General features: G+C 47.9%; 1 protein-coding gene and 1 pseudogene across 6 annotated transcripts; both read left to right on the forward strand.

The window, feature by feature from the left end:
- Window positions 1-8,816: 8,816 nt before the first annotated feature.
- Brd1 (bromodomain containing 1) lies at window positions 8,817-57,579 on the forward strand. Of its 6 annotated transcripts, XM_021182865.3 has the most exons (14): window positions 8,819-9,107; window positions 12,340-13,720; window positions 26,938-27,094; window positions 29,960-30,091; window positions 30,531-30,659; window positions 31,084-31,157; window positions 31,248-31,396; window positions 36,756-37,016; window positions 42,841-43,338; window positions 52,745-52,880; window positions 53,295-53,422; window positions 54,604-54,713; window positions 54,922-55,076; window positions 56,131-57,579. In XM_021182865.3, the coding sequence occupies exons 2-14, from the start codon at window positions 12,354-12,356 to the stop codon at window positions 56,312-56,314; spliced, it is 3,480 nt and encodes a 1,159-aa protein (XP_021038524.1). In that variant the 5' UTR covers window positions 8,819-9,107; window positions 12,340-12,353; the 3' UTR covers window positions 56,315-57,579. The 6 variants fall into 6 exon arrangements, 5 of the variants coding, with proteins under 5 accessions (XP_085687770.1, XP_085687771.1, XP_021038524.1 ...); XR_015045576.1 differs by lacking the exon at window positions 56,131-57,579 and having other exon boundaries at window positions 8,818-9,107; window positions 31,084-31,396; window positions 42,841-43,151; window positions 43,234-43,338; window positions 54,922-55,066; XM_021182864.3 differs by having other exon boundaries at window positions 31,084-31,396.
- LOC110310161 (large ribosomal subunit protein eL15 pseudogene) lies at window positions 21,342-22,099 on the forward strand (annotated as a pseudogene).
- Window positions 57,580-70,208: the final 12,629 nt, after the last annotated feature.

The raw sequence follows: 70,208 nt of genomic DNA on the forward strand, positions 1-70,208 counted from the left end.
AGTCTTCCTGTGTGTGACACACATGTGCACATGCACACACATGCCATTCTTGCACACATTCATGTTGTTAGGGTCCAAGAATCACTGAAGGAAGACCCCAGACTCAAATAGTATACAAAGGTAAAGAGTGGTTTATTCTGCAGAAATTATCAGCATGCCAGGATCAACCATTCATCAAAATGGTGATAACCTGAGGGGCTGATAGCCCCCCTTTTATACAGGGCTAGGGGAATTTTCCAGAAAGATTAGGTAACCTCTGATATGATTGGTAGGGACAAAGCAGTGACATTAGTGCAATTTTGATGGGTTGCTAAGTTAGTTTTATTATGATTGGTGAGCCTTGAAGAGTTTCAGAAGCCAGCTCAGTTCTGGCCTTGATGTCCCTTCCAGCCAGGTGTCCCAGGAGTTGACTCAGTTCCACACTTATCCTCTCTAAGTCAGGGTGGTCATTGATTAAAGGCCCAGCATCAGCGGCACCTTTTGAGGAGCCCACTACTCTTCCTGGGGAATTGAAATTTTTTTCCCAAGGTGTTTGGAGCTCTCAGTGTATGTGTGCCACATGTGCAAATGCGTCTGTGCACATGCACAGAGCCCAGAGAAGGGGAGCAGCTTTCTCTACCTATCTGTCTATTCTGAGGCAGAGGTTTTCTGAGAACCTGGAACTCTTGGTTGTTTTGATTTGATTTGGTTTGATTTGATTTGATTTGATTTGATTTCCTGGGCTAGGCTAGAAGCCAGAAAGCTTCAACAATCTTCCTGTCTGCCCTTACAGCCCTGGTTTTACAGGCATTCTCAGGATGCAGGCTTGTCAATGTGTGGGTGCTAAAATCTGGACTCTAGGCCTCCTGATTACGTAGCAAGCACCCTAACCGCTAAGTCATTGCTCCCACTTGTGTCTAGTGTAGCTCTGTTCATAGCGTGAGGTTCTCACAATCCCCCCATTGTTCCTCCATAATTAGAGATTCTTTTTATTTGTTCTCCTTCCATCTGAAGGACTCTCATTAAGTAGAGGATTCCTGGTGGACTATTCTTTTCTTGAAGCAGTGCCCACATCTTCCTGGTCTCAGTGGCTTCTGCTGAGAAGTGCTGTCACTGAGACTGCTCTTCGCTGCAGGCAGAGCACCATCTTCCTGAGTCCACTTTGCAGATGCTTGGTGTCCAGTTCAGAAGTTTATCTTTGACACATGCACGGGTTCCTTGGGGTCTGTTCTCTGTGGCCCTCACTAACCTTGAGTGTGCAGGTTCACGTCTCTGCTGTTTTTTTGGGAAGTTTCTCCTATTGGATCTTCATATATTTTCTCAGCTGCATGATTCTTCTTGGTCTCCAGGACGCAAAGCCTGTCAAAAACTAGATTTATCTTTAATTGTTCTATGAATCCCTAAGGTTATGTTCAATTTCTTTCCCTCTATTTTCTCTCTATTGTGCAGTTGGGCAATTTTTATGACCTTATCCTCCAATTCAGAATCTAGACTCATTCCTATGTCATGTTTAATTTGCTATTAAATCTATCCAGTAAGTCTTCAAAAATGCCACATATTGCTTCATTGTATTTTGTTTTGTTTTTTGTTGTTGTTTTGCAAGACAGGGTTTCTCTGTTTAGCCCTGGCTGTCCTGGAACTCATTCTGTAGACCAAGCTGGCCTCAAACTCAGTAATCCTCCTGCCTGTGCCTCCACCACCACGCGTAGATCCTGATGGATCTGAGCAGTTGAGGCATTTATCATTCAGAAGTACAGAGGCTGTCTTCATGTCACACAGCTTTTGTTTTGTTTTGTTTGTTTTTTGTTTTTTTTTTTTCCGAGACAGGGTCTCTCTGTGTAGTACTGGCTGTCCTGGAACTCACTCTGTAGACCAGGCTGGCCTCAGAACTCAGAAATCCGCCTGCCTCTGCCTCCCGAGTGCTGGGATGAAAGGCATGCGCCACCACGCCTGGTGTCATACAGCTTTTGAAACAGAGCTCAGGCAGCTTTGTTTGAGGAGATACACGCCTTTAATCGCAGCACTCGGGAGGCAGAGGCAGGCGGATTTCTGAGTTTGAGGCCAACATGGTCTACAAAGTGAGTTCCAGGACAGCCAAGGCTATACAAAGAAACTCTGTCTCGAAAAAAATCAAAAGTCAAAAAAAAAAAAAAAAGGAGATTTGTTGTCCCACTGTCTGGAGACCAAAAGTCTGCAGCATTCTTGGCTTTTCGGTAACATCACTGCAGTCTTTGTCCCACTATGCCTGTGTTGTCTAAAATTTCCCCTTTCCCACAGGATATTAGGCACAGGGTTGGGGCCTGGCTTAATGATAGGACCTTGATTACACCTGTTAAAACTGTTTCCAAACCAGGCCATGGTTCAGGACTTTGATTGATTAAAACAGCTTTGTATGAGACACACTGTTTCCTACAGTGCAGGGAGACAACAGAGCAATTTGGGGATGAAGGCTGAAGCCGAGCCTTCAAGGGGTTATAGCATCCTAGAGGCCCACTGGGCTTCTTAGAGAAGATGCTCTGCTGAGGAATGCCTCTCAAGAACTTACAAATGTGATTCATACAACTCTAAAGCAAAGAAGAGTCAGATATTTGTTTAATCACCGGTGAGCAAAGCCAGCACACGGTGGTAAAACCACCTCATGAGACTGAAGAGCGGCATTTACAATGGCTGACACAGAGCGTGTGTGAGTAGGCTTGCTAACCTAGGTTACAAAATAAAACTGTTAAAGCCCTTCAGGGCCATCACACTGCCATTTTTCTATTATCTTTTCCCCTAGGCAAAAATAATTTTCTGTGTTTCACCATTGAATTTATTTGAACCCAGACAAGAATCACTTAACTTAGCCATCTGTTTTCTGCAAGTTAAAAACCTACCTTGACTAACTTGTAAAAGACCGTAATTAATGGTCCAGCAAGATGCATAAATTAGGAGTCAGAAAATTCCCCTGGCAAGTCTGCTGGACAACACTCAATCTGCTGTTGAAAAAAGACACATGCCACTTGTTTGCCTAATTGTAAATTCTAGAAAAGCTTTATTAGTTCCTACGTGTGATGATCATCTTCAAGGGTTATTGTTGTACCAGGAAAGACAGTTTCCTTGTATGCTGACCTGATTCATGCACACCGGCCCAGTAAGAAGAGGTGGCAATTAACATGATGAACCTCCTTAAGTGGTATATCTAAGCCATGACTTACACAAGACCAAGGCCGGAATATCAGCTCTGTTTGAAGATGTCATCATGAGGAATGTAGGACTGAGCATCAATTATGCCCAAGCTATGCTCTCATTTGCATTTCTATCCCTTGATTAGGAAACCGAGCCAAACTAGTCTTCAAGTTTGCTTATAGCCTCTGTGCATGGTAGGGGAGTTTTCATCCCCTCCCTGGCCTCACTGGCTACCATGGTTCCTGCCTTTCTAGACCATGTCTTTCTTTGTGTAGGGCTGGGCCTTTCTATGTCAGAGTACAGGTGCCTGGCCAGTGTGGGTCTGAGGGTGGTGTAGAGAAACAAATGTACTCTAAACGTTGTTCCTTTAAGGTGGGCATGTCATGTGACTCATGAGAAAGTTAAGACCTTAAAGGGTTTTTTTTTTTTGTTTTTTTTTTTTTTCCAGACAGGGTTTCTCTGTGTAGCCCTGGCTGTCCTGGAACTCACTCTGTAGACCAGGCTGGCCTTGAACTCAGAAATCCGCCTGCCTTTGCCTCCGGAGTGCTGGGATTTAAAGGCCTGCGTGGCCACGCCCTGCTGACTTTAAAGGTTTTAATGTAGGGCATTGGTTACATACAAAATTCGATTTCCCAGTGAAGAGGACAACTGATTTCTATCATAATTATGTAAATCGTTGTATTTTTGTTAAGAAGAAAGCCAGACATGGTAGCAAATTCCAGTGATCTCAGCACTTTGGAGGCAGGGGCAGGAGGGCTAAGTTAAAAGCTCGTCTAGGCTACACATAGAGAGTCCTAGGCGAACCTGGACAGCCAGATTGATTCTACCAAAAACCAAAAGAGTAAGCGTCTGGGGTGCTCAGTATTATCAACTTTACAGGAGACAAACCTCTGGGCACCGCAGTGAGAGAGAGTTTAGATCAGGGTAAGGAAGATGGGAAGACCCACCCCTAACTGTAGGAGGCACCTCCATTGGCTGAGGACACTGAATAAAAACTGTCTTAACTTCTTGATTGTGGGTGTAGCATGACTGGCTTCCCTCCCATGATGCCCCGGCACCTTTAAACAGTGAGCCCAAGTAAGCTCTTTCATCCTTAAGTTGATTTTGTTATTTTATCACAGCAGCAAGAAAGGGAACCAGTGCAACACTGTAGCAAACATCCGATGGAAAGTACTCCAGATTCAATGGAAAAAAGGACTAGACTGCTACTTGAGGCATTTGTTTTGTGAGGACACAGTTAAAGAAAGGGTTTATTTGTGCCAGAAAACAGAACTTTGAAAAACTCACTAATGCCCTGTTCCTTGCGCTGTTCTGTCTTGTAGCTGGGGTATTCTGAGGAGCACTGATACCTCCAAAACCAAGCTTTTGAATGGTGCATACATGGGGGTAGGCCAGGTTTCTGCCTGTTGGAGGCCAGAGATGGCCTCAAAGGGAGACTGATGCATAGACGTTTCTCACAGTTAAGTTATAGAAGGGAGGATGGATGGAATGAATCATCTGCTAGATTAGAATGAGAGGTTAACCTAGTTCCTAGTATACACATCCCACAACTCATAACCCCTGTTATCCCAGCTCCAGGCCTTTTCTGCCTCTCTGGGCACTGGGCTCATATGTACAAACCCACACATATACACAGAATTTAATCAATTAAAAGTCACTAGTTATTATAAAAAATAATTTAAAAAAAAAGGTAACACAAAAGAGTTGAGCGTGGTCACATGTGCCTGTAATCTCTCCTCACATTACAAAGGCTGAAGCAGGAAGATTTTTAGTTTAAGAGCAGGCTGTGCTATACAGGAGGAGTTCCAGGCTAGCTAGATACTGAGACCAACACTACCTCAAAAATTAAAAAAAAAAAAAAGTGGACAATAATAACCAACCACCTACCAACCAACCAGATTAAAAAACTCTTGACAGATCACTCTAATTCAGTCATATTTCTTTATTTGAACTATTCATGCCATCTCTTATCCTCCGCCCCAGAAGGGCCTCTTGGTAGCCGGGTCTGCTCCCAAACTAACACTATTTGTGCATTTTCATCACAGTGCTAGGAGTGCGTGCACACAACCCAGTGGCCGGCTCATGCCATGTTTCTTACTGGCTATGCTTTAGTCTCTTTTGTTGCTGCTATTGTTTTTCGATACAAGGTTTCTGTGTAGCCCTAGCTGTCCTGGCACTTGCTCTGTAGACCAGGCTGGCCTAGAGACTCAGGGCTGGGGGTAAAGTGTGAGCCAGCACTGCCCTGCCCTTTATTTAGTCTTTTACCTTTGTCCTTCTGATTGTTAGTGTTGTTGACTTTTCTACCTTTTTCTTACATTTGAAAGCTGTAAGTCACATTTTATGTTTCAGGTGGAAATTGTGACTTATAAAATCTGACATTAAATATTATACATTTTAACATTATAATCCATTTTCTTTGGATTTTTTGTTTTGTTTTGTTTTTATGAGAGGGTTTCTCTGTGTAGCCCTGGCTGTTCTGGCACTCACTTTGTAGACCAGGCTGGCCTCAAACTCAGAAATCTGCCTGCCTCTGCCTCCCGAGTGCTGGGATGAAAGACCTGCGGGGGGGGGGGGGGGGGGGGCCCCCCCTTTGGATTTTAAAGTGCGTTAATCATACAATGTAAGAACATCACGGTATTTGTATCTGTTGCTTTTTCTCTTCACAGGAGCAACAGAGTTTGTCTGAGATTTTTGATACTATCTGAGATTTTTGATACTATCTGACATTAACAGTCCACCAAGCTGGTTTTCTGGCCAACATCCACGTCTTGCTACTAAATTCACATTTAATTTTGCTAACATGTATCTTTTAGTAATTTTTAAAGATATTTGTTTCAGCAAACTTGACTATATATGGGCAATGAATCCATCTTTCTTGTGCTGTCTCATTTGAACACTAGTTTCTACTGTCTCGTGAATTCTAGGTTCAATTCTTTTAGAATTTTAGTTAATTCCTCCTACAAACATTATCTGGGGCATCATAAAGAAGGTCCTTATTAGCTGGGTATGGTGATGCATGCCTTTAATTCCAGCACTTGGGAGGCAGAGGCAGGCAGATTTCTGAGTTTGAGGCCAGCCTGGTCTACAGAGTGAGTTCCAGGACAGCCAGGGTGACACAGAGAAACCCTGTCTTGGAAAAACCAAAACCAACCAACCAACCAAACAAACAAAAACAGTAAAACCAAAAAAAACCCAAACAAACCAAAAATGAAGGCCCTTCCTCTCTGATAGCTTTTCGGTTGAAGTTGCAGTTTGTCTTGGTGTCATGCCAGTCTGTGGGATCCCTCCAGCCTACTAAGAATTGCTTTGCCTGAGAAGTCCCCCTCTCCCTCAGTCCTTCCTGCTCTTGAAGCTGTTGTGTCTTTTCATCTTTGGTTTTCTGAGACAGTGCCTTACTTTTGTTTTGTGTGGTGGGAGGTCATTCCCTTGTTGGTTTGCATTTAATTTTCCTGAGGTAGAGAGAAGGTTGAGGGCTCATCTTGCTTGTTCTTCATGGTCCTGGAATGCTTAGATTCAGACGAGTGGACTTCTGTAGGGGAGGCAGCATTTACAGTTCCTGGCTTTGTGACAGATGTGTTCAGGCCTCACAGGGTATCCCTATCACGGATCAGTGGTGTGCATGAAGAGAGTACTAGCTAAACAGGAGGCCTTGCTTGGGAGTGGCTCCAGAATTAACTCACCCTTAAAGACTATTTTTCAGCAGGGCAATTGCCTTTAATCCCAGGACTCTGGAGGCAGAGGCAGGTAAATCTCTTGAGTTCAAGGCCAATCTGCTCCACAGAGGAAGTTCAGGGATGTACTGAGAGGCCTTGTATTGAAAAACAAAACAAACAACAACAAAATGACTATTTTCTAGCCCATAGTTTGGCTACAGTGGGATAAGAGTAGTGGCCAGCCAAAAGCTGGGATGCGCAGATGAGCAAGTCTGCCTTGTCCCAATAACTGTTTGGTGCCACATCCTGAGCTGTGAGCCTGCCCTACCTGTCACGGGGAGGAGAGCAGCTCTGCTCTCGAATGAAAAGCTCATCTGTTTACCTGAGAGGTCCAGGCTAATGTCACAGGCACATGACTAGTGGTTCATCACCATGACACCTGTCATAAGCCTTCCAAGGCAACCAAAGAACCACCCAGTCTTCACCCCCATTTCAAAATATTTAGAGATGAATCTCATAATGAAAATTCTCTATAAGCCACTAACTTTTAAACTAAGGACAAGCCGGGCGTGGTGGCGCACGCCTTTAATCCCAGCACTCGGGAGGCAGAGGCAGGCGGATTTCTGAGTTCGAGGCCAGCCTGGTCTACAAAGTGAGTGCCAGGACAGCCAGGGCTACACAGAAAAACCCTGTCTCGAAAAACCAAAAAAACAAAAACAAAAACAAAAACAAAAACAAAACCTAAGGACAAAGTAGATGGAACAAGCTGGAGAGTAAGACCAGTGTCCCTAAGCACCAACCCAAAGGGACCTGATTTCAAAACCTTCAAGCCTTTTACAGCAGAGATTCTCAGCTTGTGGGTCACAACCCTTTTGGTCCTGCATATCAGATATTTACATTCATAACAGTATTGAATACTATAGTTAAAAAGTAGAAGTGAAAGAATCTGATGGCTGGAGGCCACCACAGCAATGATCAGCAGCAATAGAACTGTTGAGAACCACTGCTGTAGCTCCTAGGTAGGGATGTCAATGCTTAAATACATCTATGAGAACAATGCTTATAAGAGGAAGGCCTAAGTCATGGGTGGTGGGCCAAGCCTTTAGGGAGGCAGATTTCTGTCTACATAGTGAGTTACAGACAGTCAGAATTACATAGTGAGAGTCTGTCTCAAAACAACAAAACCAAAAATCAGGCAACCAAACAATCAAACCCACCACCACCACCACCACCACCACCACCAAAGTAAGTAAGAAAGGCAGACAGACAGACAGAAAGAAAGAAAAGAAGAGGAAAGCCTGAGTTGGAGGCATGCCCCCAGACCTGGCTGCCCATAGTTTGAGATTGCTACTACTTGTCCCAGTCACTAGTCATCCTCAAGTCCTTTGCATACCCTCCTCTACCCAACCACTGACCTCGTGCCCTTGTTAATGCCTTTCTAGTGCCACCTTAGGGTTCCCCAGTCCTAGCCATTTATTCCTCAAAGGGATCCACCCTTGTTTGGTGATCCCTCCATTACGGCCCTCACCATTCCCTCCTAACTCATCCTCCGTGAACCACCCTGGTCACCAGACACTATCAGAACCCCACTTCTCCCCCTTAGGATGCATCTCTTGATTCTCTCAAGAACCATTCCCTTGGAAAGCACGAACTCTCAGGAAACTCCACCTGGCTCTCTAGGGTCAGCATTCTCGCTCTACTCAGTGCCATTGACCCCACAGTAAACACCATTCATCTGGTTACCCTTCTCTTACAGCAGCAGTCCTTCATCCTCAGGAGCCCTAGCCTGTCTCCCCCAGAATTCTCCTCCTAGTCACCCCACTCTTGTAGCACTCCTCCCCCATCCGGATCCCCACCCTAACTCCCCGAGAGCCACCCTTCCTGGTCACCCCACTCTCTCCTTCGCGTCCCGCCCCGCCCCCTTATCCCGGCTTGGCGCGGCGCGCGTCATGGCGGCGGCGGGCGGGGCGCGTCTCGCACGCAGCGCGCCGGGCGGAGCGCTCGCCGCATTGTTTGCTTCGCTGGGGAGCGAGCAGCGCCTCGGCAGGCGTCCGAGCAGCTCCGCGTCCGCGTCCTCCGCCCGGCCGGGCCCCGAGCCGGCCTCAGCCGGCTGTGCCGGCGCCGCCGACCCCGCCCGAGCCGCGGCGCCCTGCGGGCCCGGAGCCGCTGGCCGAGCGCGCCCCGGAGCCCGGCGGGGCACGGCTGCGCGGCCGTTGGCGGAGGAGCCGCGGCGCCATTAGCGCCGCCTCGGCCGCGCCGGCCTCCGCGCCCGCCCGCCCGCCGGGCTCCCGCGGCCGCGGCGCCCCGAAGGTGAGTGTCTGACGGTCGCTGTTCGCCGCCCGCCTCGCCGGCCCGGGCGGAGGTGCAGGCGCCATGTTTGGAGGCGGCAGCGGCAGCTCCGCATTGTCCGCGGGCGGGGAGGCCGGAGAGTCGGGGCGGCGAGGCCCGGAGGCCGTGAGGCCTGGCGGGCGCGGGAGCCGGAGGGACCGAGAAGGCCGGGCGGACGTGCGCCGCCGTGAGCCGGCGCGGCAGGGGACGCCGGAGATCGGTGCCGGCGGCTCGCCCAAGAGGCCGGGTCCGGGAGGCGAGGCCGCGGCGAGATCGCGGAGGCGGAGGCCGCAGCCGGGTGGGGGCGGAGAGGGACACGGAGGCCGCGGCGGGGTCGGGGAGACAGAGGAGTAGAAGGAGGCCGTCGCGGCGCGGGAGGCGCGGCCAAGAGAATGGAGCGATCGGCAGGGCTCAGGAGGCGGGGAGGCCGCCGGGCCGGGCGGGCGGGCTCTGGACGGCTCGGCTGTCTGGGCGGCTGGGGCGACCGAGGGCCGGGCGTCGGACAGCAGAGGAGGCGGAAGGCCTGGGGTCTCGTGGCGTCTGCCCACGTCCTCGCCCGTAGCCTTGGCGGTGCGGAGCGGGTCGCATTATGTAACAGATCGGTCCGATCTATTTTGCCAAGACAGGAAACTCCCTTGAAGAGGGACGGGCTCGGAAGATTTCCTAAGTCGAGCGGGGCCTGGTATCTCCGGAGCAAGCCCGCAGCTCCGCCACAACTCCGTGGATGTGTGCAGGAAACGCCGAGAAACGAGCGCGCGTGCGCGGCTTTCTTGGGCCTTTAGGAGAGAAGCAACTTTCCTGTGTGCTTAATTTGCAGAAAACGCAGCTCCTCATGGTGCCCTGCAGTTGTGACACACTTACACACACCTAGGAAACCGCCCCCCTTCATGGAGGACATTCACTTCACGCAGCTGCGACTGTTTTAGAGTATCAGTCATCTGGTAACACGTAGTTACAGAATTTCCCTATTACTTAGTTACTGTTTTATCACTTGTTGGGTCGAGCACTGTCCTGAGTCTGTGTTTACTCTCCGGATGGTCACCTTAGAGTAAGGTGTGTCTCTTTCCTGTGTGCTTTTACGGCGAGGGGTGGAAGCTCGGAAGAGTTTAAATGGCTTGTCCGCAAACCGGGCCGGAAATGAACGGAGCTGATTTTGAGCATGGAGTCTTTCCCCTCATTTGCCAGCAAAGCTTTTTAGGATGCGTTTAGCCCAGGGATTTCTGGAGAAGCATGCTTGTTGCCTTTGCTGATTCCTCCATGGAGTGATGCTTGTTCCTGCATAGAGCCAGAGGGGTAAAGTGCTGGGTTTATGAAAATGGGGAAGTAGATGAGATTGTTGGTCACTGTGCCGGGCAGTACTGCTACATGTCCGCTTTCCCCTGGTCACAACTACCTTTTCAAATTACAGAGTATGTGTGGCCATTAAGTATTAGGTTCAGTTCTTGTAGAAAAGTGGTTTAAAGACAGACCTTCAGTGCTCACTAGAAGAATGTGGGATTTGACAGGCTGGCTACAGTACTTTACTGGAGAGGAGAAAATTACATGTTTGCCTTTAATCTGGGAGCTGTTGCTTCTGCCTGTGGTTCTCTCTGGGAAGAATATGGTGCTGACACCTGGATTTGCACCGATCTCATCTCAGGGAGGTCGCTAGAGGCCTAGGGCGGGCTAGGGTTGCTTTGACAGTTTCCTGAGAATCCAGTGTTGAGTAGGCATCTGGAAGTGCCTCAGAAGCAGGTGCATTGGGGTCTGGCCGACTACAGTGTCTTCATATTCTTCTTGTTCATAGAGAGATAGTATCTATAGAATGTGGCTTTCTGCAGCTTGTAAAGTCTGTCTTTAAAAATGCATTGTAGAGATTTCCTTTTGGGACTTAAAACATGAAGTCTGCTCTTTGAGGGCTTTCTCCAAAGACTAGTAAGGTAACTATGAGTTGTGAGTTCAGGCGCTCTCTCTCTCTCTCTCTCTCTCTCTCTCTCTCTCTCTTTCTCTCCCTCCCTCCCTCCCTCCCTCCCTCCCTCCCTCCCTCTGGACTATCCTGACATTTCAGCTTGGTATATTTGGGAGTCAGTCTAACTCTACTTCTTGTCAGTAAAATAGGTTTGTTCAGCTGGAGGAGTGTGAGTGCTCCTGGCACTTGATGTTCCATATGCTCATTCTGCTTGACCAGTGGTTCAGAGTGGGCTTGTCTGCTCATAAGGTCCATAGACACCACGTCATGTCAGGGTCCACTACAAGGAATGTGAATATAGGCTGTTGGCTCCCTGGTTTTGTCCATCCTGGAAATGAGCAAATCTCTGCATTGAAGTTTTCAGGCGTGTGAACCAGAGATAAAGGGTGGCGGGGAGGCCTCTGCAGGCTGTGGTTTGAGGGAACCCATCCTTTCTTAGGAGCAAGAGCTGAGCATTTTTAGGTGTATCCGGAAGAGAGCAGAGATGTCGCTTGATTATCTTGCCCACTGCTAGGTTTGCTTGAAGAGTATGTGGCTTAGCACACGCCAGGGCCTGGCCTAATGAGAGGGAAAGGCTGGTGGTGCCCACGGCAGTTTCCAAGGTGGTCACTGCTGAGGTGTCCTGAAAGCTACACTGGGCTCTTGGGGCAAAAATATCCCACAGACCAGCTCAGCGTTCCCTTTAGTCCTGTGTAGGATGTGCTTGTGGAAAGAATGGACTACTTTATGCTGTTGAGTTATGGAAGCTTCTGGGCCCCAGCAGGAAAGTTTCCCAGGAGCCTCTGCTGGGCAGTAGTGAGAAAGAAAGGAGATTGCTAAGGGATTGCTAAGAGTAGGTGGCCACAGCCTAGCTGCTTAGTGGCCACAGGTCTCTGTGCTGTAAAGTCTGGCAGAAAAACAATCTATACTTGTAGAGGAGAGAGGCCTACTTCTTAACTCTGGAGACTATGTTGCTGTTTGGGGCTTACTTTTGGTCTAAAGAGGTGACTTGTGGGTGGAATGCACCTGTGCTCTAGCTATTCAGCAGGAATCCCGAGGGCTGCAGCTTCCTGCTGTCTCCGGGCCTTATCTGTACCTTTACCTGGGTGTGGTGAGGGAGAGGCTTGCTGAAATGTGAGACATTGTTTGGAAGTCTTCTTCAGAGCCTTTAAACTCGGAGCTTTGTTTGTGGGCTGATTTGTTAGTGCTACCCGAGCACATTTTGTAGTTTTCTGAAGGCTTCTGTCATCCTGCATGGAGGTAACTTTTCCTTTGACTTTATTTTAGGTAATCATTGCCAAATGAGGAGGAAAGGACGATGCCATCGAGGTTCTGCAGCGAGGCATCCTTCTTCCCCATGCAGTATTAAACACTCCCCCACTCGAGAAACACTGACCTACGCACAAGCTCAAAGGATGGTGGAGATAGAAATCGAAGGGCGCTTGCATCGGATCAGTATTTTTGATCCCTTGGAGATCATACTAGAAGATGACCTCACTGCTCAGGAAATGAGTGAATGTAACAGTAATAAGGAGAACAGCGAGAGGCCGCCTGTTTGCTTAAGAACTAAGCGTCACAAAAACAACAGAGTCAAAAAGAAAAATGAAGTCCTGCCCAGCACCCATGGCACACCTGCATCAGCCAGTGCCCTTCCCGAGCCCAAGGTGCGGATTGTGGAGTACAGTCCTCCCTCTGCACCCAGGAGGCCCCCTGTGTACTACAAGTTCATCGAGAAGTCAGCCGAGGAGCTGGACAACGAGGTAGAGTACGACATGGATGAGGAAGACTACGCCTGGCTAGAGATCATCAATGAGAAGCGGAAGGGTGACTGCGTCTCTGCTGTGTCACAGAATATGTTTGAGTTCCTGATGGATCGCTTCGAGAAGGAGTCCTACTGTGAGAACCAGAAGCAGGGTGAGCAGCAGTCCTTGATAGATGAGGACGCTGTTTGCTGCATCTGCATGGACGGGGAGTGCCAGAACAGCAACGTTATACTCTTCTGTGACATGTGCAACCTGGCTGTGCACCAGGAGTGCTACGGGGTACCCTACATCCCCGAGGGCCAGTGGCTTTGCCGCCACTGCCTGCAGTCTCGGGCCCGCCCTGCGGATTGCGTGCTGTGCCCGAATAAGGGCGGTGCCTTCAAAAAGACAGACGATGACCGCTGGGGCCACGTGGTGTGTGCCCTGTGGATCCCAGAGGTTGGCTTTGCCAACACGGTATTCATTGAGCCCATTGACGGTGTGAGGAACATCCCTCCTGCCCGGTGGAAACTGACATGCTACCTCTGTAAGCAGAAAGGCGTGGGTGCCTGCATTCAGTGCCACAAAGCAAATTGCTACACAGCATTCCATGTGACATGTGCCCAGAAGGCTGGCCTGTACATGAAGATGGAGCCTGTGAAGGAGCTGACTGGAGGCAGTGCCACGTTCTCTGTCAGAAAGACTGCTTACTGTGATGTCCACACGCCTCCAGGCTGTACCCGGAGGCCGTTGAACATTTATGGAGATGTTGAAATGAAAAATGGTGTGTGTCGAAAAGAAAGCTCAGTCAAAACGGTCAGGTCTACGTCCAAGGTCAGGAAAAAAGCAAAAAAGGCTAAGAAAACACTGGCTGAGCCCTGTGCGGTCCTGCCGACCGTCTGCGCTCCGTATATCCCCCCTCAGAGGTAAGTGCCTCTGAGCTTCCGGCTCAGATGGGCCTGAAGGGAAAGACTTGATGGAGGATACAAATCGGGGCCAGCTGGAGTCCTGCCGCACCTCTGTCCCACCTCCTGATAGTCTGCGTCCTAAGTTGTAGCCTTTGGTTCACTAGCTACTGTGGAGTGGGGGTATGAAGTGTAAGGAGGCCCGGATTGGGATAGTTTACAGTAGTCACCTGTTGGCCTGGAATATAAGGTAGGTACCCTCACGGGAGCCACAGCCACACTAGTATTCATTCAACCCTGGGTTTCTGGACTTCAAAGCACCCTAAGTTTTGTTTCTAGCTATAATGCCGTTAAACTCCCTTATTAGCAGATTTTAGGACCTTGTGTGAAAGCATCTGGTTGGGAAAGTGAACTACCATCCTCAGTAAGGTAACTGAGGTGAGGTTAGAGCAGGAGCTGCTGTCAGCAGGCAGATGGTGGTCTGTCTTCTACTGGCCTTGAACTCACAGGGATCCTCTGCCTGCCTCCCAAGTGCTCCCACCATACTTGACACATTGTATGTTCCTGGTGGGAGGACTTGTCCTCTGTGCAGTTTAGGGACTGCTTCAGCTTCTTCAGTCTGCATTGGGCTGCCCCCTCTCCTGTGTCTTCTCAACTACTCCGTGGCTTGCTGTTTTTGTTCCATTATTGCAAAAAAAGTTCCTTTTCACATCATAGCCTGAGGATGCCAAATGAATCCATTCTTTTTGTATCTGTTTGAACCCTTTTTTTGAGCCTTAAGGAAGTAATTTTCTGTGACGGGGGTGTGGGCTTTTAGTTGGGTCAGGTTTGTAAAGCCCCAAGGAGATGAAGTTCATGTGAAGCAGACAGCTGCCCTAAAGCAACCCACATGAGTATTACTGTAAACTGCTCTGTAAAAACATTCATTCTGTAGCGAACTGGTAGACAGTAGATTTCAGAGTATTTTTGCGGGGGAGGGAGATCTGGTCTCTGTATGTTTGGCTGTTTTAGAATGCCTATAGATCTGGCTGTCCTGGAACTCCATCCGCCTGCCTCTGTCTCCTGAGTGTGCTAGGATTGAAGACATGAGCCACCAGCACTGGCTCAAAACCTATCTTTAACATAGTGAACATTAGGTTTTTTGTGTTACTTTCTTATGAATGTCTGGTTTGAAGAAATTAATCTTTTTTTGTTTTTGTTTTTTGAGACAGGGTTTCTCTGTGTAGACCTGGCTGTCCTGGAACTCACTTTATAGACCAGGCTGGCCTCGAACGCAGAAATCCGCCTGCCTCTGCCTCCCGAGTGCTAGGATTAAAGGCGTGCACCACCACGCCCGGGGAAATTAATCATTCTTTTTTTTTTTTTTTTTGGTTTTTCGAGACAAGGTTTCTCTGTGTAGCCCTGGCTGTCCTGGAGCTCACTCTGTAGACCAGGCTGGCCTCCAACTCAGAAATCCACCTGCCTCTGCCTCCCGAGTGCTGGGATTAAAGGCGTGCGCCACCACACCCGGCTAAATTAATCATTCTTGCTAGCATGCCATGATTGATTCCACTGTGGAGTTGGGTAGCCTGCCTTTGTATTAGAGTTTAAAACGGGTAAATAAATGCTTTTGGTTTTTATAGGCCTATACCTACTACTTATAGTCAGTGAGTCAGAAACAGAGATCTCGTAACCCCTTGTTCAGTGAAGAGTCCTGTTAGAACCAGCATGCCTGGCCGGGCGTGGTGGCGCACGCCTTTAATCCCAGCACTGGTTGGGAAAGTGAACTACCATCAGAGGCAGAGGCAGAGGCAGGTGGATTTCTGAGTTGGAGGCCAGCCTGGTCTACAAAGTGAGTGCCAGGACAGCCAGGGCTACACAGAGAAACCCTGTCTCGAAAAACCAAAAAAAAAAAAAAAAAAGAACCAGCATGCCTGACTTCTGTGCCTAAAGAGGCGGAAAGGATAGGGTTCTATGAAGAGCTCAGGAAAGTTTAGCTTTACCTAAATTGAAGTAAGTGAAGCAGCAGTCTGCCTTGCTCTCGCTGGAGTGCCCAGGTGATGGGTGCCATCCTGTACCCTGGCCTGTGGTTCCTGATGCTCAGGTTTTGGAACATGAAAGCTGCCAGGTGGGTGGGGCTTGCAAGGAGGAGGATCTGCAGTGAGAACAAAGACCATCGAAGAAGCTTGAAGCTTAAAAAAAAAATCTTCCAGGGTCTGTTCAGTAGAATTCAGCAGATTCTACTTTGTGCATTGTGGCCCGTGTTTTCTTCCCCAGACAAGGTCTTATCTGTAGCCCAAGACTGCCTGAGGCCTATGGAACACAAGCCAGGCTGGCCTCAGACTTGTGAGTCTCTTGCTTCAGCCTGTCACATGCTCACTCTCCTGTCCTAGCTTGTCTTACTTTGTTTTGTTGTGTTGTGTTTTGTGACAGAATCTCACTCTATATCCCAGGCAGGGTTGAAACTAGAGTCTCGGCCTCTTGAATGATGGATTTACAGGTGTAAGCCACCATGCATAGCTGCTTGCTACTACTGCTGCTGTTGCTTTTTATTAATTAATTAATTATATGTAAGTACAATGTAGCTGTTTTCAGACACTCCAGAAGAGGGCATCAGATTTCGTTACGGACCGTTGTGAGCCACCATGTGGTTGCTGGGATTTGAACTCAGGACCTTTGGAAAAGCAGTCGGTGCTCTTAACCGCTGAGCCATCTCACCAATCCCCTGCTGTTGCTTTTTAAAGATTTATTATTCATTTTGTATGTGTGAGTGTTTGACCTGAATGTATATATGTGCACCATGTGTATGACTGGTTCCCTGCAGTCAGAAGAGGACTTCAGATGCCCTGGAACTGGAGTTGCAGATGATTTTTGTGGGTCAGCAGTGGGGTGGAATGGAATATGGTTGGACAGCTTTAACCAGTAGACTGCGGACAGGCAGTGCTGGCCAACTTGGCTTACACCTTTAATCCCAGCCATTGGGAAGCAGAGGCAGGAGGATTTCTGTTTAGAGTTCAAGGCCATCCTGGTCTATGTGGTGAGCTCCAGGACAGCCAGGGCTATGGAGAGAGACTGTGTCCAAAAGAAAAGTAAAGTTTGGGGAAGGTTGAAGAAGGAAGGTTTTTGTGGTTTTTTTTTTTTTTTGGTTTATCGAGACAGGGTTTCTCTGTGTGGTCCTGGCTGTCCTGGACTCATTCTGTAGACCAGGCTGGCCTCGAACTCAGAAATCCACCTGCTTCTACCTCCCGAGTGCTGGGACGAAAGGCGTGCGCCACCATGCCCGGCTTTTTTTCTTTTTTCTTTTTTTTTTTTTTTTTTTTTTCGAGACAGGGTTTCTCTGTATAGCCCTGGCTGCCCTGGAACTCACTCTGTAGACCAGGCTGGCCTTGAACGCAGAAATCCGCCTGCCTCTGCCTCCCAAGTGCTGGGATTAAAGGCGTGCGCCACCACTGCCCGGCTTTTTTTTTTTTTTGTGTGTGTGTGTTTTTTTTTTTTTTTTTTTTTTTGTCTTGTTTTTTGTTTTTTTTTTTGTGGCTGGGTTTTCCTGTATGGTATGGTCCTGGTTGTCTTAGAACTCACTCTGTAGACCAGGCTGGCCTTGAAGTTGACATCTGCCTGTTCCTGCCTCCCAAAGGGGTGTACCACCCATACCCTACCTATTTTTTTTTTCAACTATTTTGATGCCTGTGTTTGTTTCTGTGCTCTTCTGTGACCCTGCTCATCCACCTGATTCTGTGTAGCAGGAGGAAAGAGGAGGAACAGGTAAAGGGCAACGCTTCGTAGCTGATCTCCAGAACAGTAGCTGCTGGGGAGTCTGTAGCTCTGCCTGCCCACATCTGGACTTGACTCACTCCGATAGCCTCTGTGCCCTTGGAGAATTGGTGTGCACTTTATTCAGTACCGATGTGTACGTTGGGACTCAGTGCTGGGCTAGCTGTGAGACTGAGGCGCCTTCTATTTGCTGTTTACACTGCCAGTCCTCGGTCTGGCTTTGGGAAAAGACCAAGTGGTGTGTGAACACGTGATGCATGTCATCAGGTAGACTAGGGTTTGCTTTTACATATACTATTCTGGCTTGGATTTTGTGCACACACCCCCTCCATGCTTCTGCTAGTTAACTTGTCAGCTTCTCTCTCTGTCTCTCTGTCTCTCTGTCTCTCTCTCTCTGTTAATGGCATAGCTGTTTGTTTGTTTATTTATTTATTTTGAGTTTTAGAGAAACTTCTTTTTCTCTTGTGTGGTCCTGACTGTACTAGAACTTGTTCTGTAGATCCTGCTGGCCTCCAACTCAAAGATCTGTCTTTCCCTTCCAAGTGTTGGGATTAAAGATGTGTACCAACATACCTGACTCCCCCCACCCCCCCTACCCAAGTCTGTCTGTCTATCTAAATTTTTGAGACAGGGTCTCACTGCGTGACCTTGGCTGACCTGGGGCTTGCTATGTAGCCTCATACTCCCCCGTGCCTCTGCCTCCTGAGCTGGGACTAAAGGCATGTCAACAGCATGCCTGGCTTAGTTACCAGTTTTGAAAACAGTACATGTAAAATATTGCATATAATTTGGATTTTGCTCTTTCTTTGCTAGTGGTATGTATCACACTCCCTGGGGATGCTGACATTGCACTGCTGTGAGCCACAGCCTCAGTGAGAGGCACAAAGGATGGCTGAGCACTTGGTGGGGAGCTGTGCTGTTTAACTGGGCTGGCTGTTGGGTAGCATGGCTGCTTTGACTTGTGTGAGGTGATCAGCGTGTAGCCTCCTGTCAGAGAGCATCTGTATTTGATAAACATTTCCATCTGTCACAGTTGGCGCCATCCCTTCCAAGTGGAAGCCCTGCACTGTATGTCCTGGGAGCAGTGTAGGGAGGGCTTGCTGCTGTGCCAGGGCCTTGGAAAGCAAGCAGATGCATCTACTGTAGAGATGCTGGGGAAGAAGCATTTGAGCAACCAATTGGGAAGTACAAAATGACACACTCTGGTGTGGAAGGCAGAGCCCATCTGACAGCCAGTCTGAGATGAGTGGGTCTACCCGCTCGCTCATCCTGTGCCCTTAGAAAGCTGGGTCAATCATACCGAGCTGAAATCACTGTATACTGACTCTTCCCACTGTCTGGACACCTTCCCCTAGTGGACTGTTGTCCCTGGGCGCTCAGCAGAGAGGGCATCTCCAGTATGTCTGATTTCCTCTTTTTGTCTTTGTTTTTTTTTTTTTTTTTTTTTTTTTGAGACAGGGTTTCTCTGTTTAGCCCCGGCTGTCCTGGAACTCACTTTGTAGACCAGGCTGGCCTCGAACTCAGAAATCCGCCTGCCTCTGCCTCCCAAGTGCTGGGATTAAAGGCGTGCGCCACCACGCCTGGCTCCTCTTTTTGTTTTTAAAGATTTATTTTTATTTTATGTATATGAGTATACTGTGCTTGTACAGATGGTTGTGAGCCTTCATGTGGTTGTTGGTTGTTGGGAATTGAATTTAGGACCTTTGCTTGTTCCAGTCAACCCCTCTTGCTCCAGTCAACCCTGCTTGCTCCGGCCCAAAGATTTATTATTACAAATAAGTACACTGTAGCTGTCTTCAGATGCACCAGAAGAGGGTGTCAGATGTTATTATGCATGGTTGTGAGCCACCATGTGGATGCTGGGATTTGAACTCAGGACCTCCTGAGAGCAGTCAGTGCTCTTATCCACTGAGTTACTTTGGAATAGGTAGAAGTAGATACTTACTGCATTGCTGGGGGCAGGCTGTTCTTTGGTCTCTCTACTGCTGCTGTCAGTCCACTTGAAGCTACCAGTGGGCCTTCGTGGTGCCAAGCTGCCTAGCGTTTCTTCTGTGGGACCCCGAGGTCAGCAGGACTTTCAAGTTTGGTCCACATTAGAAAAAAAGATTGCATTACATGGTCATGTGTGCCCTCGGGGCATGGGTTCTAAGTTATCCTTTGCAGTGGGGAGGGAAACTTGCATACCGTGTCCTGTCCATGCCCACCTTCTAGAGGTAATCTTGGTGCCTGGTTGTTGCTCCATACCGTGACTCCAGCTCCATGCCCCTAACCCAGCCTGCCTCACACAATACTCGGGCCCTATGAGTCTTAGGAAGACCATTCTGATACTCTTGTTCTGAGGGGCCAGAGCATTGGGCAGATATTACCAAATGGAAGGTCAGGGGCCAGAGGGCCTGGAGGTGGGCAGACCTGTCACTGGCAGGACATGGGTTGGGTGTTCTCTCTGCTGACACCACGTCAGCCACTGCTTTGACTGCTCTTCAGCTTTCCTGGGTTTGGATGCTTTGTCTGTTTGTCTGGTGTGTTTCCTTTATGTTATGGTGACCGTCCACCATAAATTATTTTTGTTAGGAATCTTGGAGGTTTGACAAAGGGGTCATGACCTACAGGTTGGGAACGACTGGTCAACAGTATTGCTGGTCTTTTTATTTGTTTGAGGCATGTCTGTGTTGACCAGGCTGACCTAGAACTACCTGCCTTTGCCTCCGAACTGTTGGGATTAAAGGTGTGTGCCACCATTCCTCCATGTTTCTGAGGGGTGTTTCCTGGCAGCTAGTTTCACATCTTTGTCAAGACTTGAAAACAAGTACAGATTGAGGATTGTTTGGCCTGGCCAGTCTTCTCTATGATTATTAGCATCAGTGTTAGTCCTCGGTCCCTGGGCTTTTGTCCTCCCGGGTTTGTGCTGGTTTGTCAGTTGCTTGAGGAGGCTGGGAAGTTACCCAGCACATAGGACCTGGGCATTGTGAGGAGAGGAGGCCTGGAGTGTCAAGAGAGGAGCCATTTCTCACTACCTCAGGGGAGGTGAATAGTCAACCATATGATAGCATTTATAATACAGTTGGCCTCGGCCACAGTTGGCCTGTTATCTCTGAGATCTTGGCCCTGCTTATTTTCCGTGGCAAATGCCTTCTTATAAGCAGCCGAAGAAGGTGCCCACTTGCCAGCTCTCTTTGCGACTAACTTGTGTTCTTTGGCAATTCCAGGTTTCACATGGCCATCTATTGAGTTGGGTGTATGGTCTGTGTCTAGAGGTAAATTGTAGACTTTTGAGTCCTTGGAGGCAAAAAACCTAGGCTTTAAAAATGGTGCTTTATTTTTTTATTTTTCATTTTCATGATGTAATGATGTTATTCATTGATACTGTAAGGTTAGAGACACTTGTCGGCCTGACCATGAGCTGTCCTGAACATGAGTGGAGTTCATTATAAAGATGCAGGATGTGTAGGAAAGGTTGCATCAAGAAAGGAGGCTGGTTTGTAAAATTTCACTCTCCAGAGGTGACTGTGTGGGGCATCTGGAGAGATTGTGGGTCTATGCACATGTATGGGTGGAAGTCATGTTTTTTTCTTACTTTTCATGATTTTTGTCTAGGGAACTCTAATGAAAATCAGAGACTAATGTAACCTGAGTTATCAAGTATAGCAGCGAGCCACAGTTACCGTGGAGGCCTGCAATCTCTGAGTTCATTCTCCTGCTTAGAACAGCATTCTCAGCTGGGCAGTGGTGACGCACGTCTTTAATCCCAGCACTTGGGAGGCCTAGGCAGGTGGATTTCTGAGTTCGAGGCCAGCCTGGTCTTCAGAGTGAGTGAGTTCCAGGGCAGCCAGGGCTACACAGAGAAACCTGTCTCAAAACAACAACAACAACAAGAACAACAACAAAAAAGAACAGCATTCAGGTGGCTCTGGAACTTGTGTGCACTTGACATCCTTGGGCACGTTGTCTTCTCATTTCTAGTGATAGCTGTGATTGACAAAGGGAGAAATAAGCTTTAAGAAGGTACAGAGAAGCTTTCCTCTGGCGCCGGCCATCAGGTGAGCCAAGATGGGTGCATACAAATACATCCAGGAGCTATGGAGGAAGAAGCAGTCTGACGTGATGCGCTTTCTTCTGAGGGTCCGCTGCTGGCTCTCTGCGCTGCACAGGGCTCCCCGCCCCACCCGGCCTGATAAAGCTCGAAGACTGGGGTACAAGGCTAAGCAAGGCTATGTCATTTACAGGATTCGTGTCTGCCGTGGTGGTCATAAACGCCCAGTTCCTAAGGGTGCAACTTACGGCAAGCCTGTCCACCATGGTGTGAACCAGCTGAAATTTGCCCGAAGCCTTCAGTCTGTTGCTGAGGAGAGAGCTGGGCGCCATTGTGGGGCTTTGAGAGTCCTGAATTCCTACTGGGTTGGTGAAGATTCCACATATAAATGTTTTGAGGTTATCCTCATTGATCCGTTCCATAAAGCTATCAGAAGAAATCCTGACACCCAGTGGATCACCAAACCAGTCCACAAACACAGAGAGATGCGTGGGCTGACATCTGCTGGCCGAAAGAGCCGTGGCCTTGGAAAGGGCCACAAGTTCCACCACACTATTGGTGGTTCCCGCAGTGCAGCCTGGAGAAGGCGCAATACTCTCTAGCTCCACCGTTACCGCTAATACACGTGATATTTGTAAAATTCATATCCAATAAACGATTTAGGACAGTCAAAAAAAAAAAAGTACAGAGAAAACCTATTGGTTCAGCAACTTAACTTCAAAAGTCCCTGTGACTGGTTCGTCCTCCTTGCCCGTGCCTCCCTCTGTCCCAGCCGTGAGACTCCCTGAGTGTGCAGCCCGTAAAGAACCCTCTCAGAGCTGTAGATTGATGCTAATGAAGCGAGCGCTGGTCACCCCTTGTCTGTGTAAAGTGTCCCCAGAGGCCAGAGTTTTCCATGTTTCCTGCAGGAGGCTTTGGGGTCCTGGAATTGTTTGTTGAGGATGGTATGTGGGAGCCTAAGAGCCTGTTCCTTCTATCCTCCTGGTGGTTCCTGCTATGTAGACCTTCCTGCTGGCTCCTAGCCCCATCGTTACTGACCTCCTGTGTTCTTGGTCTGGTTCCACAGTATTGCTGAGCATAGGCGTAGCTCATAGCACTACGGGCTTTTTACTGACTGTCCCATGACTGCATGGTTGTCCCGATGACATCAGTGTTCTGTGGGAATTCTGGTAGGGACGACCTTGCCACTCACATGGGTTTATTTATTTGTTTTTCTTTTCTTTTTTTGAGATAGGGTTTCTTCATAGGTTCGGCTGGAAATCACTATGTAAACCAGACTGCCTTGCCTCTGCCTCCCTAGGACTGGGACTAAGGTTTCTACCACCACACCTGCTAATATGAGAGAGGTAACTGGTGAGGCCCTGTCTCAACAATAGCCACAACTCCACCCACCCCACTTTCCAAAATGTCCCCTTCTCCCCCGATAAAATTAGCCTTTTGTGACTCTGTTAGGATATAGGATTTTTGTTTTTATATATTATATATAAAATTTATAAATTTTAGGTTATCTTTGTAGACAGTATCTGTGCAAATGGCAGTTTTGTTGGGCTTTTCTGCTTTTTTAGCTTTTTTACTCAAATTCAGACGAGGCCTGCCTATTGAGCTGTCCAGAAGGGGATTGACTCTGATGCTATACAGTGTACTGTATGTATATTCCTACATAGTGTATGTAGGAATTTGTTTTTTTTTTTTTAAAGCAGCCTTACTGTGAAGCCCTAGCTGCCCTGAAACTTGTGTGTAGACCAGGCTGGCTTCCAACCCACAGAGACCCATCTGCCTCTGTGTCTGAGTGCTGGGGAGAATTCTTAGCAATCAGTAATTTTTTTTTTTTTTTTTTTTTTTGGTTTTTTTTTTGAGACAGGGTTTCTCTATGTAGCCCTGGCTGTCCTGGCACTCACTTTGTAGACCAGGCTGGCCTCGAACTCAGAAATCCGCCTGCCTCTGCCTCCCGAGTGCTGGGATTAAAGGCGTGCGCCACCACGCCCGGCTTAATCAGTAATATTTAATTCATAATGGAGTCACTGGTTTTGTTAAAAGCCGGGTTACTATTTCCATGGGGGAGTGTTAGTATTGGACTGAGGTGGAGTTGGCCCTGTTTTTCTTGCTGTTCTTTACTTTTGCTTTTTAAGACCGTCTCTCTGTGCAGCTTAGGTGGCCTCAACTTCACCATCCTCTGCCTGAGACTCTGAAGTGCTGGGTGACAGGTATGCTGCCTTGCCCAGCTTTCTTCCTGGTTTGTTCTTACTGTCGGAGGAGCTAGAAATCCTGGCCATATGTATAAGTAGACTATAAAAGTGGCTTGTTGTGGTAGTGTATGTGCAAAGCTACAAGTTGGCTGTAAGCAGTGCATCCACTTTAGACCTAGGGTCTTCCTCACTAAAAGTGGATAAAACCTAGGCCGAGAAAGGTTAGAAAGACCTGACAGTGTGAGTCACTTGCCGCCCTCACTTTGTAAACATAAATTCACACTTTTCAGCAAAATGGTCCAGTTAATTTTTCTCTTGTATTTTTGTTTTTATTAGCTGTATTTAGGAAGGCTTGAGAAACTTGTGAGTGTATTCTTGCTAACATTTAAAATTTTTAAATAGACTATAATATTAAGAAATTCATAGCTGGGTGTGGTGGCGCACGCCTTTAATCCCAGCACTCGGGAGGCAGAGGCAGGCGGATTTCAGAGTTGGAGGCCAGCCTGGTCTACAAAGTGAGTCCCAGGACAGCCAGGGCCATACAGAGAAACCCTGTCTCGAAAAACCAAAAAAAAAAAAAAAGACAGATGTGTGATTATTAAGTTACAATGGAACAATTGTAGCTATTGTTTGTGTCTGAGAGCCCTTCTTGTTGCATGGCTAGGGCTGAAAGTGGTCTGGCTCCTGTAGGGCTTGCTTCATGGGCTTTTCCTCTCTGTAATCTTGGTTTATTTGTGCCTTTGACATAACACTCATATCAGATTTAGTTACAATAACTATGCAGACAAGGTTGGGTAGTTTATAAAGGAATTTTTTTTTTTTAGCTCACAATTTGGGGAGCTGAGAGCACAAGATTGGGCATCACATCAACTTATTCTGTGGCTGAATCAGTGGGGCAGTGGCATCGAGGCAGGAGCATGTGTGGGGACGTAGAAATGCTGTGGTGAGATTGGACTCCAGAGCACAGGGAGTGGCCAGCCTGGTCTTCCTACTGGGGACCTATCACTCCAGGGATCTGGGACAGACTATCCAGACTAGAGTAGCGCCTCTGTTTCCTTCTAGAGGTCCATTTTGGTCATGTCTACTCACAGGTTCCTGTGTGCTCGGGTCTCAGGTCTGGCTGTGTTGGTTGTCTGTCAGTGGTAGTTTGGCCTGCTCTTCCTGTGGGTTCCGAGTTGGCCTGAGCATTGATGAGCGTGGGATGAACTGGTTGGACATGCTTGCTTTTGGCTGGTCTGCTTCTGAGGTCCACCTTTGTCCACAGCGTGCAGTTGCTCACCAGGGGGGAGTCAGACTCTGCTCATGTAGTGTTTGGATACATACCTGTAGAGGACATATTTTACATTTTTGTTGTTGTTGTTGTTTTGTTTTTCGAGACAGGGTTTCTCTGTGTAGCCTTGGCTGTCCTGGAACTCACTCTGTAGACCAGGCTGCCCTCGAACTCAGAAATCTGCCTGCCTCTGCCTCCCAAGTGCTGGTATTAAAGGCGTGCGCCACCACTGCCTGGCATTAAAAGTATTTTTTTTTTAAAGATTTATTTATTTATTTATTTATTTATTTATTATATGTAAGTACACTGTAGCTGTCTTCAGACACTCCAGAAGAGGGCGTCAGATCTCATTACGGATGGTTGTGAGCCACCATGTGGTTGCTGGGATTTGAACTCCGGACCTTCGGAAGAGCAGTCGGGTGCTCTTACCCACTGAGCCATCTCACCAGCCCCCAAAAGTATTTTTATATAAACCTTGTTTACAACTTGCAAGCTATTTACAATTTCCCAAGTTCTTGCACTGGGGAAGGTGTGGGTCTAGTATGAAGTTGGAATCTTTATTAAAGCAAATTGCTAATTATTATTTTTACTTTTAAATTGTTAAAAAATGTTGTATCTGGCTGGGAGTGGTGGTGCACACTGTTAATCTTAGCGCTGGGAGGCAGAGGCAGAACTCTGAGCTCATGACTACCCTAGTGTATAAAGCTAGTTCTCAGACAGCCATGGCTCCATTACATAGAGAAACTCGGTCTTGAAAAAAACAACAAAAACAAACAAAAGTCTTATATCTCTGTACTGCCTCTGAAGGTTAAAGTAACCATCAATGTAGTGTTGAACCTATGTTTGCTGTACAGATGTTACACCTTAGTCAGAGTGGTGCAAACACAAGCTGTACCAACACTGCAAGCTCCTGCCCGCTCCAGGGACAGTTTCCTGTGGGACTTTGGTCCATCCTCAGGTGTCGCGGTTGCCTTCTGGTGCAGCCTGGTGTCCTGCCTCTTGGTGGGTTTGTCATTGCAGATAATGCTTGGTGGTCTTGGTGTTTGACCCACCACATTGAGCATGCAGAGCCACAGAGGGCACTGCATCATCCAGCGGAGCTCAGCCAGGAGGCTCGACCGCCTTGAGATTTGAAGCATTCTCAAGAGCAAGCAAGCCTTGGCAGAGCCCGGCCCTGGCAGAGCCGGCCTTCCAGCTGATGCTGGTGTTCTTGATTGCTCTGTAAAATCTACATTTGCCTTCTTAAAAAAAATAAAAATAAAAGTGAACTTAGAAAATTTTAAAGCCTGTTCTGTAATTTTGATGTGTGGTACAGTGAAAGAACACCTTCTTGTAGCCTTTTGTAGTGGGATTTGCTGGAGTTTGTCTTTCAGTGTCTTTGTGAGGTGGCATACCAAGCCCCTCTTTTCGGAGGGAGGGAAGGAGGGAGAGAGAGGGAGGCAGGCAGGCTGGCTGTGGTATGAAGCAGCCGCCCAGAAGCTCTCTGGCATTCACAGCATTCACAGCACTCACAGCCTGAGGGCTTTGAGCGTGCCTTCTGCAGAGGTTTTTATAGCTTGGCACGCTATGACATTTCTCAGAGGATGGTTGTCATTTACTAGGAGCAGACCATGTTCCCAGCCTGAATTCAGTGGGTGGGCTGCTCTGCTTCGAGAGTTTCTTTAAGGTTGAGTGTGACCAGCGCTGGTGGTGCCAGCTGTGAGAGCAGACTTTGACCTCAGAGTCTATCCAGTAGGCAGCATCTCAGCTGGCAGTGGTCAGTAGCAGTCACTGTGTGTGTAGATGGGAGCAAAGTGGTTAAAGTTTTGTTCAACTGTGTTTCCTTTAGAAGTTTAACCTGGTGACTGTTTGGGAGGATGAAATCTTTAGTTAGTTGAAGGTTATGAACCGTTTTCAGGGACAGGCTCAGGGAGAAAACTGCAGTGTCCTGTCTAGTTTTCTAAATGCAAACACTTTTAAATATCCCTTTCGAAGCTAAACTCTCAGTTTTTCCATGTTTTAGATTAAATAGGATTGCGAATCAGGTGGCCATTCAGCGGAAGAAGCAGTTTGTGGAGCGAGCCCACAGCTACTGGTTGCTCAAAAGGCTGTCTAGGAATGGTGCTCCCCTGTTGCGGCGGCTCCAGTCCAGCCTGCAGTCCCAGAGAAACACGCAGCAGGTATGTGTGCTCTTCTGCTTTTCAGCTGCTGCCCTGGGCTGGATGTGGGGCTGACCCTAAGCCCCGGCCTTGAACTTTACTAAACTGCAGGTTATTCGGGTGGCTCCTGTATCCTCAAGGTTTGCTGTGACTTTGGGGTTGAGTTGTTCTTTACTCTGACAAGTGTCTGCTCTGTGCCCAGTCCTCTGTCAGTTCCAGGGAAGGAAGGGACTGCTCAGAGAACATGGCTCAACTTCGGCCGCATGCATAGTCAAGACAGAGAGGGAGGCCTGATGAGGTCTATGCAGTTCCTCTCTACACATTGCCCAAAAATAGGTGTCTGGTAGTATCTGCTGGTCCACTGGGAGGAGCTAGTCATTTCATCTGTAAAATAGCAACCAACTTTAATGGAAGTTTAAGTCTGTAGAATCCTGTTGAATCCCTATGGCTGTCACAGGCATGGCTGTGAATGAGCTTAGGGTTCTCATCCTGTATCCTGTCAGATGAGCAGTGGTACTGAAGGCCTGTTGTATGGATTGGACACTTGTGTCTGCAGGTTACCAAGTATTGCTCTTCTGGGAGTTAACAACTTGCTGGACTTTGTCTGGGTCTGATCTGAATGGAAGGGGCCTCCCTAGTGTTAGATCTTCTGTTGCCACAAGCCAACGTTGTCTATTATTCACTGAGGACACATACCTCCTTGGAGGCTACTGGAATGCCTTAGTTAGGGGTTTCCATTGCTGAGAAGAGACACAGTGAAGACAACTCTTATAAGGGACAACATTTAATTGGGCTGACTTTACAGGTTCAGAGGTTCAGTCCATTATCATCAGGCAGGAAGCATGACAGGCAAGAGGGTCTTAGAGATATTGGTCATGAAGTGTTTGGTAACATTGGGCACTGGTAGGAATGATTGCTTATGTGATGGTAGGTAGCACTGTTGGAAAGAGAAGATACTGAGAAGTCTGGGAGTGGGTGACTACTTCTGAGCTTCCCCTTCTCAGAAGTCTCTTCCTGGGAAGAATTCCAGCATTGATTTCTATGTAGCAAAGCAGACTGCTTCAGAATCGTACCGGGACAGCGGGTTTACAGATGGGATGATTTGTGTAGATTTGTGTACAGGGTCCTTTGTTCATGAGCCTATGGCATGTTGGAGTGCAGACAGTGGCTCAGTTACCCATGACCTTTTAAAGATGAAAACCAGGCCATGAGCAAACCAAACTCAGGCCTGTTGGTAACCTATCCAAAATGTTCTCATGGTTACTCAGAAGTCTGTTTCTAAGTAGCAGGAAGCTGTCCAGGTGATGCTCGGGTATTTGGTTTCTTTTTTGTTTATTTTGACATAGGGTCAACCTGAATCTTGCTATATATGCTGGCCTTGAACTCAGAACTCAGTCTCTGCCTCCTAAGAGTTGAAATTAGAGGTGCACATGGCCACAGCTGGCAGTGTTTCTAACTCCCCTTTCCATGTATTTGCTCCCTTTGCCTACATGTGATGAGGTTCACTGTGCGTTACTGTGGGCGCTAAAGTGTGTGCTGGCGTTTCCATACCATGAAGAGTAGTTGTTTATACAGTTGGGTTGGTGACACTTTGACCGTTGTGCTGTAGCTTGAGTTGCAGTCTCTGCTGTGGTGTCACTGGGCCATGAGAGGCAAAGCTGTCCAGAGAGAAGGGGCTCCTGTGTGTTCTGCAGCTGCACGGCAGCACTTTGCTTGTGGCTGGCAGATACAGATATTTATTTAGGTTACTGTCTAGCAGTAGTGCAGAAGGACAAACTTTTGGGTAGGTCATTTTCCATCCCTTTATAATAGGGACAGGCGGGCTGGTGAGATGGCTCAGTGGGTAAGAGCACCCGACTGCTCTTCCGAAGGTCCAGAGTTCAAATCCCAGCAACCACATGGTGGCTCACAACCATCTGTAATGAGATCTGACTCCCTCTTCTGGAGTGTCTGAAGACAGCTACAGTGTACTTACATATAATAAATAAATCTTTAAAAAAAATAATAATAGGGACAGGCAGGACATATGGCTTACTGTGAGGAGGTAATCCCATACTTTCCACAGAGTAGACAGTAGAGATTGTGTGGGGTGAGAACTCAGGTCTTGGACAGGTTCACTCTGGGGAGGCAGAAAGAGAAGTATGGGGTGGCAGGAAAGGAGATCTGGGTTGGGGGAGCAGATAAGATGCAGGGAATTCTGAGAGGATGAGGCATGTTGAATTTCTTGGAAAGTGGCTGGAGAATCTGGTCCTTTGTAGATAGGGCTCTGGCCTTGTTTGGTGTTCCTTGGTTGCTATCAAGGGATGTGTGCTCTCCCTGTGGCAGCAGGTCTTGTCCCTGTACATCTGTGAAGTAGTAAGAGTACCCTGTTTAGCCTTGAGGGGCTTACTAGGCTTCTGGCTGCTTCTCCTGCTTAGAACTCTGAGCAGCTCAAGGATCCACCTCCCTGTGGCGCTGCAGAGCCAGGATGCTGACCAAGTGCTATTTGGTGTACTGCCTGAGAAGGCAGCTGTGACTGGCAACTACAGTACCCACGTTAGTGTCTCTGGGGTTAGAAGTGATTTCACACCTTCCCTGCCACGCCTAGAACTGAACCTGTGTAATATTCGGCCGTCAGTTAGGGTAGCTTAGGTTTGTACCTCTTGTATATCCTTTCTCGTACTCCCTCCATTCCTGCCTCCTGGAGTCAAGCCAAGACCCCGTTGTGTCCACTAGACCTTCCTGTCCCATTGTCACAGCACATTTATAGGCACTGGGTACATTTATAGAGACTAGATCCCAGGTCCTGTTACCCTTTTAGTCTTACCTGATGGATGAGCTTGTTAGATCCCTGGCAGGAATAACTTCGGGGTGTGGCTGATGGAAAGTTTCCTCTAATTTTCTCAGAGAGAAAATGATGAAGAGATGAAAGCTGCCAAAGAGAAGCTAAAGTACTGGCAGCGGCTGCGACATGACTTAGAGCGTGCACGCCTGCTAATCGAGCTGCTGCGCAAGCGGGAGAAACTCAAGAGAGAGCAGGTGAGGAGGGAGGCCCTTGGGTTCTGCCACCCTCTGGGCTGTCCCTGGATAGACGTCTTGCTGCCGCCATGGAGTGCTCTGGAGTGGCTCCTGTGTACCTGCTGAGTTAGTGCTGTCCCCACCCTGTAGCATATCATATCCCTACCCTATAGTTGGTCCTGTGGTACCTCTGTGTTGTCCTTTTTGGGTAGCTACCTCTGGAGTATCCTGCCTTGGAAGATGTACATGTCCTTGCACAGAGAAGGCAGCTTTGTGGTGGGGTGGTAGCTGGCACGTAGGCTGCTCTGTACTGCTGGTTGGAGTGGTGCTCCTGTGATTGTGCAGTACGTGGAGGTGTGGTGATCTCCAGGAGAGGTGTCCCTACACTGCTCTGGAGACAGTGTATGCAGAGGTGTCCCTGCATCCTCTAGAGACAGTGTATGTATGCTGTTGTTGCCAGGTGAAGGTGGAGCAGATGGCTATGGAGCTCCGGCTGACACCGCTGACTGTGCTGCTACGCTCAGTCCTGGAGCAGCTACAGGAGAAGGACCCTGCAAAGATCTTTGCCCAGCCCGTGAGTCTCAAGGAGGTGCGTGTCCCTGAGGCTCACCATTCCGTCCCTGTGATTGAGCTCTTCTGCTGCTTGCTTAGGAAGCATGCAACTGGGGGGGTTACCTGCATTCTTAATTCTCATTAGTTAATAGTTAATGAATTTTTGGTGAATAGTATTTTAATTATAAAAGATAGTACCTCGTTGTAAAGCACTGAAAGTGCCTAGGAGAAAATTTCTACTTAGAACTTAGCTATTGGTGATGATAGCCCTGCGGGTGCCCCATCTGTTGTCCTTTTAGTTGAAGTAGGTTGGGAGGGTCTCTGCAGTGATTGGGCTTAGTTTGTATTGGCTTAGTGTTGTTGTGAAATTAGTCTCAGGTGTGGTTGATTTTATAGAAAGCATGAAATAAGTTTTGATCTTTCTTTGGTTTGTAAATGTTTATTTTCCTTCCTAAAATTAGGTACCAGATTATTTGGATCACATTAAACACCCCATGGACTTTGCTACAATGAGGAAACGGCTAGAAGCTCAAGGGTATAAAAACCTCCATGCCTTTGAGGAGGATTTTAATCTCATTGTAGATAACTGCATGAAGTACAATGCCAAGGACACCGTGTTTTATAGAGCTGCAGTGAGGCTGCGAGACCAGGGAGGGGTTGTCCTGAGGCAGGCCCGGCGAGAGGTGGAGAGCATTGGCCTGGAAGAGGCCTCGGGAATGCACCTGCCTGAGCGACCCATCGCAGCCCCTCGGCGGCCCTTCTCCTGGGAAGAGGGTAAGAACTGTATCCAGGAGGACAGCGGATGCTTTTTCTCTCAGACTGCACTCACAAAGACTCCAGCATGCGGGCCGAGTGTGTGCTCCTGAGGTGTATGCGCCTTGTATGGGCAGCACGTGGGCCTCGCCACATTTTCACATACCCACTGCGAGAAACACATATTTAGGTGCTGAAGGCCCCGAAGACACCATAGTTGAGGATGTATCCCCAAAGGGTCTGACCTTGCTTCTGAGGAGGTCATGCATTGAGAAGGCAGCTATTCATTAGTCGTCGTATTTCAGCTGAGAAGCAAAAGCAGGAGCTAATGTTGGCCATGCCACTGATCTTCTCTGGGATGCTTGCAGGTGTTTATTGAGGGCCCAGCCTTAGCCTGCTTTTAGGACATGGCCTAACCCTCTCCAGGGCAAGCTTGTACTCTGGGCCCCACCGTGCACATGCTGTTGTGCTCTTCATTAATGTCTTCCAAGTAAGGAGCTGTTTTTAAAGATAAGGTCTCAGTGGGTAGTCTTGGCTGGCCTGGAACTCAAAATGTGGATCAGGCTGGCTTGGAATTGACAGAAGTCCACCTGTTTCTGCCTCCTGAGTGCTGTGGTTAAAGATGTGCACTACCACACCACATCTGGCCTCCAATCATTTCTTGTAAGCTTCTTGCCCCTTGATTGTTTATTCTGTAGGTAAATGTCTACAGTAGGTGAATGGAGTTTGGTGGTCAACCTTGGAACTTTTATTCACAAAACCCAAGATCCTATGTTCCTGATTTGACCTACTTTTTCTCCTGCTATTGACTGTCCAGGAAAATGGTGGAATCGTACGGATTTAGGTTTTATCCAGTACTTTTTCTTCTCCTGGATGACCAGCTGGCTGGTCACTGTGGCCTGACTCCATGAAGTCAGAGCCCTTGGAGGCTCCTCACTTCTGGCCTCCTGTGTATCTGGCCCAGAGAAACTGTCTGTCTCAGGCATCTCTGGGGCATACAGGATAGGATTGAATTCTTTTTTTCTCAAGATAGGATGTAGTGCCACACTCAGGAAGCTAAGACAGGAGGTTCACCACAAATTCAAGGTCAGTCTAAACTATAGTGATTTCTAGGCCAGTGAGTTATACCCTGAGACCCTGCCTAAAAACCAAAACTGATCCAAAAAGTATAATTAGAAAGCAGGCAGGCCAGAGTGTGGCTTAGTAGTGTTTCTTTGCATGTACAACATTTGGGTTCAATGTCAACACAGCATAAACTGGGTATGTTGATACAAAGATTAGAATTTAAAGGTCATATTGGCTATATAGTGAATTCAGGCTAGCCTGGGTTACATGAGACCTTGTTTTGAAAAATAGATATGCATGTACACACACAGGTGACAAGATTTCTGAAGCCCTAGATAGGTCTAGCAAGGTTAGATCTTGTGCTGAGATGGTCCAGCAGGAACTGAGCTTGATAGCTACCAGGATTACAGAGCGACTCTCAGACCTTCACCTGCATCCATGTTCTTTTCTCTAGCCTGTGTGGGAGGCAAGGGTAGGGCTCCAGCCTCATCTGTTGTGGCTGTGACTGTGACTGTGCTTTGGATGGTATTGGCTGCCCTTAGAAGCAGAAGAGCCCAGTTACGCCTGGGAGTCTTTGACCTCACAGCTTCTGATTCTTGTGCTCTGTAGATGGACAGGGCTCAGAGGCCTCACAATTGAGATTCCAGAAACTGGCTTTGCCATTGCTAAATAAATTTCTGTGCCAGACTTTTTGCCAAAAAGGAAAGTAATAATGAAAAGTACAAATTTATTTTTTCCTCAGTGATTGCAGTAGAAAGCATGACCTGTGGCAGGGGGAGCTCTGGGTACTCTGCCGCTGTCTTGAGCCTGCAGTAAGAAAGATACTTGTCTTAGGGTTTTTCTGCTGTGAGCAGACACCATGACCAAGGCAAGTCTTATAAGGACAACATTTAATTGGGGCTGGCTTACAGGTTCTGAAGTTCAGTTCATTATCATCAAGGTGGGAACATGGCAGCATCCAGACAGGCATGGTGCAGGAGGAGCTGAGAGTTCTACATCTTCATCTGAAGGCTGCTAGCAGAATACTGGCTCCCAAGCGGCTAGGAGCCCATACCCACAAGGCCATACCTCCCAAAAGTGCCACTCCCTGAGCTGAACATATAATATACAACCATTACATTCCCCTGGCCCTCATAGGCTTGTCCAAACATAAGCCTATGTGAGCCATACCTACACATAGCATAGTGCAAAATACATTTAGTCCGACTTCAAAAGTCTATAGTCTATAGCAGTCTCAACAATAATCGTGCCATATCTTAACTGTAACCACCAAAGCAAGACAGGAAGCCAGCTGGGCTCTGCACCTCCATGTCTAATGTCTTCAGATCTTCTATTCCTTTTTCATCGTTGTTGACTGCAACAAACTTCTTTCTCCTGGGCTGGTTCTACTCCCTGGTAGCATAGCAGCTTTCCTTAGCAGATAGCCCAACCACCACTCTGGTATCTCCAAGGCAGCTTCTTGTTTTAATGTCTGGGGCCCATACATAATCTGGGCCTCCTCCAAAGTGGCTAGAGTAGCACTCTAAGCTCAGGTTGATCCACTCCAGTACCACTGCTGCTCTTGGTGGTCATCCCATGGTACTGGCATCTCCAATACACTGGGGGCTTCCGCTGCAACTAGGCTTCACCAATAGCCTCTCATAGGCTCCCTTCATGGTGCCACCTCAACTCCTTTGCATGACCCTTTCAGTCCTGGGCCATCATCTGCAACCGAGGCTGCACTTTCATCAGTGATCTTCCGTGGCCTCTCAGTGCCAAGCCTCAGCTGCTCTTTATGACCCCTTCATGCCTTCAAGACCAGTACCACCTGGGTGATTATTACATGTTACCAAGCATAGCTGCAGCATGAGGTGCAACCTTGGCTATCTCTGGAACACAGCTTGTTGGTGCTCTCAGAAACCACTTCCCGGTGATGCTGGTGATTTATTTATTATATGAGTACACAGCTGTCTTCAGACACACCAGAACAGGGTATTGGGCCCCTGCTACAGATGGTTGTGAGCCACCATGTGGTTGCTGGGAATTGAACTCAGGACCTCTGGAAGAGCAGTCAGTGCTCTTAACCACTGAGCCATCTCTCCAGCCCTGCTGGTCTGGTCTCTTCTTAATTACTGCTAATTTCTTAGCTCCAGCTAACCAGCGTCAGCTGTCCCAGTAGTCTTTCTCCTTGTGATTATAAAGCCAGAAACACATAGCCGAAGCTGCTTGCTGGAGCTGGAATATGGCCCTGTTCTATTGCATTTTTATCACTAGCTTCCGGCTTCCATGCCCCTTCAAGGCCTAAGCTTGGCACGTGGGGGATCTTGCTCTGAACTCTGAGATATGCATGCCTGACTCCTGGGATTAAAGGTGTGTACCAGCACCCCGGGATTTAAGCTTTTCTTCACCTACAACTTGCTCTGTCCTTGAATGTAGAGATCTGCTTACCTTTGCCTCCAGGAATTAAAAAGCTTGTTCTGCCCAGTGTGGACCAAAATTTAACTGGGTGGGATCTTGTCCCAAGGTCACTAGTCCCTTAATTCAAATTAATGTCCTTGAAGACTGATTCAGCTCCATTCACTTCCTGGTTTCCTTTCTAACCTTGCAATGCTTAATCACATGCTCTTCTTGAGAACAAAGTCTATGATGGGCCTTTCTAAGGCTTCCTTTGTCATTGTAATTAACCTGAGCCTCCTTAGCCTCAGACATACTCTTCAGCCAAGGGCAAAAAATAGCTACTTCTTCACCAAACTACAAAAACAAGTCTCTAGGCCACATACTGAAATTCTTCACTGAAACCTCTCGTGCTGGGTCTACACAGTTCCGATTACTCACAGCAACAAAGTGTTCCATAGTCCTGCTAGGATAGACCATGAAGCCCCACTTGAAACATTCCGTAGCTTTCCAAATCCAAAGTTCCCCAACCTACATTCTTACAAGCAAAAATATGGTCAGGCCTATCACAGCAATATCTCAGTCCCTGGTGCCACCTGTCTTAGAGTTTTTCTGCTGTGAGCAGACACCACTCTTATAAGGACAACATTTAATTGGGGCTGGCTTACAGGTTCCGAAGTTCAGTCCATTATCAAGGTGGAAACATGGCAGCATCCAGACAGGCACGGTACAGGAGGAGAAGAGCTGAAGGCTGCTAGCAGAATACTGACTCCCAGGCGGCTAGGAGCCCACCCACGAGGCCACACCTACTCCAACAGGGCTACACCTCCTAGCAGTGCCACTCCCTAAGCCGAGCATATACAAACCACAATACCGACCCTGTTGAAAGAGAAGCCAACCAGCAGAGCCTGCATGTCTAGCATTCAGGTTGAGGAGGGAGGATTACAGGTTTGAGGCCAGCCTGGACTCAGCCAGCAAAGAACAGAAGAAAGGAGGCTTGAGATGTTGAGTGGTGTTTTTTGTTGTGACTGTAAGCCAGTTGGACAGTGTTTGTCATGTCCCACTGCTAGTTAGTGCTGTTCTTTAGACAGGGCACTAGTGATTCTCCTAGGACAGCTACCAGGTCTGGGCAGGGCTCATTTATGCTAGGTGTCTCTGTTGGCCCTGCTATTCCTTTGTCTTTATCTTCACATAGATTAAATAATTCTTCGGCTATTTCACTAATTTAAGTTCTGCAGTCAATGTTCCTAGAGTCTGGGGAGACCTGCGGACTCTGCAGCCTAGTTTCCTTTTGGTCATGATGATGTATCTGCAAGAACTTGAGCTAGGATGATGTTCACGATGTATAAACAGTCCATGTGAACATATTTACACACTCAGCGTCTGTCAGTAGTCCATCTTGCGTCTCTGTTGCTGCACTTATACATGTCTGGTGGTCTTTGTGCCTCTCACTTTTTACAGAGCAGGACTGAGTTGGGTCTTATTCCAGGAAAGGCCATGTGTGTTACCCACATCTCCTCTGCTATGGCCACACTAGTCCTTTGTGTACTACTGACTGAAGGAGTATCTTGTCTTTTTTTTTTTTTTCTCTTTGTGATAACAGCCTTGTCATGGGTTCAGAATCAGGGTAGAGGGAGTATGTATGGCACCAAATGGTGAAATTGGAACACTTGGGAGGCAGGGGCAGGCAGATCTCTGAGTTCAAGGTCAGCCTGTTACAGAATGAGTTGCAGGACAGCCAGGGTTACCCAGAGAAACACTGTCTCAAAAACAAACAAAACAAAGCAAACCCAAAAAGCCAAATAAACAAACAAAGATTAAATGAATGTGAAGTCTGCGCTTAGGCTGTGGGCAGGCCCAGGAATAGTTGAGACCGATGTGATGTTATCAGAGGCGCCCACGAATCCGAATCTGTGGCTAATGATGCCTGTTTTTGGTTCAGTGGACAGGTTGCTGGACCCAGCCAACAGGGCCCACATGAGCTTGGAGGAGCAGCTGAGAGAACTTCTGGACAAGTTGGACCTGACCTGCTCCATGAAGTCCAGCGGCTCACGGAGTAAACGGGCAAAGCTGCTTAAAAAAGAGATTGCTCTTCTCCGAAACAAGCTGAGCCAGCAGCACAGCCAGGCTCCACCCACAGGGGCAGGCACGGGAGGCTTTGAAGATGAGGCTGCTCCACTGGCGCCGGACACAGCGGAGGAAGGTAAGCATGGGGTAGGAGGGCCATACCTCACGGGCATGGGGGTCGCTTGACAGGCTTAAATGATGTTCTGTAGTAGTGACGAGCTTGTACATTTTGAAGGTCACGGAACTCTTGGTCACTGGATATTCCTGCTAGGCTTTTTTTGATGCCCTTTGAAAGGATGTTTTCGTGTGTTCTGTCTGCTGTATTTTGGCAGTTAGTTTACAAGCTTAAAGGAACAGAATGAGATTTTCTTTTAATTTGAGCTTGAAAGACTTAGAAGGAATAGTTTAGATCTGATACAGTGCTGAAGGTGGCTTCTCTGGTGGGAATAAGAAATAACTTAGTGGTATTTTGTTAATTGAGACAGAGTACTATGTGAGTAGACACCCTGAAATTGTTTTTACCTTGTCTGCGTAGGTCAGAGGACAGCTAGTTGGAGTTGGTTTTCCTGGCATCTTAGCGTGCTCGGGGATCAAGCTCAGGTGGTTAGACCTTGCAAGCACCTTAGCTAAGCCCTCCTGCTGGCTGAAGTTAGGAAAGGAGGACTGGCTAGAGAACAACCCAGCCTTGGGCTGGGCATGGTGGGAGGAGTCTGAAGTGCACAGGCCTGTTCCCAGATTCTCCCTCCACCTCAGGCCTTTCCTGTGGCTCACCTTCAGTGGACACGGTCTTATTCTGGCAGCATGAGTGACTTCTGGGGAAAGAGCTGGATAGCTGAGATATGAGGGTGGAGAGGAAGGAAGGGAGGAAGTACAGAAGAAGCTGTCTGCCCAGTGCGATCCACGAGGCTTCTGTGTGTGGTGCATCTAACTGTGGCATGTTTGATGGCACAGCACCCTTTAGTCCACTTGTCTTGGCATCACCACATTTCAACTCCATGAAATGGAAAGAAAAATAAGACCTACTTCTGCCACTGCTATTAGCAGCTTGACTTAGGATCTCCCTGTGCATTTTTTTCTGCCCCATCCAAATAAGAATTTGAAAACATTAACACAAGACCAGTGTCACCATAGTTTGCATTTTTTTGATCTGTATGGCTGCCTGTCTTAGTAGATGTGACTTTGCCCAGTGACATGGTTTCAGTATGTTTATGCCATGTTAAATTTAGTCTTATAATTTTAACAGTTGGTGACAATCTTCTAACCCACTTTCCCCTTCTCTGCTTGCTTCTTTTATATGGTTATGCTAGGCAACCAGCAGAAGCTAGGGCCAACACCAGAGTTCTCCTGGCCTTACATCCTTCTAGTGTGTTCACTTGTAAACTCACAAACACCCTTGGCCTTGCCATTAGGTAACAAGTTTGATTGGTCCACACAGTAAAGGTTTTATTCCTCAGTGTGTGACACATTTTCTCCTCGTTTTCTTTTTTAAAGATTTATTTATTTGTTATATGTAAGTACACTGTAGCTGTCTTCAGACACTCCAGAAGAGGGCGCCAGATCTCATTACGGATGGTTGTGAGCCACCATGTGGTTGCTGGGATTTGAACTCTGGATCTTCGGAAGAGCAGTCGGGTGCTCTTACCCACTGAGCCATCTCACCAGCCCCCCTCATTTTCTAAAAGTCTAATGACCTGCTCATGGCAATTTTCTGCCTCTGTTGGGGGCTCTATGCTTTCTTTAAGGAACATTGCTCATGGGACCTTTGACAAACAGATGCATCCAGGATACAGTTATTGTTTGCATTCTGTGGTGAGGCCCATATAGTGCCATTGCCTGGTTCTCATGGGAGCCCTTCTTAGGCTCCTCTTGTCACTGCTTGAACTGGCCCAGTAGGACCCTTGGTCCAGCCACTTAGTGAGTGACCTGTACACTAAGAGTCAGCTGGGGAGAAGGGTTAGGCAGGACAGCTCACTGATATTGCAGTAGCTTTACAGGATTGAGGGTCCACCTTTTGTATCTCAATTGGAGGAGGAGCAGTGCTATTGGAAGACTAGATCTGGTGCTTTGTACTGCTGCGGCCACTTCACAGGAAGCACATTGGTGTTACCTGAGACCCAGGCCTAACATTGCTGCTGGCCCGTGTTTAAGATGCAGGAAAGGGGCACTTTGCTTCTAGCTGAGAAGAAAGATGAGTGCAGAAGGAAAGAGCCTGACAGTTTGTTCTGAGGCAGAGCTGTGAGGGTGGAATTTAGGGCCTGCCTCTTAAAGAGACTGAGTTCCAGACAGGCAACAGGGGAGTACTTCAATTCTGGTGTGAACAACAGACACAGAACTGTGAAATTGCTATATGCATGTTGGGACAGAACCCCGAACTCAAGACACCGCGTAGTTCAGCATATTCTTCCCAAAGAGGATGTTTTGGTTGGATGCAGTCACACATCCTAGAGGCAGAGGCTGGTAGAGCTCTGAGTTCAGAGGCCAGCCTGATGTATAGAGTAAAGTTCTAGACCAGCTAGGGCCCTGAGACATTATGATCAATTAAAAAAAAAAAATCTGTAATTTTTTTTTTTTTTAGAAGGCTCATAGATTTTTCACACCTAGGAAGGCATATCTTAATATAAAATAAGCAATTTCACTTAAATTGTAATTAAGCAACATTTTTGTGTATTATACCATGTAGGGTGTTTGCATTAGAGGAAACATCCCCAGAAGGCTAACATCTGAGGAACAAAATAGGCCCTCGCTGTCCTGGACAGTGGACATGCCGGGTTGCTTGTACAAAAGGAAAGCTGTTTGTCAGGAGGCCTTCCATGCTGACCTTAAGGTTGAAGAGTTCAGTCAATTGAAGTCTGAGGGTCACATGGAATGGGGCCATGATAAACCTGTGGGACAAGCTTGAGCTCTTAGACCTTTTTATTCATTCATTTGTAACTAGGAGCTTTGGTGAGCTCAGAGTCTATGTGCTGGTGATTACTCTGGGCCGGATCAGCCCTGCCGGGGGGCATCACTGGTGCTGCAGCAGCCAAGTCCTGTCCCTGCTGTAGGTACCCGTGTTGAATACAGTGCACACTTTCCTTCGGGGCTGGCAGAAGAAGGAGCAGGGTCGATCGCTGCTGTGGACGGTGCAGTTTCTAGTTATGGAACGTCTCTGCACACTTTGCTGTGAGATCCAGAGTCATCTGTGGCTTTGCTGGAAGCATTCAGTTGGCTTGGTGGCCTTGTGTATAGAGAATCATGGTCAAAGGGACTAGCTGGTCCTGAGTAGATGTCTGTCGAATCCAGATATGAAAGGTTTGAGCAGCTTTGCTTTGCTGTTCTGTGTTGTCAAATCTGGTTGGGGAGTTTTGAGTACTGGCATTCATATTCTTGTTTAAGTTGTGGGGCGTTGATTCTGGAAGTTAACAGACCATGTAGTTTAAGTAATGTTTAGTTGCTAGCAGACAGTGAGATTTTGAAAAGGACAATGTTTAATATTTGTATATTAACTGCCAGTTAGGTTTCTTTCTGCCTGAGGGACCTGATGGGAGTGTTAGCTATGGCACTGGTGCTGCCCTGTGTTCTGGCGTGAGAGTTCACTCATCAAGGATCCTGACGCCTCAGGTGTTGCTAAATCTCAGTGTGAGTTTTAGTGGTTCGTGTAGCCTAGCCCTATGGCTGCTGGAGATGGTGCTTCACTTGGGCCTGGGCAACGCCCTTTGTATCCAGTGTGATTGTTTTTGTAACACCCAGGAGTATGCCGGTGAACTGTAGGGCAGTAGTTGGGAACCCGGGCTCCTCTTCCTCATTGGTTGTCACAGAGCAGGGAGAATGCAGGACTGGAGTGTAGAGGGGACCAGAGATGGGTGTGACTAGCTATGCAGTCCTTGTGGGCAAGCAGCTTTTGACAGACAGTGGTTGGGGGGGATGAAATGTGGTGGAGACCTTGTGGGAAGGGACAGGCATGTTCACTTGTCTTAGCAGCAGTGACTGAATCTGAAAAGTTAAGCAGGAGGCAGAAAATAGGTCTTTGGTACCTCTTAGCCATGGAGAGAACGGATGCAAGATCTACAGTGCCTGGAGCCCTGGGCAGGAGGCCTCTGGTGCCATTCTCTGGTAGTCTTGTATGTAGGGATTGGATTGGACATCCTGGAAGCCTCAGGATAAGCTGCCTGGACTGAGGGAAGAGGTACAGAGCTGTGGAGGAGGAGGAGGAGGAAGAAGAAGAAGATGAGGTGGAGGCAGGCGGCAAACTGAAGTATGAAGTGTGAGCCCAATGGTGGGCACCCAACCCAGCCATGTGCTGTTCTATCAGCCTAACACACCATCCAGCGACTTCTGTTTTCATGTTTATGTACACCAAGAGTGCCATGCACGGCTCTGCACTGTTCCTAATCCCATCTTCTCAGTGTCCCTGTATGCTTTGCAAATAATACTGTCCTAAAGCTGTTATTGAACCTAACCCAAGTGGGCAGGAAGAATGTTGTCATATCCAACATGTCAGTGATTCAAGATTTGGCCTTTCCACTTAATTGGACGTTTAACCTCCCACGTACAGAGGTTTTGGCTCCTGTGACATGAGTTTGTGCACTCCTTGTCTCGTGGGTAAAGCTTTTCAACCAAAGACCTCTTAAAAGGCTGTGTTTCCACTGCTTGGGGGTGGAGTTGTCTCTAACAGGCTTCGCATGCACACAGTTAGCCCAAGCCACCTGACTTGCCAGAGTTGCTGTTTCCAGTCTGGTGTTGCTGAGTGGGGATCCCAAGCCTTTGTTCTGAGTTAATCAAGTGACACAGGGACATCCTCTAGGCTTTTAAGTTGTGTAGCCTTTTACTTTCAGAGTGACTTTTAAATGTAAAGTATTGTGACATAGTATAAATGTTTTGTGGGAAACTTGTAGTTTGAATAAAATAGAAACCATACCTAGGGATACCACATGCATGCTCATGCTACTTTGGAATGTTGAAACCGATGCTCTTGAATTTTCTGTCATATGTCCTGTAGTGAGAGTCTCAGAATCTGGTCCAGAAAGAACCCTTAGCAGTTGAGCCCAGTGGGCCGAGCCTTCCACGATGAGCTCTGCTGCTGGTTGTTGCTTGAGCTTTGTGTGTGGAGACAGGAAGGTGCTTCTCCCTGGTCAGGTCCATATTGGTTTTGTTTTTATTTTATTTTATTGTATGACTGTGTGCCAAGTGCACAGGCCTTGTGCCACAGAGGCCAGGAGAGTGCGTTGGATTTCTTGGAGCTGGAGTTCTAAAGAGTTGTTGGCTGCCCACGTGGATGCTGGGAACCGAACCTATGCCCCTTACAGGAGCAGCAAGTGCTCTTAGCCACTGAGCCAGCTCTTCAGCTCCCATGCTGGTAATTTGTAAATATCTTACTAAAGAGGTTGAAATAATTTTGGGGGTCTTTTTTATTTTTAGAGATGTGAGGGTAGAGTGGGGGAACTAAGGGAGTATTGTCTGTGTATCCTGAGGGAGTGGAAGACCATGCTGCCTCGTGAGTCTCCCAGCCACTCACCTCCCCAAAGTTGGGCTTTGGCTTAGAAAGGCCTGGTTAGACAGTTGAGTATTTGTTTCCTTCTCTTCATCACCCTGTGGTGCAGCATAAACTGCTGTGGAACCTTTAAGGCTTCCTGAGTTCTGTCACTGTCTCACCTCCCTCAAGGTAAGTAAATACTGATGCAGAGATTGTCCTGAACTCAGATGAGGTTTTTAATATTGCTGTGTGTTAAATGCTCTTTCACAGTTTTTTCCAGAAAGTAACTTGTGCACCTGGGCTTAGGACACCGGGCCCGAAATCTTTTGTTAGGGAAGCACACAGTGTTACCTGACGGCCGGGGCTGCACACTGCTCCGCAGACCAATGTGTGTGATGCTGTTTCCTTAATTGAATTAGTGTTTTGGTGGACTTCACATTTATATAAGTTTTATAATAGATTTTATAATCTTCAGTTTTCAAAATCACTTTATTTATAATTTTTTCAGGAGATAACTCTCCCCCTAAACTTGAACCATCAGATGCATTACCTCTTCCTTCAAACTCGGAGACTAATTCAGAACCACCAACCCTCAAACCAGTAGAACTCAACCCCGAGCAGAGTAAACTATTCAAAAGAGTCACATTTGATAATGAATCACATAGCACTTGCACTCAGAGCGCACTGGTAAGCGGACACCCTCCAGAGCCCACCCTCGCCAGTAGTGGCGATGTGCCGGCGGCGGCGGCCTCCGCAGTGGCGGAGCCATCAAGCGATGTAAACAGACGCACTTCTGTTCTCTTCTGCAAATCGAAAAGTGTAAGCCCCCCAAAGTCTGCCAAGAACACTGAAACCCAGCCAACTTCTCCTCAGCTAGGGACCAAAACCTTTTTGTCTGTAGTCCTTCCGAGGTTGGAGACTCTACTGCAGCCAAGGAAAAGGTCGAGGAGCACATGTGGAGACTCCGAAGTGGAGGAGGAGTCCCCGGGAAAGCGCCTGGACACAGGTAAATGGCAGGGGCAGCTCTCCCCCAGGGCTCTTAATAGAAAACCACGATGCTGAGCTTTTGTTTTTGCGGTATCCTCTCAGTTCTAAAGCTGTAAGCTGTTCTCAGGCAGTGGCCGTTCAGCCTCTTGGCAGCCCAGCAGCTGGCTATGCATACGGCAGTGGGCATGGCTGGCTCCACCCCTCCCTTGTTCCTTTTCTCGTTGACTTGAATGTGGTTTGATTGCAAACCTTGACTATTGTGTGCATGTATATGTGTAAACTGGGATCTGGGAATGGCCACATCTGGCACTGGGTGCCCAGAGGGGGTGGGGTCTTCTAAGAGCAGTTCCCACAGCTCAGAACCATCAATTTGAACCTGAACCTTCCTTTACTGAAGGCTGCTTCTTCCCTGAGTTCTCTGAAAATATCCTGTCATCTCATTACTTGTAACACTTCATACTTGGCTTAAGGAGTACCGTGATGTTCCCTCTGGTTTTGTATGTTGTTTTAGTACATGTGTGCCTGACTGGGAAGGTACCTGACAGGGTGCATGTACTACTAATGCCTGGTAAAATCGACTCAAACCTTTCTCCTTTACTGCCAAGCTTTTTTCTTTTTAATGGAGGTAGTCTCTCTCTTTCTTTCTCTCTCTCTCTCTTTCTCTCTTTCTCTCTCTTTCTTTCTTTCTTTCTTTCTTTCTTTCTTTCTTTCTTTCTTTCTTTCTTTCTTTCTTTCTTTCTTCCTTCCTTCCTTCCTTCCTTCCTTCCTTCCTTCCTTCCTTCCTTCCTTCCTTCCTTATGCTAAGCTTGCTGAGTAGTCATGGCTCACCCCTTTAATCCTAGCACTCGGGCACAGGCAGGTAGGGCTTTATGAGTCTGAGGCCACCTTGGTCTATAGAGTGAGTTCCGGGATAGCCAGGGCTACACAGAGAAACCCCGTTTTTTAAACAAACAAACAAACAAACAAAAAAAGCTAAGTGAGTTTGGTTGGGTGCTAAAGTGTGCATACATGTGGGGTGGGGTGGGGAATAAATCTTGAGAGAACCGGAAGTTGATTGTCTCCTTTCACTCTGGGGTTGAACTCAGGTCACTGAGTTTACCTAGTCCTACTGTTAACCTGAGATGTGTTTGATTTTCTAAGATGTTGCCCGTGCGCCTATACCTTTAGCACCCTGTGCTGTCCTTGACGGCTCTGGCTTGGCTTCCTCACAGCCTCCTCCTGTCTAATCCCTAGATTAAACACTGCGGAAGCGGGCGCTTGTATTCTTAAACGATGATTGCCAGCATCAGATGTGATGTTCAACGTCTGCTGTCTGTGTAAGGCAGGTTTGCACTTTGCTTTTGGTCCTAGGTGCCTAGATTAGTGTCTTAAGTTATTTTCCTATTGCTGTGAAGAGACACCACGAGACAAAGGCAACTTATAAGAGAAATGATGGAATTTGTGGCTCATGGTTCTTGAGGTTTACTCCATTCCCATCATGGCAGGGAGCATGGCAGGCATTCCGGCAGGCATGGTGCTAGAAAGTTAGCCAAGCACCTACTTCTGATCCATAAGCTTGTTGGGATGGTAGAGAGAGGAGAGAGATTGTGCAAACAGGAGAGAACGCTAACTGGAAATGGCTTGGGTTTTGAAACCTTAAAACTGGTGACACACCTTTTCCAATAAGGTCATACCTCCTAATCTTTCCCAAACAGTGGCACTAACTGGGGTAAACATTCAGATGTATGATCCTCTGGGGACAGTTTCATTGAAAGCACCACATTCCATTTCTTGGGCCCCTGTAGGCTTGTGGCTATATCACAATGCAAAGTGTATCTAGTCCAACTTCAGAAGTCTCCATTGTTTCATAATTTCACCGGTTTGAAAGTTTAGAGTCTTCTGAAACTCCTAATTTTAACCTCTTGTAAAAGCAAAATAAAAAAACAAACCACATACTTCCAACATAAAATACATGAGCATTCCGATAGCTAGGAAACACCAGACCACAGCAGGCCTTTAACCCAGCCAGGCAACCTCTGAATCCTCTAGCTCTGTGTCCAGTGTCAGGACTGACGGAGATGGCTCTCCCCTTCCAGCTTTGCTGACTGCAGAACAGCTCTGAGGAACTGCTTCCATGGTGTGTTTGTAGCTCTCCTTGGTAGACATCTCATGACTTTGGCAACTTCAACATCGTGACGTCCAGCACAATTCAGGCAGCTTCACCCAGCAGCCTTTCCGACTTTCCCATACAGGGATTGACCTGCCAGGAACCTGGCTTCAGTGGCTTCCCTAACAGGAGGAAGATTCCACAACTCCTTATTCCTGTATCCTTCCAGACTGAGAAGTCAGAACCACCAGGCTGGAGAGCTGTATTAGGCGTCAGCTTGCCCTGCTTGAATGACCTTGGCATAAGCTTTGATTTGTTACTGCTTTTTAGGAACAGATCGTTCCTTAGCCCTGTTCTTCTTGCCTGAGTCATCTCATCCTAAGGACTCCACTCCCGTTACTTCATTTCTCCTGACCTCTGTCAGCACAAGCCTTGTCTTGAACATTCAATTTTGTGGTGTTTCTTTTCTCCTTTTTCCCACTTGTTCTTTTTCATGGTAGACACACAATTGTGAGTGATAACTAGTAACTGTAAAACAGAGTTTATTAGGTTAACCCCTCCACCCATTTCTAATTTAGTTTTGGGTTGATTTTTATTGTTTTTCCATGACAGGGTTTCTCTCTGTAATCCTGGCTGTCCTGTGTCCGTAGACCAGGCTGACCTGGAACTTGGAGGTCCACCTGCTTCAGCCTCCCAAGTGCTGGGATTGAAGGTGTGTGCCACCACCTCCTGGCATCTCTGGCTGATTCTTAGGTTAAGGACAAAAGCATCCACATTCTTCGCAAAAATATCACAAGAATGGTCTTTAGCCCAGATGCTAATGTTGCTTCCCTCTGAAACCTCTTGAACTGGGCATCCTTAGTCCACGTTGCTTTCAGGATTGTCTTCCAGGTCTCCTATTAGGTCGGCTCATTAAGCCCCACTTACAGTGTCCAACCACCTTTCTAGTCCACAGTTCCAAAGTTTTCCAAAAAGCACCATGGTCAGGCCTGTCACCCCAATACTCCCTGGTACCAGCTCTGTCTTAGTTACCTTTCTGTTGCTGTGAAGAGGAACGTGTAAAAGCAAGCATTTAGTTTATGGCTCATGGTTCCATACAGTTAGAGGCTATTACCATCATGGTGCTGGAGACTTAGATGAGAGCTCGTATCTGATCCATAGCTCGAGTCAGAGAAAGGAAGTGCTAGCCTGATGGCCTGGGAGCTTTCAACCCGAAAACCCATCCCCAGAGGCACAGTTCCTACAACAAGGCCACACCTCTCCATGTTCCCAAACAGCCCCACCAACCGGGACCAAACATTAAAACGTGATCCGATGGGGGCCATTCTCAGACCACCACAGTAAGGGAAGTTGCACTCCGTCTAGGCAGGCCTCTGCAGTCAGCAGTGAGCAACACATAGGTCTTGCTGATGAGGGAATTCTGTTTCCTGGAACCCTGTCAGGTGGTCCAGTCAGAGGGTTGGAAGGGCAAGGCTGGCCTGGTAGTTAGAGTGGACTGTTGACACCTCTTCATCTTTGTTTCTCCATCTGTTTGAGTTCCCTGGCCTGAAGCACCACACCTTGAAGAGCACTTCTTGCCAAAGTCAATACATTGTGGTTTCTTACCCCCATCTCTCGTGTGTGTATGTGTGTGTGACTGGCACCTTGTGGCAAGTTGCTGTGTACTATGGAGCGCCTTTTAATGTGTGTGTGTGTGTGTGTGTTGGGGGTGGGGGTGGGGTTAAAAGATTGTCTCTCTCAGCATGCATTAGACTTGTGCAGGAAGTACCTTTACACTGACCCATCTTGGTGAACCTTTCAAAAAATGTTGAGACAAGTTGGCCTTGAACCTTTTCTACAATAAAGGCCTTTAGTTCATTAGCCTCTTACTTCAGCCTCTGAAGTAGCTGAAATCACAGACCTGGGCTAGTAGGCCCAGTTAATTTCATTTTTATTTTGCACTCAGTAATTTTATAGAAATTTCTCTCAATGCCCTCTTGTTTTGATGAGTTGATAATAGCACTTTAAAATCCAATAACCCTTGGTTTTGATGAAGCAATTTTAATATGCCACAGGAAGTAGATTGAAACTGAAGTTATTTCAGTTCTTGTTGGAAGTTTCTGAGACTGTATACCTTTAGCTTTTCTTAGCCACATTTAGTGAAAGACTCTGGTGTCTAAATCCTTTGTCACTGAACTGAGCATGGCATGCTGTGCTCTGCTGCTAGAGATTGCTCAGTGTCTCAATACCAGGTGCCTTGCATGCACAGGATGGCTTTCTGCCTCCTCAGGGTTCATATCTACCAGCAGCAGAAAGTTTGTTAACCCTGTAATAAGACACTGTAGAAAAAGCTTTCACCATGTAGCTGCTGTCCTGTACCTGGCAGCTTCTGCCAGGAAGCCTAGTTAGCCATGTGGGCTCTGCTGGGCCATTTGTCACGGGGGGCTACTAATCATGAGGTCATGAAATGTTATGTGTTTGCACATCTCAGTTCTTTTCTGGGTTCTCAGTGACAACGGTGAGTCCCAAGGAGTCTTAACTGTAGGATGTGTGATCCCAGTGCCTTTGATCCTGACTGAAATGGAGATTTTTGCTTTCTTATTCCAGAATGGCAGTAGCTTTCAGTGGATGCATGATGAATTCCTAATCGCACTCCTGAGCAGCCGGGAGGGAGCCTTGTTAGCACTAAGATCTGACCCTCAGGAACAGGAGGCGTCCACTGCTGCATCTGCCTGGCCCATGGTGGGCCAGGCCTGGGCTGAATGGGCCCATCCTACCATCGGTGCTGGCTGTGCCTCCACTTGAACCTTGTGGTGCTCTCTGCGCACCTGGATTTCTTGTTTCAAGTTGCAGTTCTTCGCTGTTTGAGGACTTGGAATATTCAGAACCTTCTGATCTTTTCCAGGTTCATCTGGCACTGAACTGTAGGGGAATTCTCTGGTGCTCTCCAGTGCACTGCAAGATTCCAAGTTAGATTGAGTGTGGACTTACCTATTGTAAAGCTGCCCACCCACAGGCCTCGGCTTGCTCATGCCTGCGGGACAGGCGGGCCTTGTGGGCAGTGCCGAGCATGGTGTGACTGCTTTTATGGTTTTCATATTTTTTGGAGCTGGCTCTGTTTTGTAGGTTTTTTTACTCTGCCTGTTTATTTCCATCAATGGACCGTCAGGCCAGGACTGTGTCACCTCTTACTCGTGCTCTGTGGTGTGGAGATTCTCAATGAAATGTGTGGTGTGCTAGTGGTGAGCAGCTGAACTGTCTTCCCTGGCCATGCACTGTTGAGGGAGGAGATGATCCCTGCCCTTGCAGTCAGACTAAATGGCTTCTCACTGTTTTCCAGGTTTTCAGTTAACCACTAATATGCTCACTCTTTGGATCCTAATCTTTTTCTCTTAACCTCAACTTGGACTGGAGTTCTGCTAAATGGCCTCTTGGAATGCAAAGCCTTCGCTGCCTCCTTACCTTCTCCTAGTTCTTGAGGACCACATTGGAATCACCTGCTGAGCCATCCTCTAAACAGACACCTACCTACCCTTGGAGGAGATCTGTCCTGGGCCAGCGTACCCCTCTCTGAGCCCAGCAGTTGAGAGGAGCCTGGTGCCTGAGCAGTCTCTCAGTGCCTCAGTCTTGCTGGTGCTATAGCAGAGCCTGCTGTAGCTTGGACAACACAATCCAACAATTTGAGCTTCATCCTGAGCACATCCAGAAAGAACTGACCTGTGATGACCGGGGGCTCCGGTTGGGCCGTCTTGGTCTAGGTGTCTGAAGGGACTGACTGTGCACACACACTGCCCGAATGGGCCTAAATAGAGCTCCTTACTTGGTTGTTAGCATCTTTTATTTCTTTGTTCTCTTATCTGTTCTCCCTCCTTTCTTCTCTCTCAATGTTTCTTGGATTATTAGGCATTGCTAATCTAGTTGGAACCTGTGCAGATATCTGCGGAGCCAGCTGAGAAGTCCTCCTGCAGTGCCCTTGAGTTGGGAGGGCCTTTGGAATGGCCTCTGGCTTGTGTTGGCCACGTGCAGCTGTGTCTTCATAGACTGTACTTATGAAGAGCAGAGTCGGGGGTGGGGTGGTCTTGCTCACTGTGCTTTTACTGAAAGGTGGAGCGATGCACCCAACATAAAGTTCTTTTGGAGACAGCAAAGTCAAGTGTCATCAGAGGACAGTGATAGATGCTTTTGCTGCCACCCTTAGATGCTTGCATTCCTAGCCTAGGGCACAGTCCAGCCGGGACACAAGCTTGTCCATGTGCACTAGGTGAGAACAAGCTGGAGCTTTGGGCAGCGTGATTCTGTGCTGTCTCAGAGGAGTCTGTGCTCCGGGAGGTGTCTGTGGTGGCAGGTGTATCAGCAAGGATGCACTCAGTGACTACAGTCTCAGGCACAGCTCATGGCTTCTGTAGAGGGTGGGAAGCCTGTCAGTGTAGCTTACCAGGCCCTGATGGTCTCAGGTGCTGCAGCCTGTGAGCTCTTGGCACTGTGCCGGTTGGGAGCCCAGGATAGAAGGGATCATGTCCCTACTTCCCCACTGTGTGCTTCTGAGCTTTCCAGGTAGTCCACCTGGGACCTCTCCCTGGCCTGTGGGTGAGAGCTGGAGACCTGAGCACCTCAGAGGACCCTTTATTGCCCACTCCGTGTACCCCAGTTGTGCTGTAGAAGACCTGGGCCAAGGGGGAGCTTTTAGGGAAGATGTGGTAGTTAAAAGGCTGGGGCTGGGCCTGTCTTGGGACACAGTTGCAGTGATACTTTGGTGGGTTCCTCTGGGCCTGAGTAAGGTATTTGAACACTGCCTTAGTCTTTGGAGGCCTCAGGACTCTCTGTGACCAACATGTGCTTGGGGTCGTTGGCCTTGTGTAGGAGCCATCTCACCTTTGTTTTGGTTGTCAAGAGCAGTAGGCATGTGTGTGATCTTCTACAGTAAGCTTCAGTATGGAGGTGGGATCGGGGGGAGCATCACTTGGCTTTCCTTCCTGCAGCTAATTGGAGAGTCATTGTAGGAAGTGGATCACAAAGAGCGAAGCAGAGACACAAAGCTCTTTACTTGGCTCTGTGTAAAAGCCATGTCTTCTTTAGACAGTGTCTGCAAGAGCTTTTCAAGCTTGTGTCTCCGGCCCCTGTTGCTTCTCAGGGCATGTCCAGGGACTTGGAAGCCAACAAGAATCTGGCTGGGCCATGCAAACACTGTAGTCATTTTTGGGCTGTGGCACCCTATGAAAAGCAGGCCTGGAGATGGCTCTGCTCAGCGGGCCCCAGGGGTCTTTCCTGAAAGCTGCTCAGGTTTCATAGTGGCTCTGCCGGCTTCTCAAGGTGTTAGGTGTTTTTATGTAATGTGTGAAACCTTACTGTAAACTTAGGAGCCCAGATGCAGTGTGCCCTAGTAATTAGACACTTGGGAAATGAGAGAGACATTTAATCATACTTTTTCCTTTCTCAAAGTTATAAACTTTCTCTTAGTTTTTCTAACCCCTTTCCCCACAAGGGACTGTTTAGGCCCTGACAAGGTACCTTGCTATGGGTAAAGCTGTTGCCATCTTTGTTGGGAACACCAAGTGTGTGTGTGTGAACTGTACTTCTGGGTTCTTCTAGGTTTCTTTCTAGCACAGAGATGCCAGTGTTGGGGACCTGCTTGTCCAGGACCTTTAGACTCTGCAGATCTGCCTGCAGGTGCCTGCTCTGCCTAGCCGTGGCAGATATTCTGGGCTTGTAATCTTCTAAGATCTTGAGCCTGGAGCAAGGGCTTTGCTCTATCAGCCCATCCAGGTGACTTTGCTAACTTAAGTCAGCAGGTGTCCATGTCCGAGGGGTGTGTTGCACTGGCCAAGGCAGCACCATGCTCTGTTGCCTCCTAAGAATTGCTGGGCTTTGAGGCCCTTTAGGAGAGGGGTGTGGCTTCTTCCCAGTCTTATGTCTTCTGCTTTGCCAGTGAGCAAGCAAACGAGAACTTCTCGAAGCATTTTTTAGCACAAGCATGTCCTTTCCCAGGCGTGATGTGGGAGAACGCAACGAAGACCTTGTAATCTAGACAGTCACCTCATACTTTTAAGAAAATGTTTTTCAAAAATAAGTTTACATGTTTTACTTTGGAAAATAGTTTTAAAATTCTTAAGGTTATATGGGGAAGATGGGTATATGTGAACAAAAAGAGTGTTGTCTGTTTGCTGTTCCCGTCCCCCTCTGTTTCTTAAGCTGGTGCAGCCAGCAGGAGCCAGGCAAGCGCACAGCCTGGGGACAGGATCCTTCTGATTGAGGGAGGTCTGCGAGGACCGTGGGTGGCCGGGCCTGTCCTGCTTACTGACATAAAGTCAGGGTCAGACTTGCCTGCCAGGAATGTGGTGTCGCCTTGACTCGGATTGGTCTTTATTAAAGTACTTCACAAATCTCCAGATGCTGTGGTTGCGTTTGTGCAGACATTGTACCTGAGGTAGACCTTGGCCGCATGGCTCAGCCTCCTGCCAAGTTTACATTCTTCCTGCTTGGGGACCTGACATCGCTCGGATGACTCGGGCCCACACTTGCAGGTTTAAAGTGTTTCATCCATATTTTAAAAAAGTTCTTGTTAACGTTGATTTTTTTTTTTTTAATTTAATTTAATTTAATTTTTGCTGGTGGTCAGACCTAGGGCCTTGCATGCCTGCTAGGCACGTGCTCTCCCACTGGGATAGACTGCCCTGTTTTTTCTTCTTTTTCCTTCCTTTCTTTCTTTTCTTACTCCCTCCCTTTTTGTTTTTGTTTTTAAAGTCTAATTTTCTATACTAGTCCTTAAAGTTGTACGTGATCAGTGTGTTTTTGTGGAATCTTGTAGTGTTCCACCACTCTAGGGCACTGGAGCGTTTGTGTCTCGGCACCACTTATTCCTTGTCTAGTGGACAGTCTAGTTTTGATGTAAGCTCCCAGCCCTTACTCCACGTGATCTGTTAACTTGGAAAGTGCTAACAGTTTCTTTTTGCTTTGCTCTCCTGGGACTTACTGAGAGTATGTGCAGAGCTGCTCTGACTTTCTGTGGTCTGCTGTGTCCATTTTACTCAGCAGTGCCTCTGCATTCGTCCACTGAGGTCACGGGAGACATGAGATACTGGCTTTTGTGGGGCAGGTGATGTAGCTCAGGTGGTAGAGTGCTTAACTAGCATGCACAAAACTCTGGGCTTGAACCCCCCAGCACCACACAGACCAGGTCTGGAGGCAAGATCAGAAATTCAAGAGCAACCTGGACTCGATGAGACCCTGTCTTACAAAAGCAAAGTTATTTGGAAAACATATTGTAGTTTTTTAAGGAAGAGAAAGACATAGGAATAAGTTGGGCTAAAGCTACTGCTCTGGTGTGTTGTGACTGAGCATCCGTCTGCTTCTTGCGTTCCAGGTCTCACCAATGGCTTTGGGGGTGCTAGGAGCGAACAGGAGCCAGGAGGGGGCCCAGGGAGGAAAGCTGCGCCCCGGCGGCGCTGTGCATCTGAATCCAGTATTTGTTCCAGCAACAGCCCACTCTGCGACTCAAGGTAGGCCCGGTCCTCTGGAGATGGAGAAGGACCACCCTGGAGCTAGTTCATGGGTGTGCTTTGCCATCAGGAACAGCTTCTTGGGATAAATTAATCTGTTTAGTAGGATTTAACTGAAGTCAGAAGTTGATTTAAGTTAGTATATAATTAAACTTGCACTTTATATCTCCCACTCCCCAAATCTTTTCTCTGATTAAGATTGTGATGTATAGTGCCCTGCCTATCTGTACTGTAGTGGCCACTGTCGAGTGGGTAAGGGTGACCCAAGTGGCCTCCTGGGGACAGGCTTACTTTTCTTGAGTCTCCACACCACATTGTCCCTTGGCAGCCTGGCACCTGGAATAGGATAAAGTCACAGGCAGGGGACTCTAAACTGTGCTCTCAGTTTGACTCATCTCTGCTTTCCTCCCGAAGCTTTAGTACACCCAAGTGTGGGCGAGGGAAACCTGCCCTTGTGCGAAGGCACACGCTAGAAGACCGAAGTGAGCTGATATCTTGTATTGAAAATGGAAACTACGCCAAGGCGGCCAGGATTGCAGCTGGTAAGTTGGGATACAGATAACGGATGGAAAGGCAGTGTCTGGTCTTGGTGGCTTGGGGCTATGAGTCAGCCCACACACACACACCACACACACCACAACACACACACACACACACACACACACACACACACACACACACACACGCACTTGGCTCTGAGGAGTTCCTCATCGTCAGGCCTGTTCAGGAGGAGATCTGCTTTCTGACTGAATGTGTCCCAGCAGGGTGATCATTCCTAGCTTCAGGCCACAGTGTAAGTAAGGGAGTGTGTGTGTTGGGGGTTGGTGTCTGTCGGGCTGATGCTGTTTATTTAGATTTCCCTGTCAGTGGACCAGGCCAACTCCAGGGTTAGAAATCCTTGTTGTTTGAGGCTTGTCAGGGCAGAGACCTGAGATTGAGAAGGGCTGGAGACTGCAGGGAATCTGCTGTGGCTCCAGAGGCTGCAGTTGCAGTGCAGTGTGATAGGAGTACTGGAGGCCCTGAGTTACAGCCACGCTAATAGATTGTGCTGCTGTGAGGTGTTTACCAACAGTAGTCAGTGAGGGCCTGTACACAGTGGACTCTTTTTTTTTTTTTTTTTTTTTTTGGTTTTCGAGACAGGGTTTCTCTGTATAGCCCTGGCTGTCCTGGAACTCACTCTGTAGACCAGGCTGGCCTTGAACTCAGAAATCTGCCTATCTCTGTCTCCTAAGTGCTGGGATTAAAGGCGTGCGCCACCACTGCCCGGCCACAGTGGACTCTTGAGGTGCATCCTGGGCTGCTGGACGTGCTCAGTGAGGCTCAGAAGAGCGATGTCGTCGTAGTTTGGAGCAAGCCAGGGCTTGTATTTGGCTGTTTGGTTGTGTGATAGGCATCCGGTACATGCTTAAGGATCCCATCTTTAGAATGGAGGTTCAAGTATGGTTAGGTACAGGGGACCTGAAGTCATAGGCCTTAGAACTGGGAGTGGTGGGAAGCAGGGAGGCCTTGGACAGGCTTCTAGGCCTTCCTTCCCCTGGAGGAGCAGTGAGGTAACCTGCTTCTCTTGGACTGGGGTGGTGCTGTAGAACTGTCCTGCTCCAGCAGCTGGGAAGCAGGGCCTGACAGGAGAGTGGGGCTTTTTCCAGCCCCAGTCTAGGAGGCTGTGCTGAGTGTGTTAGCGGTTCTCCTGCTTGCTCTGACTCTGCTGGTCCTTTTCTCCTAGAGGTGGGCCAGAGCAGCATGTGGATTTCCACTGACGCTGCTGCCTCTGTCCTGGAGCCCCTGAAGGTGGTATGGGCCAAGTGCAGCGGCTACCCCTCCTACCCAGCACTGGTGAGTCTGCAGGCAGGGAGGAGGGTGTTCTGGTGGGACCTGGGGAGGGGCCCCAGTGCATGCTCTGTACCTTGCAGTTCCTCTGCTGCCAAAGGTGTATGATTGCCGTAGCTCTGGAGGCAGGTGTGTGGATGGCTGTGAGCTTAGCAGGCTCTGAGTGGCTCTGAGTTTGAGAGTACTGTGAGTCACTGGAGTATGCTCTCGGCAGATTATTGACCCCAAGATGCCACGAGTGCCTGGCCACCACAATGGCGTCACCATCCCTGCCCCGCCGCTGGATGTGCTGAAGATCGGTGAACACATGCAGACCAAGTCCGAGGAGAAGCTCTTCCTTGTTCTGTTTTTCGACAATAAGAGGAGTTGGTGAGTGTGCTGTCTGCAGCAGGCAGAGCTGGGGTTCTGTCCGACCTGGGGCTTAGCTTGACCCATGCTGAGTAAGGGTGTCTCCAAGTAGTTTTTTTTCCTGGTCCTTGTCTGCTGCTGCCTGATGACACCTGGGGATTGTGGGGTGCTGGTCATTTCTGATAGCTCCTATCACTTCCTTGATCCCTGAGTGGCTCAGGCTGTCTTCAGTTCTTGATCCAGGCTCACTTGCAATGGGCTTTCTGAACCCACTGCTCTGCCAGGACACAAGCTCTGCCCCTTTCCATCCTGTCCATCTTCCTGTCCTCTCTCCATCCAGAGCTACTGGAACTCCTCTCATGCCATGGTTGAGATCCTAATACTCCCTGAGGGTGATGTCTGCTGACATCTTGACCATATTTAGTTGAATCCAGCCCTTTCCTATGCAGACCATTATAACTGGGTCCTTTCAGTTGGCCATGCTTAGGACTAAAAGGTGCTTCAATACCATGGAGTGGCCCCTCTTGGAGTGCTACCAGGTCCCCTGTGGTCCTCTTTTTCTCTCTGCTAACTCTGGCTCCTGGCAGTTCATCATTGAGGCTTATACTGGCTTTGCCCATTTGGTGGTTCTGTTTGTAGCCTTTTCACCCACCCTAGGATGCCTCTTCACTCTGCTCCAGGGTTCACTGACCTATATTATGTCCGCACACACATTCTAGTTTGTCCCTTGTGTGCATATGTGTATGTACCTGGGCTCACCTAGTGGGTCACACACTTGTGCTATCTTGGGCCTGTTCTGTGTGCATAGCTGTGTGTTCCAGGTTGATCTCTGCAGTAGCCACTTGGCATGTGCTTGAGAAAGAGACTTGTGTTATGGTTTTCATGCCTGAGCTGAGTCCAGAGAGGGCTGACTAGGTGGATCCCCTATGCACCCAATCCATCCTGCATGAGGCCCAACATGTGGGGAGCTTGGGTTGGGTGCCACCAGGTTCCTTCTTGTGTGCATGGGCTGATGGCTGGTGAGCCACACTGAGTATGAGCTGGTGGTCCTTATGCTCTGACTTCTCTTTAAAAGGCAGTGGCTTCCCAAGTCCAAGATGGTCCCTCTTGGTGTCGACGAGACCATTGACAAGCTGAAAATGATGGAAGGGAGGAACTCTAGCATCCGGAAGGCTGTGCGGATTGCATTTGATCGAGCCATGAATCATCTGAGCCGGGTCCATGGGGAGCCAGCCAGTGACCTCAGTGACATTGACTAAGGTGGTTTCCAGCAAAAGGCAGTGGCCAAAGCCTCAGCCAGCCGGGAGCTCTGTCCATAGTGTTGATAAGCTGTACATGTTTGTATATTGTTCAGAACTTAACTTATTCTGATTTTCTAGGCGTAGTTCTTTAATTCTTTTTCCCCTGGGGAGGGGAGGTTTCACTTCCAAGTTTTCTATGAAACCATCTGGTCTTGGCTTTGCAAGTGAGGAGGGTCTGTTGCGAGCAGTGTGGTGTTGGGGTCCCACTGCAGGTGCCGAGGGCCGAGGCCTCACTTATTCTAATCTGTAGGGTTTTTTTTTTTTTTAAAGACTTTTGAATGTTTAATAATTTTGTAGATCATGCTCTTTACACAGAGTACCGCTTATTTAATAAGACGGGATGTAAATTTACAATGACAAATGTGTATTTTAAGAAAGAAAATGACATTATTTTGAATGGTACTTTGTGCAAAGAGGGAATAAATTTATGCTGTGTGCATCACTTGCAAATCACCAAAAAATGTCCCGCCAGCTGCTGCCGGACAGGGCCCGTTCTCCTCGTTGATCTGACTGCCCTGAGTCTCCTGCTCTGCCCTGGCTCCTGCAGGCGTGCCTCCCAGCGGGTTATTTATTGTAGAAAGTGTACTCATTTGCTTTATAATGAAAAATAAATTTGCAAAGGTATATTGATATGCATTTTTATACAGGCACATAAAAATTCAACTTGGTGTGGGAGCAGAATGTGTTGCGAGGTTATATACATGACTGGCCTGTGTGTACTTTGATTTTGTAACTTGTAATCTTTTGTTTACAATGAGGAGCTTTCTGTAACTTGTTTTCATTTAGAACACTTTGGTAGCAATAGACTTTGGATACATTTTGTATGGTACATGTGATGTATATAGAATTAGTCCTTTATTTTTATTTCTAAGAGGTAAAGCATTATGTTAGGGGAAAGGCAGGGTGGGTTTCCAAATTTGCATTTTTATATTAAAAATAAAGTGAAGATTTGGACAGTGTGGCCCTCTCATTCCTGCATCACTAGGAGGCTGGGTGAGCTGTAGCCTGAGGGACGCGAGGGACGCGGGAGCACCGGGGCCTGGAGTGGGTGGTGTGACACACTTGATCTAACAGATGACTTGGGATGGCATTATTTATTATTTTGCCTAATCATATTTTTATTTTAAAGCTAAATAGTTACTAAAAATTTTAAATGTTCTTTTAAATCTACATGTTTGTAATATCTCCATAGAAACTTGAAAATAAAAAGTCTTCCTTTGGTAGTTTTGTCCCGTGTTTGGCAGATGGTCATGTACCCAGCATCTCTTTCCAGCTCTGAGGAAGCCTGAGGGGGACTGAGGCAGTGGAACTGTGTGCTGACGGTGTGCACACACTCTTGACTCTCCCTGCTGTCTGGTCCACTGCTTCCCACCCGACCTCCTGCTGTTGATGCTAATTTGAGTTGTGGTTGACGGTTGCCCTGGGACAGCCCATGGGGTGGGGATGGTGTCTGTGTTGGCTGTAGGTCTGAGCCACAGGAGTGGCTTCTTGTGTCCTGAGGCAGCTGACATGGTGGGGTTGAAGCCTGCTGTCATCCCTGCTTCCTGGAAAGCCAGGGCCAAGTATCCCCACCTGAGAGATTGTCTGACATCTTCCAGAATTAGCCGGGCATTTCTCGGCTTTCATTCCTGTCTCTCCAACCCCCTGATCCAAATCTCATCCTGTACCCACCCCGGTGGAGGGCCACTTATTCCGATCTGTTCAGAACTTCCCCGACAATTTTGAAGGTACCAAATAGACTAGGTGACCTGTCACTCTGGAGCCCACTAAGCAGTATTCGCCATGAAGGTAGGAATGTGAGCACCCCCTTGGGTGAGTAGCAAGTCTCAGCGCTGAATGTCTGACCTTTTGTTGGACTGGCCTGGTCAGAGAGTGTGACCTTAGCCTAGAGTGGTCGGGCCATCATGGACCCAGCTGTGTGGGGCTGGGAGCGTGTCTTTGTCTTGTGCATCAGGAGGCCCCCCACTCTTCTCTCAGACTCAAAGCCTCAGTCCTGGGACTGCTGTGTAAGCTGCTTTTTTTGTTGGTTTGTTGTTTTTTTGTAAACTTTTCAAATTAAAATTTTTAAAAGACATCTTGAATTCCATATGTGTATGAAAAGAACTGTGATCATACCTGCCTCCAGTTCTCTATTCCAGCTCTTGCTGTGTCCCCCAGGCATGCCTGTGTCCCTCTCCCAGTTTGCTGTCATTTTTCCTTACTAGCCCCCTAATTCCAATTAATGTTGTCCATATGGGTATGGGGCCATCCATAGAGCTTGGAAGCCTTACTGTGGGAACACTTTAAAAAGTCTCCCGCCAGCAGCCATTAAATACCAGCAGCATCAACTCCCCAGTAACAAACGCGGCCTGGAGATGACAGGCCACATCTGTACTGGGAATTTGCTGGTTCAGTCTTGTGCTGGTTTTGTCCGATCACCACAGCTGGCTTCTGTGAGTTCATGACTCTTTGTAGTGTCTGGACGAAGCATTTCACAGCGCATGGCTTCATCTTATAGCTCTTACATTGTTTCCCCACCTCTTCTGTGACATCCCCTCGAACCCTGGGGTGTGAGGGTTTTGGTATCCTACTTAGTTTCTTCTCAGTGCTGCTTTGACCAGCTGGTTGTGTGTTTTCCCAGGGATGGCTATCCACTTTAAGAACTGCCTCTGATTAAGGTTGAGAGCAACCGAGGTCCTGGGTCAGCTCTGGTTCCCATGCTGGCTCTGAAATGAGTTGTTTGTCGAGAGATGGAGCTGGTCCTCTTGAAGACTCAGGTTGTTTTCCTCCATCTTCTGTGCACTTCCTTGATTCTGTGAAAATGGAATCAGGGCACTGAGCACTGCATTGCCTCCTGAATTAGCAAAATTTTAGACCTGAGACACCAAGGTTGATGTGGATGTATAAAAATTGTATAGTGAAACTCACTGTGTGCTGGCTTGAAAGAAAAAAAGAGAGATGTAAGGTAGACCATACTTAAGACATAAAGCCCACAGCTCAGCTCACAGACATTAAAAATGGCCTGGCTGAGCCGGGCATGGTGGCGCATGCCTTGAATCCCAGCAGAGGCAGGTGGATTTCTGAGTTCAAGGCCAGCCTGGTCTACAAAGTGAGTTACAGGACAGCCAGGGCTATACAGAGAAACTCTGTCTTGGAAAAAAAAAAAACAAAAAACCAAAAGAAACAAACAAACAAAATGGCCTGGCTGGTGGTGCCTGCCTCTAATCCTAGGGCTTTGAAGGCAGAGGCAGAGACCAGCTTGTAGTCTACACAGAAAGTTCTCTTGACAGCCAAGGTTGCATAAACCCTGTCTTGAACTGTACGCCCCCCCCCCCAATATATTTACTGTGTTATGTGTATAAATGCTTTGCCTGTATGTATGTATGTATGTATGTATGTATGTATGTATGTATACCATGTAGAGTTCAGAAGAGTGTGTTGGGTCCCTGGTTGTAAGCTGTCGAATGGTAGCTGGGAGTCAAACCCAAGTCTCTGCAAGGGCAACTGTTCTTAGCCACTGAGCTACCTCTCCAGTCCTTTGTACCATCATCTACAAAAACTTCCCAAGTGCTGGGATTAAAGACATCCACTGCCACCATGTGCTATGAAAATATCTTTTTTAAAAATTGAGGTGAACATGTAAAACCAACACCCTGGAAAACAAACAAGATCAGAGTGCCTACAGACAAAATCAGTTCGTGTAACCTGTCTCCACATGGCCTCACCCCAGCCCTTGTGGCTGATCTCAACGGGATAGCACACCCTGGTTGAAGAGCCCCACCCGAAAGCCTCTTTCCCACGATCCTTTTCCCCTGCCGCTGGAAGGCAGACAGGAAATCAAGGTCAAGCAGGTGAGGAATTGGTGGGGGTAGGGTGACCTCAGGAAATATCCAGATTTGAGTCGTCTTCTTGTTCTTCATGGCTCCTGGGGTGTCGGTATGATAGATGGCCTGGAGCAGCCTTTTTGGACCATGCTGAGCCCAACAGCCACAAGACAGATGAGACCTGTGGCTGCAGTCCTCATGCAGGACTTCCCTGTGGGTCTGCACATTGGTTATGTGATAGAAACATTGATACTCTAAGCCCTGTTACTTTTCTTTACAGCTGGTAAACTTCAAATCATTCAAATACAGGGTCGAAGACTTTGAGGCCAGTAACCTGTGGCCCAGGTAAGCTTTCTTTAGGTTGCTTTTGGTTGGTATTCGATGCAGTTCATGGTGAAGCAGTGTTTTGGATTCTTGTGATTCTGGGGGGACTTTGTTCCCTCCATGCTGGTCAGTGGGCTTTTAGAAAGCTCACAAGGCACCCACCAAAGCTTCTTAGAAGTTCTCAGACCCTGCCATCTTCTGAAGCTCTGAGGCAACAGCTTATGACTTGGTCACTCCAGCTGCTCTCCTCCCTGTAGACTACTGGCCAGCGGTCCCTGGATGGTGACCTATGGGCATTTGAGAGCTCGGAGTGGTAGGATGCTCAGTCTAGTGTGCTGGGCCTAGTGAGGTGCCCCAGAGCAATGAGATGCGAAGGCTGCCAGAGATGAAGCCCAGCTGGGCCCGGGGCCAGTGCAGCTCTGGGCTTGGGACCCCACTACCTCACACTCCTAAGTAGCCCTATTATCACTGCAGGCTATTAACCGCTCCAAAGAAAAACGCGCAGCCCCAGTCACAACAACAGAGATGAGCAAAGCCTGTGAAAAAGTGTAGGAGGTGTGAGGAGTGGGGTGGTCATTGCCCTACCACAGAGAAAACAAGGAGATCAACTCATGGGGTCCTGAGAACTGGGCCCCAGGGGGATTCATCACATATTGCCAAAGTTAGGTTGAGTATGTCTGCCCAATGGACATATATGCCACTTTGAGGTCATATATGCTTGTTATGCCCAATGAGTTGCTTCTGCTGCCTGTGGACCATGTCTGGGTGCACACTGCCATCATGGTCTAACCCTCCAAACTGTAAGCCAGCCCCAATGAAATGTTTTCCCTTATCAGAGTTGCCTCTGGTCTTGTTGTCTCTTCATAGCAATGACACTCTAACTAACCAAGACAACTTGCTTTAAGGAACATGCTATTTAAGTAGTCTGAACTTGGACTCATGGAGCCATAGCTTCACTGCCATATCTGCCCATTTACCCAGGAGACTCAAAAGACTCTGGTTTCCCAACTGTGCCAGCCAAAGCTCTACCGGTGCTGTGGTGATGTCCCCCTGGTCGAAGTTTAACCAGAAGACCCATAGGATAAAGGCTTGAGATAGAGGGCTAAGGTGCAGGCGAGTACTGGGTGAGCATCTAGCTAGCCAGACCCCTCCCTCGTTAGTGGCAGTAGCTACCTTTGGAGATGCAGTAGATATCTTTCTTTCTATCTTTTTTTTTTTTTTTTTGGTTTTTCGAGACAGGGTTTCTCTGTATAGCCCCGGCTGTCTTGGAACTCACTTTGTAGACCATGCTGGCCTCAAACTCAGGAATCCACCTGCCTCTGCCTCCCGAGTGCTGGGATTAAAGGCGTGTGCCACCACGCCCAGCCGAATGTTAAGGATTTTAAGTATATAGCTACTAAATACTGAGCAGCAAACTTAATAAAGCATTGATATTACTGGACACAAAGAGACAGACAGGTACAGATACAATATAATGGGTAATTCTAGAGTCTACTCGAACAAATAGATTAATCAGACCAAAAAAAAAAAAAATTGAAAGAACTGGATTCCACAGGAAGACCAACATAGTCAACTAACCTATACCCTGTGAGCTCCCAGTGACTGAATCACCAACCAAAGACCAAGCACGGGCTAGACCTAGAACCCCTGCGCGTATATAGTAGGAGAGCAGCTTAATCCCTAACAGGAGTGGAAGTTCTCCCTGAATTTGTTACCTGCCTGCCTGTGGATCCTGTTCCCCTGGGATTGAGGCATGGGGTGTAAGGTGGGAGGGTAGTGTGTGTGTGTGTGTGTATGTGCGCGCGCGTGCATGTGTGTTGGGGGGCGGTGTTATCGCCCGGCCGTAGATATCTTTCTTTAGTCATCCCTAAAGGGCTAGAAGCACTTCATCCCCAGTTTCAGGTGAGACTGTGGGGAACTGGCTTGCTTCCCATTTCTGAGCTCTTGGGCTTTGTTCCAGGGCTAGCTGCCAAGGCTGCATGGTGATGCCAGGGCAAGGGCAAGTACCTTCAGGTGGAGTGTTGCTGCAGAGGTCCAGGGGAGGGGAGGGATTCTATGTGTCTTGCATCCTTGCCACATGGTCTCTGGGTGCCCCATGTTGCTCTCCCCTCCCCCAAGCATCTCTGTTTTTGGTTGGCTCTGTAGCCTTATCTGATCATTCCCCTGGGTGGGGATTCTCCCCAGCTTCAAGGAAGATGAAACAGCTCTGTGTATGATGGTGTGAGTTGTATTAGAGGGGTTTAGGGAGCTGCGGACTGACCAGGGAGAGAGAGCCCCTTGATTGTGCAACACCTGGGGCATGGACAGCAGCCCAGGTGGATGACAGTATCTACCTGTGGATGGCCCTTGGTGAATGACCCTTGGCTGAGCAGTCAGCTCCCCAGGAAACCTGGTAATGTGAGGATAGCTGTGACCAAGTCCCCTCAGTGAACAGTGTGCACTCCTAATGACTAAGTCAGATATGCTGGCCCTGTTTTCTTGTTTAGACAGGTTCTTATTATATAGAGCCCTGGATAGCTTGGAACTTGCTATGTAGACCAGACTGGCCTTGAACTTGGGGAGATCTCCCAGCCTCCCATGTACTGGTACTAAAGGATGCACCACCATGCTTTAAATCATGTTTTCATTGGGCTGGAGAGATGGATGGTGAAGTGGCGAAGAGCACTGGCTTAAGGACCCAGATTCGATTCCTAGCATCTACAGCATGGCTCAGAACCATCTGGAACTCCAGATCTAGGGGATCTGACACTCTCTTTTGGCCTCCATAGGCATGAAGCATAAGGGGGGTAGACATGCACACATGCAGGCAAATACTTCTAAGCATAAAATAATAAACTTAAAATCTTTTATTTAACTTCATTGTTCATGAAATTAACATTTGGACACGTGACTAGATTTTATGCCAGCCAGAAGAACAATTCGTGTTTCAAGAACAGGATGTATGTTGAGGTTGTCATTAATCATGGAATGTATAATTTGTAAAAAGTAAAATAAAACACCAAAAAAAAAAAAAAAGAAGAAAGAAAGAAAGAAAGAAAACCCCAACCAACCAACCAAACCCAAAACACATCATGTGTTAGACAAATGTTGAGCGTTGAGTAGAAGTCTGCTAACAACTTGGGAGAGATTTTGGCCACACCATTGTTTTGTTTGGATCCACCCATCTCTGCCTCCCAAAATGCTGGGATTAAAGGTGTGTGCTGCCCCACCTGGCTCCCTGGGATAGAGTTAAATGTACTAAGTGGAAAGTTCACCAAAAGACCAGGCTCCTGTCTTTGTTGAGACTCTGAGCCAAATGCAGGGTGGTGGAAAGTCCTGCCTGAGTCTACCCTTGCCCCACAGCTATTGAGCTGATACAACAGCCACAGTAACATACAGACGCTTATGAAACTCTGCTGCTGACTGCTTGGTTATGGGGTCCATGCCCATTGGGAACCTGATCACAAGCAGGTAGGGCTAGAAGCTGGGCCAGGCTCCACTAGCCAACATCTATTGCCTGGGAAATCCTGTGGCATGTGCTGTGTGGCCAAAGGCTGTGGGCCTGTTTCCTAGATTCTGTAAGGTAGTTCCACCTCCCTGAAGTTCCTTGGTATTCCCCCAGATTATTCTTTGTGGGTGCTTTGTGGTTCTTGGGGGCTTATTCTGCTCTTGGCCACGGCTGACTTTGGAAAAGACCTAAGTGGGTATTTTGATCAGCCCTTGCTGGGCCACCCAATGAATTCTCGTATAGGAAGTGGCTCTTATGCTAAGGTCCTGCTCCCCAATTGGTTCTTGATTCATCAGTAAAGATGCCAAGGGTCAATTGCTTGGTGGAAGGAAAGATGCAGGACTTTCAGGTCCCTGGAGGAGGAGGTGAAGAGATACAGAGGAGGAAGGGAGTTTTTTGACATGCTTCAGTGGGAGAAAAGGTGAACAGCCATGTGAAATCTTGGGTGGAGCAGCCATAGTCCGCTTCCCCAGGAGGGAGGTTAAGGTGTTGAGCTGGGACTAAAGGTTGAGCAGCTGAAGCTGAGGGCCGATTGAGAGGTGCTGAGCTAAGAGAACTGGGAAGGGCACACTAGCCACGGGAGATTGGAAGTGCCCAGCAACTGAGCCAAGAAGGCAGGTTAAAAATATTCGTGTGTGTGTGTGTATGTATTGTGTGTGTGTGTGTGTGTGTGTTTCATCTGCATATCTGAGGGAACCTGAGTGGGGCTGGTAGTGAGGTCTATCCAAAGCTTAAAGTAGGGTAGCAAAAACTACACACTATATTCTGGTGGTGCTGTCTCCATGAGCTATGGATCATTCTGGCCTCTGGGAAGAAGCGTCAAGAGCTAGAATTTGACCCCTATGTGGGTAAATCTAAGCGTTCTCTCGAATGCCCAGCAACCCTGGAGATCTAGCCTCCCGGTGGGAGGGAAAGGAAAGATTCTGATGATGTAGGCCCCTTAGCACAGCAGTTCTCAACCTGTGAGTTGTGACCCCTCTGGGGGTCGCATATTAGATATCCTGCATATCAGATTACATATCAAATTACAACTCGGAACAGCAGCAAAATTACAGTTCTGAAGTAGCAACGAGATAATTTTATAGGTTGGAGGTCACTACAACATGAGGTGTTGTATTAATGAGTTGCAGCGTTAGGAATGTTGAGAATCACTGAGAGCGACAGGCCTTGGTTAGGGTGGACCACCACAGAGGTCCGGGAAGAGAGGCTGGTCAGCAGGAAGATCTCACTAGGCTCCCTAGCTGCTCCCTGCTCCCCAGCCACTGTCCCTCTCTAGATCCTTTAAGCTTTATCGAAGCAGCAGACATGTGACAAAAATTGATGTCCTCAATATGGAATTAGATGTCTGTGAACATTAGCTCACTGGGAATTGATTTGTACTCCTGCTTGATGGGACTCTGTCTATAGAGGCCTGAAGGCACTGGCTAAGGCCCTTGGTAGGTAGGGCACAGGTGGCAGAGGGCTGGGGAAACCCTGCACAGCAGCAGGCCATTCTTACTTTCAGTGTAATAATCTTAAGACCCCCTTCCATTGTCTAGGATGGAAGCAAACACTGTGTCATCAGAAGGAAGAGCTGGAATTTGACCCCCATGTGGGTAAATCTAAGCGTTCTTTAGAATGCCCAGCTGCCCTGGAGATCTGCGTCATCAGAAGGAAGTGCTGGGGTGTGTTTGCCCCATCTGGACGGGCACTTGGAGCAATGGTTCTGTGTGGGCAGGTGCTGCTGGCCAGAACTGAAGGTTGATCTGCCTCCTTCCCGAAAGGTGCTGTTCTGGCCTCTGAGGAACTTACCAGAAACCTTTGCTCTTCCCCTTTCACTACTGCTGTGCTGAGAAGCTGAGCCTGGGCAGAAACCAGCTGCGCTGTGCTGAGAAGCTGAGCCTGCTGTGCTGAGAAGCTGAGCCTGGGCAGAAACCAGCTCATGATGAGGAAAAGCTGTTAGAAAAGGTTGTTATTTTTAGCCTAGTGCTGGTGCCACTTGGGAATCCCAGCACTTGGGAGGGAGGCAGAGACAGCCTGATCTCTGTGAGTTTGAGGCCAGCCTGGTGTACAGAGCAGCTTCCAAGACAGCAGCCATGGCTCTACAGAGAAGCCCTGTTTTAAAAAACAAAGACAATGCCTTTAATCCCAGCACTTGGGAGGCAGAGGCAGGCGGATTTCTGAGTTCGAGGCCAGTCTGGTCTACAGAGAGAGTTCCAGGACAATCAGGGCTACACAGAGAAACCCTGTCTCACCTACAGGGTTGCAGATCTCTTTAGCTCCTTGGATACTTTCTCTAGCTCCTCCATTGGGGGACCTGTGATCCATCCAATAGCTGACTGTGAGCATCCACTTATGTGTTTTCTAGGCCCCGGCCTAGTCTCACAAGAGACAGCTATATCAGCAAAGCGTTTCAGCAAACGCTTGCTAGTGTATGCAATGGTGTCATCGTTTGGAGGCTAATTATGGGATGGATCCCTGGATATGGCAGTCTCTAGATGGTCCATCCTTTTGCAACAACATTATGAACTAACCAGTACCCTGGAGCTCTTGACTCTAGCTGCATATGTATCAAAAGATGACCTAGTCGGCCATCACTGGAAAGAGAGGCCCATTGGACATGCAAACTTTGTATGCCCCAGTACAGGGGAACTCCAGGGCCAAAAAGTGGGAATGGGTGGGTAGGGGAGTGGTGGGGGGGGAGGGTATGGGGGACTTTTGGGATAGCATTGGAAATGTAATTGAGGAAAATACGTAATAAAAAAAATATTAAAAAAAAAAGAAACCCTGTCTCAAAGAAACCAAACCAAACCAAACCAAAACCAAAACCAAAAACAAACAAAAACAAAACAAAACAAAACAAAACAACCCAAACAACCAAATAACCACAAAAAGAAAGAAAGAGTGCTGGAGAGACGGCTCAGTGACTAAGAGCACTGACTGCTCTTCCAAGAGGTCCTGAGTTCAATTTCCAGCAACCACATGGTGGCTCGCATCCACCTGTAATAGGATCTGATTCCTCCTCCTGGTGTGTCTGAAGAGAGTGACAGCGTACTCACATATATAAGATAAATAAATAAATCTTTAAAAAAGGAAGAAAGAAAAAGGACAAAGAGAAGATTGTTATCTATTCAATGGCAGAAACCTGCTCTCTCCCTAGGAGCAGCTGGGCCCAGTCACAAGCAGCATCAGGAGCTTGGGGAACTGCCCAGACAGCACCAGGTCAGGCTGTTGGTACTGACCACCCATTCCAGGGACCTGGATTCATTCTTCTAGGAAGACGGAGTTCCTCAGAGATCTCCCAGTCCCACTAGATTCAAGAGGCATGTGTAGGCTAGATCTTGTGGATGACGTTCTTGCAGGTCTTGGGAACTGCTTTAGGGTAGAAAGTAGCTGGCACTGTGCCCTAACCAGGCATGGGGGTTAGCTGAACCCCGCCATCACTTCCTGCCAGGATCTATGCACTGAACAGAGGATTCTGAACACCAGGCACTTAGCACCTAGGTTGGAAGTGGTGAAAGAGGCTACACCTATGCACTGGCTCTCCTGGGTTGGGATACAACGTCCCCTGCCTTGACAGAGCCCTCTGGGTACCCCAGATAGCAAGAGGCCATGCCCACCCTTGGACCACCCACCACTCCAAACTAGGGATAGAATTCAGAGGTAGAGTACTTCCCGAGAGTGCACTTTGACCCCCCAACACTGACAGGAGAAAGAGAAGGAGGCAGAAGAAGGAAAGGAGGGGGAGGAGAAGAGGGAGGGAGGAGAAAGGGAGAAATTGCTTTGTGAATGATGAGGCACGTTTAGACTTTTCTCCTGATAGATTTCTTCAAGTTAATTGAAAATAAAATGCATGATCTTTTCTTTTAAGAGAAAAGGCAGATTTAGCTGGGACTAATCAGCAGTGGGGGCCAGAGAAAACTCAGAGACCGTGCAAGGAGAATAAGAGTCTGAAGACGTTTGAAAGATATTATAATTCTCTCAAAACAATGCGCAGGATGATGCATTAATATCCAAGCCTGGAGTTACCATGCACTCCTCTGGGCTACCCGAGCCATTATCCCAGCTCTGCTGCTCTCCATCTCACTGTCATTATCTCTTAATTAAATCATGTTATTGATGGTGCCGGCTGTCACATTTATACTGACTGCTTCTGACGGGCTTCTGTGAGAGCCAGAGGCTGGCGCCCATAGGTATCTGCCTAGATTGAAGGATGCTTCTGGGTCCTGCCTCCCTACCATGTCTCCTTGTAGAGATGGTCCTGCCTGTTTCTCTCCCCTCTTTCGTTGCAGAAACCTGTGGCTTTTGGGACTGTGGGTGCTGAGTGGCTGGTGATCTGCCTCCCCATGGCCTTTAGTTATACTATCGTTTGAAGTCAGCCAGAAGGCCCCCCCCCCAAAAAAAAAGGCCCCAGAGATCTTGAGGGGCCTGGTAATAATGGCCACAGACATCTCCACTAAAAGTACCCACTTCTTATCTCACTGTCTTTGGACAGAGACTGGATGTGACTTGGTTGGGGGCTGGTCCTAGTTTTCTTTAACTGTCAACTTGCTACAGTCTAGAAATCATCCAGAGAGGAAAACCCCAATTGAGGAATTTCCTAGATCAGATTGACCTGTGGAGAGGGCTGTGGGGGATTGTCTTGATTGTTAATTAACACAGGAGATCCCTACTGTCTTAGGGTTTCTGTTGCTATGAAGAGATGCCATGACCATGGCAACTCTTATAAAGGAAAACATTTAATTGGGGATGGCTTACAGTTTCAGAGGTTTAGTCCATCATTGTTATGGTGGGAAGTATGACCGCCGACAGGCAGACATGGTGCTGGAGAGGTAGCTGAGAATTCTATATCCAGATGGTCAGGCAGCAGGAAGAGAAAGACACTGGGCCTGGCTTGAGCATCTGAAACCTGAAACCCCACAGCCCAGTGACACATTTCCTCCAACAAGCCCACTCTTCCTAATAGTGCCACTCCCCAAATCTAAGGGGTCCATTTTCATTCAAACCACCACACCTGCCTACTTACTATATGCAACACTAATCCTCAGGCAGGTGGACTTTATAAAGAAGCTAGCTGAACATGGGTTTGTGAGTGGTCCAGCAAGCAGCATTCCTCCATGGATTCTGATGTAACTCCGCGTCTGTGAGTGAATTCCCTGGTTAGAGGAGACACTGTGGTTAGAGGAACAGCTAGAGCAGGCTTACCTACAAGTTACTGGTTGAGTTCCTGCCTTGACTTCCTTCAGTGAAGGACTGGGACCTCCAGGTGTAAGGCAAATCAATCTTTCCCTCTCCTCAGCAGAGCAACAGAAATGAAACTAAGAACAGGGTCCCGGCCATTAGTTGACACATGGAGGGTCTTTTAGGGGAACCCCACTTAGCTCAACATGTACTTGTTCTTTCCAGTGGTGGGATTGAGAGTGTCCTTGTCTCTGGATGTAGCCCTGAGGCTGCCTCAAGTCTCCAAGGACACCTGTAGGTTCCTAGGATGTGAATTTTCAATAGGCTGCTTTGCTCTCAGTGCAGGAAAGAGGGACCCCAGCAAGAATGTGGACACCTTCACTTTCATCCCATCTCACGGTGAGAGTCAAGAGGGTCTCCCAATGTTCAGGGGCAGTATATACCAGGAGCTCCCTAGGACTGGGGTTATCCTTCAGATGAGTGCCGCTTCTCTGTGGTCTGAGAGCCTTCACACAGACTCCATGTGTGTCTTTGGGATGGGAGAGGCTGAGTTCCTTGCCCCTTCAAGGTTTAAGATATGTTTTTATGCCCTTACCAACTCTGCATTTTGGGCAGGCTCATATGTGTATGTGACTAACCACAGAACATCTGTGGGTTTGCTTCATCCAGAAGCAGACAATGTTTTCTTCTCATGCTCCCAGGGAATGCTCACCACATAGACCACTTCTTGGACTAGAAAACACACATTATACATTTAAGAATGAACACAAACACATACACACACATACACACACACCATCATCATCACCATCATCATTATCATCCAGCATATCACAGTGATGTCAAAATCTAGGATTTGGTACCCGATCATCCCAGAACACTTGGAGAATAAGCAACAAATGGGTCAAAAAAAAAAAAAAAAAAAAACAACTAGGAGAAAACAGAGAGTATTTTGAACTAAATGGCTGTAATGCAATTGATCTGAAATTGTTGAATGTGTAAAAATAGTGCTTAGTGGGAATTTGATGCATGTGTTAGAAAGAAGAGAGTTCTAAAATCACTCACATTCTCACCCAAG

Source organism: Mus caroli, unplaced genomic scaffold (assembly GCF_978045245.1).
Source record: "Mus caroli unplaced genomic scaffold, Mus_caroli_1 scaffold_16, whole genome shotgun sequence".
Taxonomy (NCBI): domain Eukaryota; kingdom Metazoa; phylum Chordata; class Mammalia; order Rodentia; family Muridae; genus Mus; species Mus caroli.

Bases quoted from the DNA above. Each gene is read 5' to 3' on its own strand.
- Brd1 (XM_021182864.3), top strand. From the start codon at position 12,354: ATGAGGAGGAAAGGACGATGCCATCGAGGTTCTGCAGCGAGGCATCCT. The intron at 13,721-26,937 runs GTAAGTGCCTCT...TCCATGTTTTAG, and splicing joins CCGTATATCCCCCCTCAGAG to ATTAAATAGGATTGCGAATC. The intron at 53,423-54,603 runs GTAAGTTGGGAT...CTTTTCTCCTAG, and splicing joins GGCGGCCAGGATTGCAGCTG to AGGTGGGCCAGAGCAGCATG.